The 72,089-nt window shown below is 38.9% G+C and overlaps 1 protein-coding gene and 1 long non-coding RNA gene across 2 annotated transcripts in view; one reads left to right on the forward strand and one right to left on the reverse strand.

Moving 5' to 3' along the window:
* Positions 1 to 46,357: 46,357 nt before the first annotated feature.
* LOC128512120 (uncharacterized) lies at positions 46,358 to 47,820 on the forward strand. Its single transcript, XR_008356247.1, has 2 exons — positions 46,358 to 46,761; positions 47,215 to 47,820. It is a non-coding gene; the product is annotated as an uncharacterized LOC128512120 (long non-coding RNA).
* Positions 47,821 to 71,341: 23,521 nt separating this feature from the next.
* The window catches only part of LOC128511935 (NACHT, LRR and PYD domains-containing protein 1b allele 3-like), a 22,153-nt gene continuing 21,405 nt past the window's right edge, over positions 71,342 to 72,089 (reverse strand). The window contains exon 15 of the mRNA XM_053484983.1: positions 71,342 to 72,089. This exon is cut by the window's right edge and continues 11 nt beyond it. Coding sequence (XP_053340958.1) covers positions 71,826 to 72,089 — 264 coding nt within the window. The 3' untranslated portion in view covers positions 71,342 to 71,825.

Raw genomic sequence — 72,089 nt, forward strand, 5'->3', positions numbered from 1 at the left:
GAAAAACACGCTGGATCTTGTTTACACAAACATCCCCGGCGCATATCGGGCAGAGCCCCGCCCCCACCTTGGCTACTCAGACCACATCTCTGTTATGCTAATTCCAGCATACAGACCACTCGTCAGGCGCTCAAAACCGGTTTTGAAGCAGGTGAAAACCTGGCCAGCAGGAGCCATCTCTGCTCTTCAGGACTGTTTCGACTCTTGCAACTTACGGCGACTTCACTGACTTGGAGGAGTACACGTCATCAGTGACCAGCTACATCAACAAGTGCACAGAGGACGTCACTGTCTCCAAGAACATCATCTCACGACCCAACCAGAAACCGTGGATTACTGCGGAAGTGCGTGCACTTCTGAGGACCAGAGACTCTGCCTTCAAAGCGGGAGACAGGGTGGCCCTCAGAACAGCAAGGGCCAAACTTTCTCGGGCCATCAGAGAGGCAAAGCGCGCACACGCCCAGAGAATCCACAATCACTTCAGGGACAGCGGCGACACACAGCGCATGTGGCAGGGTTTACAAGCCATCACTCACTACAGGACGACATCAACTGCCTGTGACAGTGACGGCTCCCTTCCAGATGCGCTGAATAACTTCTGTGCTCGTTTTGACAGGCAGAACGACGTTGCGCGCGAGAAAGACCACCCCTTCTCCGAACGACCAGGTGCTGTGTCTCACTACAGCTGAGGTGAGGAAAACTCTACGCAGAGTCAACCCACGTAAAGCTGCTGGACCAGACAACATCCCAGGCAGAGTGCTCAGAGAATGTGCTGAACAGCTGGCAGATGTTCTCACCGACATCTTTAACATCTCTCTGAGCAGCGCCGTCGTTCCCACGTGCTTTAAGGCCACCACCATCGTCCCCGTGCCCAAGAAGTCTACTGTGTCCTGTCTCAATGACTACCGTCCCGTTGCACTCACACCCACCATCATGAAGTGCTTTGAGCGGCTCGTCATGAGACACATCAAGACCCTGCTGCCCTCCTCACTGGACCCACTGCAGTTTGCGTATCGTCCTAACCGCTCAACGGACGATGCCATTTCCACTACACTACATCTTGCCCTCACACACTTGAACAAGAAAGACACATATGTTCGAATGCTGTACATAGATTTCAGCTCAGCATTCAACACTATCATCCCCCAACAACTGATTGGGAAGCTGAACCTGTTGGGCCTGAACACCTCCCTCTGCAACTGGATCCTGGACTTTCTGACCGGTAGGCCTCAGTCAGTACGGATCGGAACCTGCACCTCCAGCACCACCACACTGAGCACTGGGGCCCCACAAGGCTGCGTGCTCAGTCCCCTGCTGTTCACACTGCTGACTCACGACTGTGTAGCAACACACAGTTCGAACCACATTATTAAGTTCGCTGATGACACGACCGTGGTGGGTCTCATTAGCAAGAACGACGAGTCAGCATACAGAGAGGAAGTGCAGAGGCTAACGGACTGGTGTAAAGACAACAACCTGTCTCTAAATGTTGACAAGACAAAGGAGATGGTTGTTGACTTTAGGAAGACACGAGGCGACCATTCTCCGCTGAGCATCAACGGCTCCTCTGTGGGAATCGTCGAAAACATCAAATTCCTGGGTGTCCACCTAGAGAAGGACCTCAGCTGGTCCCTCAACACCAGCTCCCTACACAAGAAAGCCCAACAGCGTCTCTTCTTTCTGAGAAGACTGAGAAAGGCCCAGCTTCCACCACCGATCCTGACCACCTTCTATAGAGGAACTATCGAGAGCATTCTGAGCGGCTGCATCACTGTCTGGTTTGGGAATATTGGATCGCAAAACCCTACAGCGGATAGTGAGGACAGCGGAGAAGATCATCGGGGTCTCTCTCCCCTCTATTGAAGACATCTACACCACACGCTGCATCCGCAAAGCCACCAGCATTGTGGCTGATCGGACTCACCCCTCTCACACACACTTCACACTCCTGCCATCTGGAAAAAGGTACCGAAGCATTCGGGCACACACATCCAGACTGTGCAACAGCTTTTTTCCACAAGCCATCCGTCTCCTCAACAAAAAGGGACTGGACTGATAAACACACACACACACACACACACACACACACACACACACAAAGACACACTAACACAAACATTATCACACAGCTTAACTCAACTCCCTCAAAATATTGGGACTGGACTGACTAATCAACACAAGTGCAGACACACTGACCTACACCACCAAATTATCGTACACACCAACCTGTAAATGCTTCACTGTTTATCTTTTTGCATAATGATCATTACTGGACAAATTTTTGCACTAATTCCTCAATTCTTGCTGCTGTTTTTAAAGAATGTTTACGTTTACCCACTACCTTAACACCATATTTTATGTTCTGTAACTGTTACGTTTACGTTTACCCACTACCTCAACACCATATTTTTATGTTCTGTTATGTCGTGGTTGCGCACTGTCACTTTGTTGTTGCTCTTGTTTGCACATTTGCACGTGCACTTTATGTTGTCTGTTAAAATAGTTATGCTTAGCTAGTTAGTTTTTGTTAATTTATGTTGTAATTTATGGTAGGTCTCTCTGTCCTGTCTATGCTAGCCAGTTAACTAGGCCTCTTGGTTAGCTAGTTTAGTGTCTCTGTTAATTTATGTTGTAAATTTATGTTGCATGTAGCACCTCGGTCCTGGAGGAACGTTGTTTCGTTTCACTGTGTACTAACTGTATATGGTTGTAATGACAATAAAGCCTACTTGAACTTGAACTTGAAGCGACTCAGGCGGCGAAAGGAATGTAAACAAAAGCTGGGCTGCCGGTCAGGCCTGCTAGCCAGGCTAAAGAAGCAGCCCTTTAAACCACCGCTTCCCAGCATCTCCCTGACCATCTTCCTGTCGGTTGTCAACCAAATCGACGAACTGAACTTACTACTCGCTGGACAGCCACTTGTCCGTGATTGCTGTGCCTTGGTCGTCACGAAGACATAGATACGAGAGAAGATTCCCGACGCCTCGATGCAGCTAGCAGGCTGCACAATGCACTGCAGCGATAGAAAGGCTACTGCTGGAAAAAGCAGAGGTGGAGGTTTGTGCATTTACACACATACTGTAACAACTGGTGCACAAACACACATAGAAGCAATGTCTGTCATGTGCAGACCATTCTATCTGCGTAGAGAACTATCTGCAGTGCTAATAACTGCAGTATACATAAATCCAGATGCTAACGTTAGCTCAGCCTGTCACGCTGTCAGCGCTTCGTGCTGATTAAAGACCGCGTCTGTCATTTGACATTTCCTTTCCCACACTGTCAGGCTTCTCATCGCTGACTCTCGGCTGATTCTCGGCTCCATGCTCTGACCAGCTGTCCTCTGTGTTCGCCAGACTTTTCAACCTTTCCCCGTCACACGCCACTGTCCCTCACTGCCTGAAATCTGCAATATAGCCCCAGTCCCCAAGTCTAACACCAACAGTGGCCAAGTCTAACACCATCATAGACATCAAAGCACTAACACCCGTGGTCACAAAGTGCTTTAAGAACCTGGTCCTAAAGCACATAAAGAAATGCCCCCGGTAGCTGACAAGAAGAGACTCCAAAGGGTCACCAAAACAGCAGAGAAGGTGATTGGCTGTCCTCTTCCCTCCCTGGACTCTATTGCCAGCTCTAGATGTCCCTCCAGAGCCAGGGCAAGTATAAAAGACCACCTCCATCCTAACCACCACCTACTTAACATCTTGCCCTCTGGAAAAAGGTTCAGATGGTCTTTCACCTGATGGAACCTTTTCCATCAGGTGAAAGACCAACAGACTAAAGAATAGTTTCTACCCATGGGCTGTCAAAACTCTTAATGCACCAGAAAACTGACACCAATCTTTTAATCTTCCCCCACGAAGTACAGTAGTTGATCAATTGGAATGGTTATTACCGTCGCGCTCACCGCCGTGTAAAAACGTCAGCAACCAAAATAAATCAGTTGCATTTTAAAGTCATTCGTAAAATGGCCGCCAGGTGGCGCAAAGTGACATTTTCGCTCATTGCAGTAAATACAATAGTGACTGTTATACAGCGTATCTCTGTATCTGTTTATTGTTATTTAAGTTCTGGATTATTTTAGGTACTTTAAACACATTGTTGGGTTGCTCATGTTGGCTCATATGAGATGTAGTTTACAAATGAACACCTGGTTGGGTTATTTTGACCCAACAACTGGTTTATTCATTATTCTTTCGTTTCTCCAAATATCAGCCTGCAGAATGTTCAAAATATTACTGTTATTGTGTCACAGGTGTAGTTTTAAGAGTTGTTTAGGCAGGAATGCGTGTGTATACAGCTCAAAACCTCCATCAGTTATTAAAGATAGCGTCTATTTAGAAAAAAAATGCCCCAGTGATTTAGGAGCTTCAGGAAATCTCCCGGCGTCCTGCGCATAACACCGGGCCAACTCATGTCGGAAAGAATTTATAAACGGTTTCTAAACATGGGCTATTGTTTTTTTACTTATAATATTTGTTAATTTAATTTAAATGAGGTTTGGGCTCAGGACTTCGATTCGGCATCGTGATTCTCCTCTTTCATTTACTCCATAGTCTAAATCAGCACTCATGAAGTTTTCCATGAAGTTTGATTATGGATGCGTCGGGAAAACAGCAAGCAGACTGACTCTGACCATTTAAAAAAAGGTTTGCGTTTATTTTCTGATGCGCTTAAGTTCACCAAAAACAATACAGAACAGCGCACCTTATTTGCTTTCAAACATTTACAAAATCATTAAGTTTTTTCGTTATTGTGAGTGCGCTTAAATAAAAGTTGAGTCTTATAAAGGCCATGTAGTCCTATATAGTTTTATTATATAGTTTTTGCACATTAATCTGACAACAGTTTTTTCAGCCTGTCACGGCGTGCGCCAAATCAATATCACTCCTTGCTCACTAGTTAGGCGTCCTTCCCTTCAGACATGCGAAGCAGCGGGACCGCAGAATTACACACGACTGGTGAGCTATCGTTGCTATCGTTGCCCGGGCTTGCACCCCGCGCTATAAAATACTCTGGGTTTGTTGGGTTAAAGTGGATTTTACTACGCTCTGTGTATGCAACGCGCGTGCAACAAAGCGGAAGTGCGGCATGCAAGTGGGGCAAATGGAACGCGCTCCGGGGACTTCAAAGGAGCGAGAGGTGGGAGGGGCCGGTCCGGCCATCCGCGGAGAGCAGAGTCAGCGCGAGCGGACGAATGGTCATTGCACTCACACCGCATAGTAAAATCCACTGTAACCCAACAAACCCTAAGTATTTTATAGCGCGGAGTGCAAGCCGGGGATCATAATAAGCCGTGCCGTTATTCCGTCATGTGATGTGGGCATTATAAGATTTGTATTGAAAACTTCTAACTAAAAAGTGGCACCTGGCACGCCTAAAAATAGACGCAGGTTATTTTTTTATAGTCTAAATAAAAACCCTCCGCTTTAATTTTCATAAAGTCTAATTGGCGCTCAACCGCACGCATAGTTTTCCCGAGCGCGAGGAATTTTTTTGTGCTGAATAATAATTATGCAGTATAATAATTCCTATTAATCCTGGGTTGTTCTTTTAGTGTCACTATAGTGCTTTACAATGCCAGACATCCCCAGGTGTGAATTGGCTGTTCTCACCTATACAAGAGGAACTGAAATGCACTTCTCCCCACTTTAAAAACCTCTTAAATCTGAGGCTCTTCTGGAGACTTTCAGTGATTTAAATTTGTGTAATTTTAATCTCCTGGATTCTAGATTCTAAAGTTAACATTGTTGCCTTTTTAATCCTTGGAATGGAAGAACTTGAGATTTTCCTTATAATAGCGTAAATTGCATTGTTTTTAATCAGTCTACACAATAATCTTCTTTGGTATTTTTATTAAAAAAACGGGTATGGGGGCTATCTTGTTTTATTAATCCTTGTGCCTGGTTTAGGTTTGGTATTTAGTGCGCATCTGTTATATTACAACTAAATACCTTTTATTGGGGGTTAAGTGACTGATGTGCCTAACATTTTTCAGCTGAGCCTTTGTTTCACTGAATAATCAACTACCGCGACACCCCTCTCTCTCTCTCACACACACACACACACACACAGAGCCGACCAAATCATTAGCACCTCCCTCCCCCAGCACAGCCATTTACTTTCTATCCATTTACTTACATCTGAACTGAGTCGTTTGGGTAACATGGGTCGAACTCCTTACAAATCATAACAGTCTACTGCATTTCATTCTTATAATAACGCAAAAACACAAGCGGGGCTGAAAGACCGACATCTGCTGACGCAGTAGAACGTCCTAACACTGTTTTAATTTTATGGTCATTTATTTCAGTTAATAAATCTACTATAAATTTAAAGAACACAAAAAATAAGATGACACAAACCCCTACACGCTTCTTTTCTAATTACAAGTGATAAAATCTAAAGGCTCACTGTGTTAACATTTATTGTGCTAAAATTTTATCCTAATAAGATTTGATTTAATTTGAATTCTAGAACAGTGGCAGCTGGAACACCTAAAATAGATGCAGGATTATTTCAAGTTCAAGTTCAAGTTCAAGTAGGCTTTATTGTCACTTCAACCATATACAGTTAGTACACAGTGAAACGAAACAACGTTCCTCCAGGACCAAGGTGCTACATGCAACATAAACTTACAACATAAATTAACAGAGAAGCTAAACTAGCTAGCTAGGAGGCCTAGTTAGCTGGCTAGCAGAGACAAGACAGATATTCCTAACATAACTTACAACATAAATTAACAAAAAAAAAAAAAAAAAAAAAAACTAACTAAAAGACTATCTACAGGTTTTTTTTTTGTTTTTTTTTCTTCTCCCAGACAACAACAAAGTGCACGTGCAAATGTGCAAAACGAGCAACAACAAAGTGACAGTGCGACAACAACGACATATCAGAACATAAAACATAAAACATAAAATATGGAATTGAGGTAGTAAAAAACATAGCAGCAAGAATTGGTATTTGTGCAAAAAGTAATGAATATTGTGCAGAAGGGATAAACAATGAGGCATTTACAGATGTGTGTACGATAGTTTGTGTGGGTCAGTGTGTCTGCGCTTGTGTTGATTTGTCAGTCCAGTCACAGTGTTTTGATGTATTGATGTAGTTGAGTTGTAGTAGTTAAGCTGAGTGATAATGTTTGTGTGTGTGTGTGTGTGTGTGTGTGTGTGTGTGTGTATCAGTTCAGTCCCTTTTTGTTGAGGAGACGGATGGCTTGTGGAAAAAAGCTGTTGCACAGTCTGGATGTGTGTGCCCGAATGCTTCGGTACCTTTTTTCAGATGGCAGGAGTGTGAAGTGTGTGTGAGAGGGGTGTGTCCGATCAGCCACAATGCTGTTGGCTTTGCGGATGCAGCGTGTGGTGTAGATGTCTTCAATGGAGGGAAGAGAGACCCCAATGATCTTCTCCGCTGTCCTTACTATCCGCTGTAGGGTTTTGCGGTAAATAAAAATGCTTTTTTAAACGTGGGCTATTGTTATTTACTTGCAATATTTGTTAATTTAATTTAAATGGGGTTTGGTCTCCGGAATGTTGAGCATCAGGATCCTCTTCTTTACTTTCCTACGTAGAATCAGCGCTTAGTCGCACGCATAAAGTTTTGTAAATTCGTTTAATGTTTAATAGTAAATAATGACCCCCGTTGCGCTGTACCACCGCTCGGAAAACCTTATGAAATACAAGTTAAAGACAATTATGATGATCTACCACGGCTTGCGTCTGTGATAGGCGTGCGCCCAAATCTACTATCGCTACTCGCTCACTCCGTAGGCTCCCTGAATAGGCAGCAAAGGGACGGAGCCGCCTATTTGTGCCGGCTGGCGATAATTAACGTTAATATGATCTCGGGCTTGCTCCGCATTATAAAAGCAAGGCGCGGAGTTTTGTCCGAGGTCTGGGAAGTACGTGATGTGATGGAGAATATGAAAGAAGCATGTCAGTGGGGCGATGTAACGCACCCCAGGGACTTTAAACGAGGACACTAGAATTCCGCCCTTTGATCTCTGCGCTGAGGACAGCGCGAGAAAGAGCTGCGCGAGCTCCCGCGGCATCTTCACTCCCGCACCATGCCTGCCCTCGCAGCCCCGCTGCCGAAGAGGAAAAGGCTGCGAGGACGTTTGTGTTAAGTTTTTACGTCAGCGAGGACTTGCGCCGGCCATCGACAGCGGGAGAAGCGCTGCCTCTGCGTGCTCAGTTCTGCCACTCCGCGCACCAACACTTATCGTCAGCTGTGTGCCCGCATGCCAGTGTGGCACAGCCCCCGGAACTGCACATGCACAACCTTTATCCCATTCTTTCCATTCTTCCTCCTTCAACACTTTCCTTCCCCATTTTACCTAAATAAATTACCCTTTTCCTGTATGACCTCGCCTCGTGTCCGTGCTTTATGGAGCCGCCCGTGCAACATGGTTCGAATCCGTTACAGATCATAACAGCCTACTGCATTATATTCTTATAATAACGCAAAAACACAAGCGGGGCTGAATGACCAACATCAGCTGACGCAGTAGAACGTCCTGACAATGTTATAATTTTATGGTCATTTATTTCAGTTAATAAATCTACTACAAATTTAAAGAACACAAGATATAAAACGACACAAAACCCTACACGCGTCTTTTCTAATTACACGTGATAAAATCCAAAGGCTCACTGTATTAACATTTATTTTGTTTAAATTTGATCCTAATAAGATTTAATTTAATTTGAATTCTACATTTGTACTGTCATTTTAGTTCTATGATTATAAATTTGTTTAACTACAATGTTTTACTTGATTTTATCCGCTACTACGTGCAGTTCTAAAACTCCGTGTCTCATTAATCCAGCAGAGAATGAACTAAGGCATGAGGCGTCAGTCTGTAGTTATATAGCGCCACTCAGCGGTAAAAGCCAGCAAACGCACAAAGCCAAATGGTACCGCCGAGCGCCACAATGGTAGAGCCTACATTCCGATTGAGTAACCACTGTATGGTACTATTGAGTGTATTCATGCGTGCATTTGCGTGCGTGTGTGTGGGGGTGAGTGTGCGCGTAAGCAGACTTCTCCTACGCCGTTATTCCATTGCTGCTACTAACTATGTGCAATATGTCGGCAGATGTGCAATTACCATTCTACCCAATAGTTTTAATTATTTTTAAACGACAGACTGTTTACTGTATTTATGATGCCCTTGTATACATATCACCACCGGCCATACTACGGTTTCATACTGAGATGAGAAGCAAAGATGATGAGTTTATACAGTGTGGAGTTCAGGAACACTTACCAATCTCTACTGTAATTTCCTCTGTTCTGTCTTCATTAGTGACCTGACACAGGTAATGTCCTCTATCTGACTCTGTACAGTCTCTCAGCTGTAGGGAGACGTTTCCTCTCCCCAGCTCCTGAGTGAACAGACTCACTCTGCCCTTGTAACGTCTCCCCTCTGTCACCTGTCTGTTCTTATAGACACAAACACAGTCTGTCTCCTTAAACCACCGGATCTCCATGTTAACAGCACTGATTTCAGGAGACAGACGACATGAGAGAGTCACAGTTGGATTCCACTCTGTATGACTGGGACCAATGAGTTTAAAGTCATCTGTGTTTTATCACACACACACACACACACACACACACACACAGAGTTAGTTTAATATTCAATAAATAATACAGATAAATATATCTCCGGAAATGTAACTTACTGCTTGCAGTCGCCATCTTTATCTCTTTCTGTAGGTTCAAACTAATAAAATCCTAAACACACACAGAAAGAGAAAGTCATCCTTTTAAACAACTTAACTTAATACAAAAATACACTGTTGGAAAGCACATTTTCACAGTGTATTTGGAGGATCAGTTTAACAGGTTATTGAGTCATTGGTGACTAACATGTACTTTAGCATGATGCTAACTCCTCTTACTTTTACGTTTGAGTGTCTTGTGTCGTCGTGGCATAATTGCAGGAGGCAGAGATGTTTTTTTTTTAGTTTCATTCATAGTTTTGATGCCTTCAGATTATAAATGAAACTGAAAAAAAACACTTTTAATTTGAGCACAACTGAAGACCTTACTCTAAACACAATAAACATACTAATCACCATAACAAATGCTACACGACAAACAGAACTTAAGACAGGCTATTTATACTAATGAGTCACCTCGGTTTAGGTGCATGCTCTAATTATCTGACCGAGGTGCCTTATGGGAAATAAAGTTAACTCACACGAACTACAACAAAACAAACGTAGTCTTTGGGCATTTGGCGCGCTCTAGGGGTTAAAACTTACAGTACCCCCCCCCTTAAAAACGCTCCTCTGGAGTGCCAACGGAGGTCCAGGACTCCCTCCCCAATGTTCTAAGTCTGGCCTCCTTACACAAAGGCTGTTAGTTTTGTCCCCTGGGTAGGGCTGCAGTGCCTGCATAACAGCATCCCCAAAGCCCACATCCTCTGTGTCGAGTAATGGAGGAGGAGGAAGCGAGACGTCCTCGAAGTCCAGTGACGGAGAAGGAGGAATTGCAACATCCTCGAAGTCGAGTGACGGAGGAGGAGGAAGCGCGACGTCCTCACTTTCGAGGACAAGGAAGCGCAACGTCCTTGATGTCAAGGAGAAGAGGAAGCATGACGTCCTCGCTCTCGAGCGGAGGATAAAGAGGAGGAAGCGCATTGTCCTCGCTCTCGAGCTGAGGAGGAGGAAGCGTAACGTCCTTAATGGCGAGCGGAGATTGAGAAGGAGGAAGCGCGACGTCCTCGTAGTTGAGCAAAGGCGGAGGAGGAGAAGGCGCGAGGTCCTCGCTCTCGAGCAGAAGAGCTGTGCTGCTAAAACGAGCTCAAACTCCCATCATTACATTTTAACAGCTGTGGCCATTTATTCCCTTATCTAATGCCCTCAGTGACATGAAGTAGACTACAGACACAAACTGTACATGGAGTAACAAGAGAAAACATTTAGGCCTTGTTCACACGGGCATTAAATTTTTGGATAAACGAACGCGCTCTGAAAGTCCTAGACGTTTATGTTGCGTTTTGTACTGGCGCTTGATTGACTTCTACACTGGCTTTTGTTTGTCTCTGTCTAACGCCAGCCTGCAGCCCAAATTGTAGTTTGTGTGTTAACCTGTGGAAGCAGTGTCGAGAACTGGAAAGCCCTTGTCGTTTTATTTGAGGTGCCTCCAAAAACATACAAAAATGACAAATCACATATTTTCTTACTCTGGAGTAGACAGAGAAGCTATTACAAATAAATGTATTTTTAGATTTTCTCCTGTTACAGCCTGCTGGAGCTAAATCTTTCAGAAACGCTGCTTACCAGCGCTTTATAGCGATGGAGTCACTAAGGGACCGTCTAAAAAGTGCATGACCAAGACCCAACCGTTTGTTTACTGAAGAATACACAAGATTACAGAGAAATATTACATGTGTATTACACATGTAAAACCAATTATACAATAATCCACTCTATTATTTATAATAACTAATAATAATAATAATAATCCTTTCCAGAGCTCAAGGACACTTTACAATGATTAGAAAACAGTCAAACAAACAGACAAAAAAAAAAAAAATAGACATGCAGAGGACAGGTGGATTCAAGTGTAACATTCGGTGAACAAGTGAGTTTTGAGTAAGGATTTAAATACAGAGATGTTGTTAACAAAACGGAGAGAGTGTGGTAGAGAGTTCCAAAGTTTGGGGGCAATAACACTAAATGATTTGCCGCCCATTAAAGAGAGGCGGTACCGAGGGACAACAAAAGAACCAGAATCGGAGGAACGTAGTGAACGAGTCGGAATGTAGGGGGCAAGCAGATTAAAAAGATAAGTAGGGGCTAAGCCATTTATAGATTTAAAAACAAGGAGAAGAATTTTGAATTTGATACGGTAGACAACTGGCAGCCAAAGGAGATCAGACAAGATTGGGGTTATATGAGCAGAGCGTTTGGTATGAATGAGTATTCTAGCCACAGAGTTTTAAATATATTGTAATCTGAAGATGGAGCTGGCATGTAGACCAATGAAAAGGGCATTACAGAAATCAATGTGTGATGATATGAATGCATGGATGACAGTTTCAGCATCTTTGGTACTGATGAAGGGACACAGTTGGGCAATGCGGCGTAAATGAAAGAATGCAGATTTAGTGACAGATTTAATGTGAGGCTGAAAGAAGAGTGTGGAGTACAGGATTACTCCTAAATTTTTGACAGAAGTAGATGTTTGATGTGAGAGCCAGCAATCTCGCAGGTGAAATTGGTGGAAATGTTGCTGGTGAGTGCTGGGGTTCCAATTAAAATTATCTCAGTTTTGTCCATGTTAAGTTTCAGAAAGTTTAGGTTAGGCCAAGTATGTCCTTCACGCAAGCAGAGATTTTGTCAATTTGGGCAGATGGAGTAGGTGTACAGATAGAATGAAGTTGAATGGCATGAAAGTGATAGCTAAGACCATGACGTTGAAGATCAGACAGAGTGGGATTATGTAAATTGTGAATAATAGTGGGCCAAGAACAGATCCCTGGGAAACACACCGCTTCAGGGGGATGGTGGGCGATCAAAAATCCTTAACAGAAATATAAAATTGTCTATCTGAGAGATAGAAGGAAAACCAAGAAAGAGCAGTACCAGAGATACCCAGACCAGAGAGACGAGAAATAAGTAAATCATGGAAGACAGTATCGAAGGCAGAGCTGAGATCGAGTAGCAGCAGTATAGACAAGGAACCAGAATCACCAGAAAGCTCGTTCACTACCTTTACAAGTGCAGTTTCAGTACTATGGAGGGGACGAAAACCAGACTGAAAATGGTCAAAGAGATTATTATCAACTAGAAAAGACTGGAGTTGGGCAGCAACAGTACTTTCCAATAATTTGGATATGAAAGGTAAATTAAAAATGGGACGATAATTAGATAAAACTGAGGAGTAGGGCTGGGCGATATGGCTGAAAACTGTATCACGATATCAGTGTTTCATATCGGTCCATATCGATAATTATTGATATTATTATGACCCATTTAAAATAACGACCAGGAGAAAAATATATTACATTTCCTCTTCTTTGTCTTTCGGCTGTTCCCTTTCAGGGGTCGCCACAGCGAATCATTTGCCTCCATCTATATTACATTTAAACATTTTTATTTTAAACTTAACCGTCCTGTCATCATAGTCCCCTCTGACCAGTTATTAAGACAGAAATGTCAATAACCATGGAAAACTCAAATAATTAAAATGTAACTTAAGTCTAAAGTCACAATTAACACAACAATTTTCTCTTAACATTTAAGGTGCAAAATGAAAGAAAATGTAAGAAATGCTTAATAAAGTGTAATAAAATAGTGCAAAGTGCATTTTCTGCTTTTGAAGAGGAATCCAGCAGACCAGCATGAGACAACGACATGGCGCAACCAAACGTGATACTGTTACATGATTGACGTTAGTGTATCACTCCATTGCTAGGTTACCAGAGAGTGAGTGCCTGTCACGGGCAACCGGAAGTGGACCAGAAGACTAGCAGTTAGCCCTTGTAGCGTGGATGGTAAATCCAAACGCAGAAAAAGCGCAAACAGGCAGGATAACCACGCAAGTCATTGTAAGAACTCTCTCACGCCGAGAGCAAGAGTTTACACAATTATACCAGCTGTTGCGGGAGAGAGGTAGATTTTACAGCAGTTGTTTACGGGAGTGTAGTCCAGTGCGGGCAATGCTTTGTGGGTAATGCAGTCCAATGTGCGTGAACGCGAAAATGTGAGATGAGCTGGAATATAGAGCCTGAACCGGTTTTCTTTTAGTAGTTTTTGGTTTGATTTAAGTAGGGAATCCACCATAATATCACCTGACAACGCAGAAAAGAAAAGAATGAACATGCATCGACTTGTTTGTCTTTCTCATCACTGCATGGGCATGAATTAACGGGCTGTTGCACTGCCGCGAGAAATGACAAAATAAAGCGGAGAAGCTAACACCGCGTTCTAGCAACACACTCAATCAGGAATTTGACCCAAAATCACATAAGATCCGGGGAAGCATCGGAAACAACATGGACAGACTCAATGACTGAGCGATGTGAAGCGCCATCTTGTCTGCTTTTATACTTCCTGAATCACGACCATACTACTTCAGGGTCCTAGTACTGGTCGCAGAGCGAGTGCGCATGACGGCAACCATTTTTTTTTATTGATATCGATCACGTATCTATCGCGATACATATCGTTATCGTTTTATTGCCCAGCCCTACTGATGAGTCATTGTTGGGTTTCTTGAGCACAGGTGTAACTGCAGCAGTTTTAAGTGGCAGAGGAAAGCGATGCGTTAATGAAATGAAAAATAGGTGCAGAAATGGCAGAGTGACAAAGTCTCAGGAGAAAAGTAGGAGAAGGATCAAGGTGACAGGATGAAGTGTTGGATTTCAGGATTAGCTTAGAGACAGAATCTGGGGTCGTCAGAGAAAAACAAGACAGAGACTGACTGGATAGATTTGTAGGATGGCTGAGCTCTGTATCAGTAGGTAAACATTGGTGGACAGCTTTAGTCTTCTCAAGTAAATAATCCAAAAAAGAGCAGCAAAACTTATTGGATACTAGAGCATCCTAAGGTGGGCAGTAGGTAAGTTTATTTATCGTATTAAATAATGCTTTTGGCCTGTTGCTCAATTTATTAATTGTGGCAGAGATAAAGTTAGAGCGAGCTGAAAAGAGAGCGGATTTATAACGTTTAAGATCAACTAGAAAAGCCAAATGATGAACAGTAAGACCGTTTTTTCTGTAAAGACGTTCAGGCCGTCTGCCGGTAGCCTTAAGAATGCGGAGCTCAGGGGTATACCAAGGAGAAGAGTGATTGGCGGGGACATTTCTGGTCTTAATAGGAGCATGATGCTGTAGGATTTCAGAAATTGACAATGAGAAGGCAAGGGTTAACCGTTTACTGAGTTCAGAAAAAAAGCTGGACAGGGCTTTAGGAGGACGGTAGAGTGAGATGATAATGACACAGTCAGTTTTCAAAACCATGTATTCAAATGAGTTTGTATTGTGAAAAACAAGTTGTTTCAGACAAAGATTGTCCCGGTAAATGACAGCAAGACCACCCCCTTTGCCATGCAGTCGAGGTCGGGTGAGATACTTATATCCATCAGGTATAAGAAGATTTAACTGAATACAATCATCCGGAGCTTGCCAGGTTTCAGTGAGAAGAAAATTGTCAAGCTTATTGTCAGTGATCATTTCATTGAGGTAAGGGGCTTTGTCCGATATTCACCGACAGTTCAGAAGTGCAAAGTGACGATGTACAGAATTCAGATTTGCAGTACGATGCTGAGTACCAGTGAGATAAATTAAAGAGAGATGAACAGTACGACCAGCAGGAAGTTGTTTGGAAGAAGACAATCTATGGTTAGTCCAGATGCACAGAAGGGCTTCGGGCCTACAGCAAAAGGTACTGCTGAACACACCCCGTAAGCGGTGGATGTACCGTGGGCGCCGGAGTATCCCTAAACTTCGGCAGTGCTCATACATCATAGGGTCAAGACGCGGATGGCAGTTCAAGGCCCTTAGCTGGGATGGTGAATATCCAATATCCATTGAGGAAGTGGGATGCAAAATAAGGCAAAAAAGAGAAAAGAAAATAGGGAAAAAAAGAAATAACCTTTGCCCAAAACATTATAGTATTGAGAGCCAGACACAGGCAGAAACTGCCTGACACGGGGAAAAACAACACTAGCCCGACCCTGAAACGCCACTTTACCAAAAACAGCAGACTTAATAGAAGACAGCACCCCCAAATAGCAAGCAGTGAACAAACAAGGCTACTGACTGAGAGAGCGATAACTCACCCATCAGAAGAGCCGAGCGTGGTGGAGACGCTAACAGGGCAGAGGGCTAACAGTGGCCCGGTGGCAAACTCACAGACAGCAACAAGTTGATAGTTATAGTCCAGTTTCTTTCAAACATCAGCAGTATGAAATGGAATAATCCAACCAGCCAAGCAGAATAGCTTTTTCGTTAAGTGGGTTACACATGTAAATCAAGTTGTACTATATAATCTAATATATATATACTAATAATCCACTCTGTCATTGCTAATAACTACAGCCATTCCTTTTACAATATTCAGTTTGATCATTTTTTTTATAAAATTGTTTTCTATAAAGTATATTAATTTTCAATAGCTTTTTCGTTGTGTATTACAAATGTAAAACCAATTGTACTATAATTCTTTCTATCATTTCTAATAACTACAACCATTTGCTTCGGAATATTCAGTTTGATAATTTTTTTTTCTATAAAGTATATTACTTTTCAATAGCTTTTTCGCCGTATAAACGCGCAGCCGGACAAACACATGTCACCAAAGCCCGTGTGAACACTTTCATTGACTCCTATGTGTAGAAAACCTTGATCCGCGCTCACCGGATGCTACAACCGCCAGAAAAACGCTCGATTTTAACGCCCGTGTGAACAAGTCCTTAATCGTAACCCAGTGAACCACACCTTTACATTTTCTTTATGGGTTTGAACAAATCAACCAATAAATAAATAAATTAATACATAAATAAATTATTTAATAATAATAATAATAATAATAATAATAGTACTCAGGATTTTCTCCTGAACATTCCACAGTCATGTTAAATCTCAGCCCCACCCTGTATAAATTTCTTTACAGTACTCACAGTTTCCTGGATTTCCGTTATATAGAAACAAGTACAACTTTACAACAAATTTAGCTGAAGTCTGTCCACTATTTACATGATCCACAGTGTTTAAAAATCGAGATTAAAATTTTGCCTCTGCTAAAGCTCAGAATCAGGTCACAAAATAAGAACAAAAATAAACAGATTAAAAATATATACACACATTTAACTGTGCAATCACCGTAAAGTGACACTAGGGATGAAAACTACTGAAGAAGGAAAGCAAAAAGCAATGGTAATAATAATAATAATAACAATAATCATAATAATAATAATAATCATCATCATCATCATCATAATAAGAATCATAATAATAATAATTGGAGTAAAAAATCGTTAATGATACAAAAGAACTGTAGCGGTAAAATTTCACTACAGTGTAGGGGTAAGACTATGTACTGTGATATATCTTGGACGACTAGGTGAACGACAAGATCTAGGTGTCGACTTCCCCCTCATCGTCCGTGGGACTGCGCGATTGAGCTGCTGCCGGGGAAAACTAATGCTCGCGCATTTATCCATTGTCCGTGGCAGAAACCCGGGCTATGGAGGAATACGTGACTGAGGCTCTCAGTCAGGGGCTCATCAGCAATTCTTTTTTATCGAGAAAAAAGGCGGGGGTCTATGTCCGTGTATTGATTATCGAGGGCTCAATGCAATCATAGTAAAATATAAGCACCCACTGCCCCTGGTACCGGCTGCCATCGACCAGCTCCGCGGTGCCTCCATTTTTTCTAAACTCGACCTTGTTCGTGTTCGCAAAGGTGATAAATGGAAGACTGCGTTTAGCACGACATCATTACCAATATGACATAATGGCTTATGGACTGGTAAATGCACCTGCGGTGTTTTAGCGGTTCATGAATGACGTATTCCGGCATATGTTGAACTGTTTTGTTATAGTATATTTAGATGATATTCTGATATACTCGTGGTCATATGTCGAGCACGTCCGTCATGTAACCGCCGTCATTCGTTGACTATGCGAACATGGGCTCTATGTGAAGGCTGAGAAATGCGAATTCCACAAGAGTGAGATCACATTTCTCGACTATCGCATAGGGCCACAGGGGGTCGAGATGGATGCAGCCAAGGTAACGGCAGTGCAACAATGGCCGGAACCCAAGTCAGTTAAGGCGCTACAGAGCTTTCTTGGGTTCGCTAACTTCTATAGGCGCTTAATTAGGGGCTTCAGCACGATGGCAGCACCGCTCACATGATTGTTAAAGGGGAAACCACAACGACTATGTATGGCTTTCCAGGGCCTAAAACAAGCTTTTACCTCTGCGCCTATATTTAAAATACCTAATCCCGAGAAGCCCTTTTCAGTCGAGGTCGATGCGTCAGAGGTGGGACTGGGAGCAGTGCTGTCACAGGGCCACGGCCACCCAGTAAAGCTCTACCCCTGTGCCTTTTTCTCGCGGAAGCTGACACCTGCCGAGCACAATTATGATATCGGGAATTGTGAACTGCTAGCAGTAAAAACGGCGTTAGAGGAGTGGAGGCATTGGTTGGAGGGAGCTAAATACCCATTTGTGGTGCTGACAGATCACAGGAATCTGGAGTACCTCCAACAAGCAAAAAGACTTAACTCTCGTCAAGCCCGATGGGCGCTGTTTTTCACGCGCTTACACTTTATCACGTATTGTTCTAAGAATAAAAAGGCGGATGCATTATCCCGCTGTTTTCCGACGCCGGATCTGAATTTAGATCCTGAAACAATATTGCCTCCGTCACTTATCGAGGCTACGGTGCTGTGGGACATCGACTCGGAGATAGCCCAGGCAATGCGGTCCCAACCCGTGCCGCGGGGGTGTCCACCGAGCCGAACCTACGTCCCTGAGTCACTACGAGAGCAAGTGATGATAGAGACCCATTCCAGCTTTTCATTAGGACACCCCGGCGTATTAAGAACCTATCATCTCCTAGAACCTATCATCTCCTAGAAGTTCTGGTGGCCAAACATGCGGGAAACCGTGAACAACAACTAAAACCCCTCGATGTTTGCCAGTTGGGAAATTAATGCCCTTGCCCACACCAAACAGGACGTGGTCCCACATTGCAGTGGATTTTGTAACGAATCTGCCAGTGTCAAAAGGGTACACAACAGTGTTGGTAGTGGTAGATCGCTTCTCTAAGGGATGCCGATTTCTCCCATTTAGTTCTCTTCCAACCGCCCTCCAGGTAGCAAAAACCCTATTTGATATAGTGTTTCACTACCACGGTATTCCGGAGGACATTGTTTCGGACACCGTTAGCCTAACGTCGGGTTATCACCCCGAATCTAACGGGCAGGCAGAGCGGACTGTCCAAGATCTCGGGAGGTACCTCCGCGCATATTGTAGTAGTCGGCAGTGGGCAGATTCTTTATTCTGGGCGGAATATGCACAAAACTCACTAAAACACTCCTCGACCGGCTTAACACCGTTTCAATGTGTGCTGGGGCACCAACCACCGCTCTGTCCCTGGGATGCCACTCCCACCGATATCCCCATGGTGGATCAGTGGTTTAAAAGAGCGGAAAAAATGTGAGAGAATGCGCACACCAAAATCTCCTGAGCAGTTCGCAGGTTTAAAAAAACACGCGCGAGTGTTTAATGGGAAAACTAAGAAGAGGGGGAAATAACACACAAGCAGACACAAAACCCGCTCCAGCCTAAAAAAAAAACAGGTTGTTATACATCGTCACTCTCCCAGAGGCTTAATCAGTGATTAATATCACCTGTTGCCCAGCCAGCAATTGCACTTCCAGCAAAGTATGTATAACAACAGACAATGCCGCGAATCTGATAAAGGCTGCCGCCCTTAACCAGTGGACCAGGTTGCAGTGCTTTGGACATCGGCTGCATCTTGCGATTGGTAAATAATGCCTGTGCATTTTTACTACTATTGCTTTTGCTATAATTTACATTTACATTTTCATTTGTTTAGAAAAACAGTTTAAAAATATGTCCATATTTGGGTTTTAATGAGGTAAATAAGTTATCCCTCTCTCACACTGCAGGCGCTAGCAAAGCAGAAACAGTGCGTGTGCAGCGCATAGGTTAGAGCAAAAGCAGTGTGCAATCATGTAGATCATAAAAAACTGTATGCTTCTCAACCTCTAATGGTGATACCATGTCATTTGTTTTGGATTGTCAGCACAATGTATATAGTTATAAAATATTTATACAAATATAATTATAAGAATGTTTTTACATATTCAAATTATTAAATTAAATTTAAATTGTTTAAAGTTTGGTTTTGTAGTTCAGGCTACTGCAAAAAGTTTCTTGAATGTTTGTTGTTTTTAACATAGGCCCAGAAAAAATGCGCTGCTTACGGTGTGAAAGAGCTACACTCATACAGTAATTCAGAAAATATTTTTTTAAATAGTTTATTTTATAGATCCTATGTGAAAACTATAAATGTAAATGTCTTTGAATATTCAGATATGATATTTTATGAGCAATTTTTTTTTCATTATATTACATGGAATGATTAATATATAGTTATATATTTTGGTTTTTATGTTTCTCTTAGAAAATGCAGTGAAAAAGGATGGACGCATCGATCGAGCTACAGGTATCTGTAAAAAGCTGGTGAGTCACTTTTCTCACAGCTGGAAGGCCAGGGGTGCCCTAGAAAAAGCACAGAAGGACCTACATTTATCAGCACACTCCCTCATATCAGAATGCCAAACAAGATGGGGCTCCAGACAGATGTTGATGAGGATTATAGAGCAGCAGAAGGCTTTAACTCAGGTCCTGTCTGAGGACAAGAAGGCAAGGCATCTGATTCCAACCTGGCAAGATATAGATGTCCTGGAATCTGTCAGCAAGACACTGGGCCCACTGTTGGATTTCACAGATGCACTCTCAGGAGAAGATTATGTTAGTGTCTCCTATGTAAAGCCAGTTCTTCACCTCTTCAACACTTCAATGCTATTAACGCATGATGAAGACTCTGACCTGACCAAGACCTTTAAGAAGGAGATATTGTACTACATCAACGAGAAATATAAAGATGATGCTACTTAGGAGCTGCTAGATGTGGCTTCTTGTTTGGACCCCCGATTCAAAATGGACTACATTAGTGCAGACAACAAGCAAAAAGGAAAGGCCAAAATTGCAACAGAGATAATGGAATGCTAAAAGGAGGTCGCCAGCTGCAGCACTGAGGTAGAGCATGATGTTGCTGAAACATCTCAAGCAAAAAAAAGCCAAAAAGTCCTTGGGAAGTTTCTTTAAACAGAGTGGGGCTGCAGCAATGAGTGATTCGTCTGTGACCATTAAAGATGCTGTGGAAGCAGAATTAAGCACTTACCTACTGACACCTTCTATAGACAAAAAGCAAGATGCACTTGCATGGTGGAAAACACACAAAGTAAGCTTTTCACATCTGGCCAAGCTTGCCCGCGAATATCTCTCTATTCCTGCAACAAGTTTCCCCTCAGAGAGGGTTTTCAGTGCAAGCGGCAACATAATCACCTGTCAGCGTTCAATTCTCAAGCCTGCAATGGTGGATAGACTGGTGTTCTTAGCTAAAAACCTCTAAGCTTCAATGAGTAAGTTAATGCATACACAAGCACCAAATTGGTGTATTTGAATATTTATATTTACTTTATGCAACAGCTCTGAGAAAGAAACCAATTTTTTTATAGAGTTGTTAAAAAGTTTAATTTAATATTTTTTGTTAGCTGATGACCAACAGTTGTTTTACTTTGGCTAAACAAAGTATGCAAAACAAAAAAAAAAGAATCTTCTGACATATTATTTTATTTATTGTAAGATAATTATTGTTAACAACACTTGTTATTGTCATTACAACAAGTTAAGTTTAGCTTATTACAATTTATTTGTTACCACTGTTTTTTTTTATTTTGTGACAAAATATATTTACTAATCTGTTTTCAAAAAAGAAGTTGTTGAATAAAATGTTAAATTACTTATTTTGTCACTCATGTTAATTCCTTAATGTGATTGAAGTGTCCTCTTTTCATTCACAAAATAAATTCCCTTTCATCAGGGTAAAAGCAACATTCATTATTAATTTCATAACATGCCTGAATTGACAGTGAATAAGGTGAGTCAAACTGTTTATGAAACAACCCAAAATAAGCTATAAAAGTATTTTATTTCAGGGTTTTGATTATACTTTTACATTTTTTAATTCTTTAAAAATGCTTACAAAATTACCCTAATTATTCTTGAATTATTATTAGATTTTTAGGCAGTTTAAAAAGAAAACATAAATAAATTTGTACACATCGCAATATATATCGCAGGAAAAAAATATATCCCAATGTAATCTTTTCCCAATATTGTGCAGCCCTACTAACGTGTTTCTATGAATGTGTGTTTATTACAACAATATTTTCCTTTTGCAAGTGTTTTTGTAAATGAAATGATATTGTAGCAACACAGAAAATATATACTTTTGCAAAGCAGACAAAATTTAAAATCAATAATAGAACCCCAGATAAACAACATAACTGAAATATATACTCGCTAAATAAACACTGCCTTTTGCAAAGTGAAAGTGTGGACGGTGTGAGCAGCTTTATTTCCGTCATAATATATTCAGATCACAAAACATACAAAAATATACATAAATATATAAACAGCACAACGAGATCATTATTATATTTTTAAAAACCTCCCTAATAGTTTGTAATAGTCAGTAGCGTCGTTTAATTTTTTCCTTAATGACGTTAGTGTTGTTACCGGTTTCATTATCAGTTATTTAAGGCTCAGTAGAACATTGTTAAATTCCTTAACGGCCGGATATTGAAACGTTATTATGTCGATAACATTTCCTTATTGCCAGAGGACGAGGCTGAAGTTAGCTCCTTATTCGCAGCTTCCGATTCGTTTGGCTTCTTATTGCGCAGCGTCTCACTCTGTGGCTGATGTTAGCTCCTTATTCGCCTCGTTACTAACGGGAGTGTTCACGTTGACGAAAGCTGCGCAGTTTATCAATAAAACGTTTTTTTTTGGTGGCTTAAACCATTCTGGCCAAGCGAATATGAACTATACAATACACAGCAGGTACCCAACTATATATAAAAAGTGAAATTGTCCTGGCCCAGATTGATTTTACACATTAAAAATTAAATGAAAATATGTCATTCTATTATGCACAATGGTGTGAATAAGAAGCCAGATTTCCGAGTCCATTTTAGTACCTTAAATCTCTTTGGGCCAGGCAGATATGAACTATACAACATCTAGCAGGTACCCAACTGTATAGTAAAAGTGAAATTGTCCTGGCCCAAAATGATTTTACACTTTAAATATCAAATGGAAATATGTCATTCTATTATGCACAATGGTGTGAATAAGAAGCCAGATTTCCAAGTCCATTTTAGTACCTTAAATCTCTTTGGGCCAGGCAGATATGAACTATACAACATCTAGCAGGTACCCAACTGTATAGTAAAAGTGAAATTGTCCTGGCCCAAAATGATTTTACACTTTAAATATCAAATGGAAATATGTCATTCTATTATGCACAATGGTGTGAATAAGAAGCCAGATTTCCAAGTCCATTTTAGTACCTTAAATCTCTTTGGGCCAGGCAGATATGAACTATACAATACACAGCAGGTACCCAACTATATATAAAAAGTGAAATTGTCCTGGCCCAGATTGATTTTACACTTTAAATATCAAATGGAAATATGTCATTCTATTATGCACAATGGTGTGAATAAGAAGCCAGATTTCTTGATTTTATTTGATTATTTAATTTAATTTTATTTGATTTTACTTATAAAATTACTATAAGAAAGCAAAATAATTAAACACTGAAGTAGATTACTTGCAATTGAATTACTACTAAAATACAACCCCTGGCAACAAATATGGAATTGCCACTCTTGTCGGATGTACATTCAGTTAATTTACTTTAAAACAAAAATCCAAAATCACCAATGTGACACAAAGCTATTTTACTTTGTTGGCCCTTCAATTTTTTTTTTTTTTTATATTTCTTATGTTATTTATATGTTATTGACAGACAAAGTTATGTTTCCACTTTTTGATGGCTGATGCTGAGTGTCCAACACCTCAGTGTACAAGTGTGCATTTACAGTAGAGGTAATGACTGCCATCTGCCCTGCTTCTTTATCTGACATGCGACCCCATATCACCAACAACTGTGGAAATGTTTTCTTCAGGCAGTTATCTTCATATGTTTCACTGATGTGGCAACCAAACAAAAGTTCCAGTATCATCTTCTTGCCAATCTGCCAATGCAGATTCAGGATTCATTACGGCAAACCTCATTTATCCAGTTATCAACGGTCCATGTCTGCTTCTTTTAAATCCATTGTAACTTTGTTTACTTCTGCTCACATGTAAATTATGCTTTACGTTCGGCTTTTCTCTACGTCAATCCCATTTCCTTCAGCCGAATTCTTACAGTTTAGTCACAAACATTGACTCCTGTTTCTGCCCCTTTGTTTTTATTTATTTTGTAGGGCATTTTCTATTTTAATGGAATATTGCTTTAAGGTTTCTGTCCTGACGCTTTGACATCATCTTTGGTCTACCAGTATGTTAGCTTTTTACAACCTTACCATTATGCTCCATATTTTACACACAGCTAACTGAAAACAACCAACATCTTTTGCCACCCTCCATGTTGAATTATCTTCTTTATAAGTTTTATAATCCTTTACATTGTTTCAACTGACATCCTCTTTTGTTGATGCCATGTTTCCAGTCAATCAAACAGGTAAAACAGTAAGGTCTGCAACCATTTTTTTAAATGCTGCCTAATTTGCAGAATTAGACTTGTGCTGTTGTTTGTTTAAGATTTTGTTAGGTTTTAATATAATGATGAAGTTTGTCCGAGCTAAGCTTTAAGCTAAGAGAAGAAGAGTTTTAGCTTGTTGTGTCCGCTGCACCTTGATACACTTACAGGTCCGGACCCGATCGACCAGGAGAGACAAACCCACACACACACACACACACACACACACCACACGCAGGCATGATGTCTGAAGATCTCTGTTTATTCTCAGCAAAGAGAGCACATTTAAACGGTGCTACGTCCCTAACATCAAAAGAACCAGTCATTAACATGTCAGTCATAGAGGGACCCGAAGACAGACAGGTGAGAGGAGATACATTTGCATTCTCCTGATTAAACAAAAGGATTCTAGCAGACAAGAGCCATTTGGATGTATCCTCGTCTGGATACAGGATATAGAAGGTGTTACCACAGAAGGCATGAGGAAGCAGTGTGAGGGGTCTGATCTCAGAGCACAGGAATATTCTTATTAGATTACAGTTTCTTAAAATATTATAAAACCTTACCGAATTGCAGATTGTGATTAGTTTGTGATTGTGATAGTGAATCCATATTCTTTTCCTTTTCTTAATTTGAAAAAATTCTTCTCTTAGCTTAAAGCTTAGCTCGGACACACTTCATTATAAAACTTATAAAGAAGATAATTTAACATGGAGGGTGGCAAAAGATGTTGGTTGTTTTCAGTTAGCTGTGTGTAAAATATGGAGCATAATGGTAAGGTTGTAAAAAGCTAACATACTGGTAGACCAAAGATGATGTCAAAGCGTCAGGACAGAAACCTTAAAGCAATATTCCATTAAAATAGAAAATGCCCTACAAAATAAATAAAAACAAAGGGGCAGAAACAGGAGTCAATGTTTGTGACTAAACTGTAAGAATTCGGCTGAAGGAAATGGGATTGACGTAGAGAAAAGCCGAACGTAAAGCATAATTTACATGTGAGCAGAAGTAAACAAAGTTACAATGGATTTAAAAGAAGCAGACATGGACCGTTGATAACTGGATAAATGAGGTTTGCCGTAATGAATCCTGAATCTGCATTGGCAGATTGGCAAGAAGATGATACTGGAACTTTTGTTTGGTTGCCACATCAGTGAAACATATGAAGATAACTGCCTGAAGAAAACATTTCCACAGTTGTTGGTGATATGGGGTCGCATGTCAGATAAAGAAGCAGGGCAGATGGCAGTCATTACCTCTACTGTAAATGCACACTTGTACACTGAGGTGTTGGACACTCAGCATCAGCCATCAAAAAGTGGAAACATAACTTTGTCTGTCAATAACATATAAATAACATAAGAAATATAAAAAAAAATTAAAATTGAAGGGCCAACAAAGTAAAATAGCTTTGTGTCACATTGGTGATTTTGGATTTTTGTTTTAAAGTAAATTAACTGAATGTACATCCGACAAGAGTGGCAATTCCATATTTGTTGCCAGGGGTTGTATTTTAGTAGTAATTCAATTGCAAGTAATCTACTTCAGTGTTTAATTATTTTGCTTTCTTATAGTAATTTTATAAGTAAAATCAAATAAAATTAAATTAAATAATCAAATAAAATCAAGAAATCTGGCTTCTTATTCACACCATTGTGCATAATAGAATGACATATTTCCATTTGATATTTAAAGTGTAAAATCAATCTGGGCCAGGACAATTTCACTTTTTATATATAGTTGGGTACCTGCTAGATGTTGTATAGTTCATATTTGCCTGGCCCAAAGAGATTTAAGGTACTAAAATGGACTTGGAAATCTGGCTTCTTATTCACACCATTGTGCATAATAGAATGACATATTTTCATTTAATTTTTAATGTGTAAAATCAATCTGGGCCAGGACAATTTCACTTTTTATATATAGTTGGGTACCTGCTGTGTATTGTATAGTTCATATTTGCCTGGCCCAAAGAGATTTAAGGTACTAAAATGGACTTGGAAATCTGGCTTCTTATTCACATTATTGTGCATAATAGAATGACATATTTCCATTTGATATTTAAAGTGTAAAATCAATCTGGGCCAGGACAATTTCACTTTTTATATATAGTTGGGTACCTGCTGTGTATTGTATAGTTCATATCTGCCTGGCCCAAAGAGATTTAAGGTACTAAAATGGACTTGGAAATCTGGCTTCTTATTCACACCATTGTGCATAATAGAATGACATATTTCCATTTGATATTTAAAGTGTAAAATCAATCTGGGCCAGGACAATTTCACTTTTTATATATAGTTGGGTACCTGCTGTGTATTGTATAGTTCATATTTGCCTGGCCCAAAGAGATTTAAGGTACTAAAATGGACTTGGAAATCTGGCTTCTTATTCACATTATTGTGCATAATAGAATGACATATTTCCATTTGATATTTAAAGTGTAAAATCAATCTGGGCCAGGACAATTTCACTTTTTATATATAGTTGGGTACCTGCTGTGTATTGTATAGTTCATATCTGCCTGGCCCAAAGAGATTTAAGGTACTAAAATGGACTTGGAAATCTGGCTTCTTATTCACACCATTGTGCATAATAGAATGACATATTTCCATTTGATATTTAAAGTGTAAAATCATTTTGGGCCAGGACAATTTCACTTTTACTATACAGTTGGGTACCTGCTAGATGTTGTATAGTTCATATTTGCCTGGCCCAAAGAGATTTAAGGTACTAAAATGGTCTCGGAAATCTGGCTTCTTATTCACATTATTGTGCATAATAGAATGACATATTTCCATTTGATATTTAAAGTGTAAAATCAATCTGGGCCAGGACAATTTCACTTTTTATATATAGTTGGGTACCTGCTGTGTATTGTATAGTTCATATCTGCCTGGCCCAAAGAGATTTAAGGTACTAAAATGGACTTGGAAATCTGGCTTCTTATTCACACCATTGTGCATAATAGAATGACATATTTCCATTTGATATTTAAAGTGTAAAATCAATCTGGGCCAGGACAATTTCACTTTTTATATATAGTTGGGTACCTGCTGTGTATTGTATAGTTCATATTCGCTTGGCCAGAATGGTTTAAGCCACCAAAAAAAACGTTTTATTGATAAACTGCGCAGCTTTCGTCAACGTGAACACTCCCGTTAGTAACGAGGCGAATAAGGAGCTAACATCAGCCACAGAGTGAGACGCTGCGCAATAAGAAGCCAAACGAATCGGAAGCTGCGAATAAGGAGCTAACTTCAGCCTCGTTGCCAGAGGTGGAAAGAAACAAATTACATTACTGCGGAGGTGTGTGTGAGAAGGAGAGAATGGAGTAGGAGCTCAGATATGCTGCTCACCCCCAAAACAATATATTCTTTTACCCTTTTCTTTTCTTTTACTTTACTTTACTTTATGTTTTGTATTATAATTCTGTGATGCTTAAAGAGGCCGATAAAGGTTTTGTGCCAAACATTATTCTCAGCTCTGAGAACGTTTTTGCCTTGGCTATCCGGCGCAAAGCGTCACACTATATTTAAGCGAATACTTTGATTTCAAGCACAAGAAAGGCAACAGCTTTAATGTGTAAAGGTGATTTATATCCGCTTTTAGAATCCCTCCATCCCACCCCGCTTTTAAAAAAGGAACTCTGTAACTTTTACTCTTGTTACGTGCGGCTGTAGAGCACGTATGTGCGCGTGCGCCCGTGGCTGCTGGTGCTGCTCTCTCTCTCCCTGCCTTTCTCTCTCTCTCGCTCTCCCTGCTGCAGGAAGTCCCGCCCCGAAGATTGAGCGTGCTGTGACGTGCGACGGGATTGGCTGGCCGTGGAGAAGCGCGTCCTCTTAAGCTGGCCAGTGAAACCCGGAAGCGCGCGTGTTGGGAGTTGGAGATGTTTTTTTTTTTTTTTTTTTATTGAACAAAAACAGAACAAAATATACATTTATAATAGCATCATAAAGTTGTGTAAACGTTGATCAAAAAGCAAGGCACACATAAATTATTCGAAAATAAGTATAGAAACAAGAAAATGATAGTAAAAAATATATAACAAAAAAAAAAAAAAAAATAGAAAAAAAAAAAAGGAAATGAAAAAGGGTCCCTTTATTCTTCTTCTGATAAACTAAATTCTCTTATTATTTCAGCTAATTTTTTGGCCTTTTTACCTTTCATATGTTCCAATGATGGAACATAATTGCAAATAAAATCCTTTTTAAAGACTGAAAAATAAGGTTTAGTTTTTATACACTTACATTTATGAATAAAAAATTTGCCTAAAATCAGTATTATATTGGTGAGAAAGTTATTATTCTTATCATCTAGTAGTATTCCAAATATAATATGTTTTCTTTCAAAAGCGGGCAGTGATTGTATCTTTGGCTCCAACCAATAAGACATGTTTTCCCAAAAGATAGCAGAGTACTCACAGGAAAAGAAAAGGTGATCAGTAGTCTCAATGTCAACTTTACAGAAAGTACAAGCATTTTGTTCAAAATTAAACCGGTGTCTTAAAAACTCAGATGATGGATAAATACCATTAAATATTTTAAAATGGGTTTCCTTTGCTTTAGGAGCCACTGGAAAGGCAATATATTGTGTTCGTAGTATTTTAACGGTTGGTTTATCATAAGTTTGTAAAATATTGTTATAATATAATGATGTTGGATATATTAGAAAATTTAAACAAGAGCGGATGATTTTGTTGGGAAGCGTTGCTTTAAGGTTATTACCATTAAAAAGAAGTGATGGGAGATCACATGAACCATCTGAGATGTCAGTAAAGCTGTTTTGTACAAGGTTTATAAAACTTTTTGGAATAGCTTTTAATACTCGTTCAAATTGTTTGCGTTCACCATGCAAGTTGTATTTTGAGCAGAAACCACTGAACGATAACCAGCTCCCATCCTCATTCATCAAGTGATGAACTGACCAAACACCTTTTTCAAGCCAATCAAGAATGCACAAGGATTTATATCTAAATAAGACAAATCTATTGTTCCATATTGAGGTTTGGTGTGGAGTGAAGTTATGATTGTATAATAATTTCCAATATAGCAAAACCTGTTGATGAAATGAAGATAACTTAATTGGTAGTCTAGAAACAGTAAAATCACATCTTAATAGAAAATCAATTCCACCCAATTTTTTAAATAAACCTCTAGGAACGGAAAACCAAAATTTATTTTCATTTGTTACAAAATATTTTAGCCATTTAATTTTTAACATACCATTTATACAGGTAAAGTCGAAGGACTGTAATCCCCCATTTTCATAATCTTGTACAAGTTGTGCTTTCCTGATATAATGCACACGTTTTTTCCATATGAAGTTAAAATTAATTTGGTTGATAGTCTTAATGGCTTTATTAGAAATAGAAAGGCAAGATGCAGGATAGATGCATCTAGACAGACTTTCCATTTTAGTTAAATAAACTCTACCAAAAATAGATAAATCTCTCTGCATCCATACCTCAAGTCTATTTTTACACTCATTCCATCTATCCCAGACATTTTGCTTCTCCATCTTGATCTCATCTTTAGAAATGTGTATGCCTAAATATTTAACATTTGATTTAATTGGAATGTTATATGCAGTTGTAAGATGACATTCATGTATGGAAATAATTTCACATTTTTCAATATTAAGTTTTAAGCCTGAAAATTTTGAAAAGTAATCAACTATCTCAATTGCTTTAGGGATCTGATCAATGTTTTTTAAAAATAATGTTGTATCATCAGCTAACTGACTAATTACAATTTCCTGACCAAATACATTCAATTTCTTAATTTTGGAATTTTTGATAAGGAGGGCCAACATCTCGGTGGCTAAAATAAATAGTGAAGGTGAGATGGGGCAGCCTTGTTTAACTCCTCTTTTGATATCGAATCTGGGCGAAGTACCCGTTGGTAGGGCAACGGAGCTATTAGTGTTTGTGTAGAATAGCTTAACAACTTTACAAAAATTCTCACCAAACCCATATTTTTGCAGACATTTAAAAATAAAGGAGTGCTCTAACATATCAAAGGCTTTATAAAAATCTAAAAATAAAATAACCCCATCATCTTCAATTTCTTGGTCATATTCTAACAAGTCCAATACCAGCCGTATATTATTTTGTATAGATCGACCTCTGATAAACCCAGTTTGAGTCTCCCCAATAATTTTGGACAAATGTGATTTTAAGCGATTATTATATATATGAGTTAACAATTTATAGTCATTGTTTAATAAAGTTATAGGTCGGAAATTGTCCAAAAATCTAACATCCTTTCCTGGTTTGGGAATAAGTGTAATTACCCCTTGTCTCATCGAGTTAGGCAAAGATGAATTTTTAATAATTTCTTGAAAAGCTGCAAAAAGAAATTCTCTTAACAAATCCCAAAAATAACGATAAAAGTTAGATGTAATACCATCTGGTCCAGGTGATTTATCTAATGACAAACACATAACAGCAGAATCAAGCTCTTCAATTGTTATTTCTGCATCACATGTCAGTTTGAATTGTTCATCTATTTGAGGGATAGAGTCGCTGAGTTTTTCTAAAAGAGGATCAGGATCTAATATTGACGAGGAAGAAGAGTATAAATCTTGATAGAAGCTAGCTATTTTTTTAGCTATTAATTGTGTATCTGAACACTCTGCTCCATCAATGATTAAGGTTTTTATAGAGTTCCTTTCTTGACGTATTTTTTCTAACCTACAAAAATAAGCTGTATTTTTTTCCCCCTCTTCCATCCATTTAGCTCTTGATCTAATTGATGCCCCTTTGGCATTTTTCATATAGACTTCATCCAATTGTGATTGCAAAAATAACAACCTTGATTTATCACCTTCTGTTAAATTTATTTTGTTTGCATAATCAGTTATTTCTTTAATAATTAAGGCCTGTTCTATGATATGATTTTTTTTCACCTGTTTACTATAGGAAATAGATTTCTGACGAAGTTTATATTTAAAAAATTCCCATTTACTTGTCCATGAGACCAAATTATCGTCACTAATAACCATTGAAATTATATCTTTAACCAAATTTGCATACTCATCTTTCACAAAAAGGTTAGAATTAAGTTTCCAATAACCTTTATTACGAACATGTTTGTTTTTATAATTTATTGTTAATTCAATTAAACAATGATCTGTAAGAGGAGCTGCCGATAAACTGGATATTGTTTGATAGTGTAGAAAATTATAAGAAATTAACCAGAAATCAATTCGGGACTTGCTAGAGGCATCAGGTTTAAACCAAGAAAACTGTCTTTGATAAGGGTTTGCTTCACGCCAGGGATCTATTAAACCCTGTTTATTACAAAAGTGTAGCAGTAATGAATTATAATGATGTGCATCATATTTAGTTGGTGATCTATCTAGCCACTCATCATACACCATATTAAAGTCACCACCCAGTATAACAAAGTCAGTGGCATATTTTGTTTTCATTTCCTCTAACATTTCTGAGATTTCTGAAATTAAAAGTTTGTTTTGGGATATATTGTTATACCCATACACATTTCCCAAGATAATGTAACAGTTATCTATTTTTTGAATACAAAATAACCAATGTCCATCTAAAGCAGATCTCGATTCAATAAGTTTTCCAGTTAAATTGTTAAACAAAAAAGCAACACCCCCTGAATTCGTTGTACCATGAGAAAATAAAATTGGTTCACCCCACTGATTAGACCAAAAAGTACAATCACCGCCACTTGAGTGAGTTTCTTGCAAAAGAACACAGTGAGCTTTTTTCTCTTTACAAAACAAAAAAGTAGCTTTTCTTTTGGTATTATTTCTTAGACCCCTAACGTTTAATGAAAGAAAAGAAATACAACTATTTAATTGAAACATTAAATAGATATAACACTATAAACAAACTAACAAGAAAAAAGAAAATAATAATAATAACAATAGTAATAATAAATAACCTATCCCAACAGGGATGAAATATCGTCAGTTATCAAAATCTGACTCAAAAACCACACAACAAAAGAATATTAATAATAATGCACTGATGCTCCGGCAGATAATTTTTTCTTTGGATCTCGCTTCGTAAATCCTTATTTTCATTTCGCAGGAGTAATCACCCTTTGGTTTTATTTGCTGATGAAATTAGACGACCATCAATGTATCCCAAAGGACCACGATAGTACGCCCTCTTCCCGGCACTTCTGGCTTCTTGGATAAGCGGCCAAAGAGCTGCACGAGCCCTCCGGTCATCAGCTGATAGATCCTCCGCAAACTGGATCCCTCGATCAATGCACAGCTGCGAATTTTTTGTGATCCTCCAAAATTCGTCTCTGTACCTTTGCATGGCAAACTGAACAATGATCTGGCGGTGTCTTCCACTTTCTTTTTTCCCAATCCGGTAGACCGAGTCAACGACATCTTCCAGTTTCTGTGCCAAATGTGGGGCTATATTACCCAAAAGTTCAACCACCTCTTTAAGTGTATTTTCATTTTCATACTCTTTCAATCCTTTAATGCGCAGGTTCCATCTCCGCTTGTAACGCTCCAGTTCTGATGTTTTCAACTGTAACTCCTCACTGGATCTCACCAGAGATGCTGTTTGTTTTTCCAGAACAGCATATTTGTCCTTACACTCCTTAATATCTGCAGCATTGAACTCCACCGATTTGGAGATGGTTGCAATCATAATGGTGTTTTGTTTAATTTTATCTGCAATATCTTCCAATTTTTTATCTTGAGAATCAAATCTGGTTATTAATGAGTTAATTGCCTGCAGCAGAGCTGCATTGGAGATGTCAGTGTCGTCTGGTTTTACCTTTTTTGGGGGGTTTTTGGTTGGGGTGATATGAGAAGCATCTCGTCGTTTTTCTCGACTATAACTGTGATCCGTTTCCATTAGTGCACTTTGGCCCCTGTTAGCTGAATGCGCCATGGTCCCGAAGGTTATACGCGTTAAAAACGCTAATTATAAGTTTGTCAAACAGATAAAAGTGATACCGATGCGTTTAATTAGCAAGTGGAGTTTTTTTCCCCCTGCAATAAACTTGTGCGAGTACAAAGATACAAATTTAAGTAACAGTTCTGCCAGAGCTCAAAAAAACATGTGCGCCTAGGTCGCCATCTTGCCGTCCCCCGCCGGGAGTTGGAGATGTGTGTGTTGTGTTGCAGATGGTATTGGCTAGTGATTATAAAACTGTTGAGTCGCGCCGGTGTTTTTGTGGGTTGTAGAGTGTTGGTTTCTTTTTCCTTTTGTTGCTATCTTTATTTTGCTTTTGTTGTAAATATTGTAAATAGTTTCTGTTTGGTTGTATATACTTTTTTTCTTTCTCTTCGGAAGCAGTAGGGGTTGGGTGCCGTTTCCTTTAAAACCCATTTTCTCCTGTTTTTCTGTGTTAGTTAGGAAGTTAGGTTAGTTTATGTATTTTGTTTAAAGTTTTCTTTGGTAGGTTAGTTAGATTGCGGGAGGAGATAGGGGGAAGTTTTGTTTATTATTTTGGCCTTGGCCCAACCCTGAAGCTTAGAGCTTCCTGTGTGTCTGTGTGTGTGTCTGTGTGTGTGTAAAATAAAGACCACGCACTCTCTATCCTGTTGTAAAGGATTTCTTTTTTTTATTTTCTTCTTTGTTGCGGCCCTGAAACCTAGACTAAGGGGTTGTAACAAGTGGGGGCTCGTCCATTTCCAGAGTAAATTTTAAATGAGCTACTTTTTAGTTTACTAGAGTAGATTTTTATAAGGGTAACTATACTTGTACTTCAGTAAAATTAACAGTAACAGTACTTGTACCTGAGTACAAAGTTTATTACTCTTTACACCTCTGCTTATTGCTCGTGTCAAAATGTGATGTAGAGCCGTTTTCATATTCTTACGAACTTGTTGACATCAATTTTATATACAAGTTTGGTTATTTTTTCAAGCATAGCGACCCCAGCTCGAGCCGGTAACATGAAAATGACTCTACAGCGCATTTTGATGCGAGCAACACGAGCAATAAGGATGTGTTATAGACTTGATAATGTTTCAATCGCCGGCTGTTAAAGAATTTAACAATGTTCTACTGAGCCCTAAATAACTGATAATGAAACTGTACAATCACTATCGACAGTGATTCAAAGTGAAATTTAAATAATGGTACTGACTATTATAAACGAATATGAATATGATAATGACCACATTGTTTCTATGATGTGTTTTTTGTTGTTTTGTTTGTGATCTAAATATATTATGAAATAAAACTGCTCACATCTGCGCACTTTCACTTTGCAAAAGGGAGCGTTTATTTAATGAGTTTATATTTGTGTTTTGTTGTTTTTCCGGGGTTCTATTATTATTGATGTAAAATTTCATCTGCTTTGCAAAGGTTGGCATTTTTTATTATTCAAATAAAGCTGCATATAAAAACGCTGCCTTTTACAAAGTAAAAGCGTGCACCAATGTGAGCAGATTTATTTCAGTCATAAATTCACAATCATTTAAGCCATTTGTGGTCCAATAATTATTTAATGCTGGACACAAACAGTAAAAAAACATGATGATTATTATTTGAATAATAAAAAAAACATGAAGAGCTTCATGTGGATTTATGTGACGAGTCATTTTCTCGGGACAAGATTCTTACATCGATATTAAAGATTATATTTTGTTTCTTTATTCAAGCACTTTTTGTTCTGATGCATTAACACATCTTAAAAAAACTGTAACAATTAGCACTTACATCTGAATAGAGTCGTTTACATAAATCTTGTATGTGAATAAAGCATGAAGCACAGGGGCGGGTCTCTAATGCGTGCGGAGACGAGAATCTGACATAGGTCTGTTTTTATTTTTAACAATAATTTAATAAACATTTGGCAATAAACTTTTTGGAAAAAAAAACTGTCTAATGTTTATGTACATATTTTCTTTTGGGCTGCTACAATATCATTTCATTCATTTACAAAAACACTTGCACAAAGATACACCTGATGTAACATTAAACAGTGTGAGAAGTGATATAGAACATTATTATCCAAAGAGGGAAACACATGTCAGTATTTACAGTGACATTAGGCAAGGCAAGGCAAGTTTATTTGTATAGCACATTTCATACACAATGGTACTTCAAAGTGCTTTACATAAAAGAGAAGAAGATAGTTATAAAAAGAAATAGAAAATAATAGCACTTAAAATTTAAAATAGCATTTAAATTTAATTTAAAATAAAAGTAAAACAGTTCGTAATGACACTTTTTAAACTAACTTAAAATTTGATTTAGAAACAGTTAAATATAATAATAATAATAATAATAATAATAATAATTAAGTAAATCTAAAATACAGTGCAGTCATTCCGGACGTAGCACAGTGCGAATAAATAAATGCACAGTTAAACAGATGAGTTTTAGGTCTCGATTTAAATGTGACTAATGTTTTAGCACATCTGATCTGGTTCCAACTGCCGCAGCGTAATAGCTAAAAGCTGACTCCCCTTGTTTTGTGTGAACCCTTGGTATTTCTAACTCACTCGATCCTAACAATTCTGGACCATTACACAAAGTCACTTTAATAACCATTGCACAAAGTCACTTTTTCTATGCATACTTGCACAAAATTATAGTTCTATGTATACAATATATTTCTATTTTCAGGTTCTATTTTTTCTAGTTAAATTTTTATTTACATTTTTTATCATATTTCTTCTATTGATATTTATTACTTATAAGTTTTAATTCTCTTTTTAAGGTCACTGGCGGTCGTGTAAGCATTTCACTACATTTCGTACTGTGTATGACTGTGTATGTGACAAATAAAATTTGAATTTGAATTTGAACGATCTGAGTGGTCTGTTAGGTTCATATTCAATGAGCATATCTGCAATGTATTTAGGTCCCAGGCCAATGAGTGATTTAAAATCTATCTTATATGTTACAGGAAGCCAGCGTAAGGACCTGAGGACTAGTGTGATGTGATTAGATTTTCTGGTTCTAGTTAGAATCCTGGCAGTAGTGTTCTGGATGAGCTGCAGCTGTCTAATGGTCTACTTGGGAAGGCCGGTGAGGAGACCATTACAATAATCCACCCTGCTGGTGATAAAGGCATGGACAAGTTCCTTGATTGGATACAAAACATATAATTCTTGCAATGTTTTAAGATGGTAGTATGCTGATTTAGTTACTGCTTTGACATGACTACTAAAAACTAAGGTCTGTCTCCAGAATCACCCCAAGATTCTTGACTTGATATTTTGTTTTTTGACCCCTAGAGTGATTCACCATCACAGCTTCATCTTTATTTCCAAATGCAACGACCTCAGTTTTTTCCTTGTGTAACTGAAGAAAATTTTGGCACATCAACCTGTTAATTTCCTCAATTTATTGGTAGTGGGAGTCTATGGGGGCAGTCATTTGGAGATAAGGCTAGGTAAATATGGGTATCATCAGCATAGCTGTGATAGGCAGTTTGGCTCTTTCTCATTATCTGACCTAGTGGGGGCATATACAGGATAAACAGGGGGGGTGCAAGAATTGAGCTTTGTGGGACTCCACATGTGTTATCCTCTGAAGGTTTAAATAAATATAAATAGTGATGCACTGTGTTCTGTGTGATTTAACTCAATGCAGATATTGTAATTTTCTCTGTCTTCCTAGAATGTACAGGACCTGAGTCACGGTGTGTATGGTGTGTGTGTGCGCCGGGGCATCCTGTGTGTGCGCGCGCAAAACTCACATTTAAATTAAAATTTTATTAGTCACATACAAAGTCATACACAGTATGATATGCAGTGAAATGATTATACGACCAGCAGTGACCTGTAAACTATGGCGTTATTTTCAAAATCTTACTCCAAGCTTTTCTGAAAAGTTGCCAGCTATGTCTTATATATTTTAGGAATAAATTTATATGGTAAATTTTTCATCAGATGTTATGACAACATCAGATGTTATGTCATGACTATTTTCCTTAAAATATCACTGTGTTAATTTTGTCATCACTTCCATTAACATTTAATACAAGGACCTTTGGCTGACGAACAGGTAAGGTTAGAAAACAGATAAGGACTCCATAAATGTGCTTAAAAAACGTGATAACTGCAATTATGAATCGGTACCAAGGCATTAACGAGCCGTTAATGTCGAGAAGAAGCAGCCGGATTTTTTAAATAGGGTCCGATTTTCAGTTATTTGACAATAACAACGCTGACGTCAGAACTCATACAGAGCCAAAAGGAGGCCGTAATCAGCCATTACTGTCCTGTACCGAGCTCTCGAGTAGTAATAATGAATTTACATCTGTCTAAATTCTAGAGTACATTCGACTCAGTGGAATGGGGGGGGATCACCCGCCCTCTCAGTTTTCTTGGTTTTAACTGGTTCTACTAGATCACTAAATATGTGTCTACAGAAAACGTAACTGCTAAATATTTCTCAGACTTGGAGCAGAGACGCCTGGTTAGCTTATCATACAGCTGTGCTGCTAATACGAACATTTTAACAGCTGTAGTCGCTTATTCGCTTATGTAATGCACTCAGATATGAAATAAAATACACAAACTGTGCATGGAGTAACGAGAAAAAATATTTAATCGTAACCCAGTGAACCACACCTTAACATTTCCTTTATGGGTTTGAACAAATCAACCAATAAATAAATTATTCAATAAATAAAAAAATTATTTCTTAATAATAATAATAATAATAATAATACTCGGGATTTTCTCCTAAACATTCCACAGTACCATAACGTTGGCGCTTATGTTAAATCTCAGCTGTATAAAGTTCTTTGCAGTACTCACAGTTTCCTGGATTTCCGCTATGGAGAAACAAGTCCTGAATCTGTGTCAAACTAACTGTCCAACTGACCCCCATGAACTATCAACATGCTGGCATACATGCAGCTATATCACATTACATTAAAACAACATTAAGCTTTGTTTTCTTCATGAAAACCCAGACTTTTTTTCAACTCTGGCCCCTCCCAAACCCTAAGATTGACACTTATCCAGACCAATCACAATACAGAAGAAAGGGGCAGTGGATACAAATGTATCGAGAAGTGATTAAAACAGTTCAATAGTGTTGGGTTTAATGCGTTAGAGTACTCGGCTTACTTTATTGATGTAACAAGTAATCTAACGCGTTAGGTCCGACATTTAAGTAATCAGTTATTTAGTTACATTTTCAAAAATGTATGCATGAGGAATCACAAAGGAGATCTCATTTTCTGCAATGGAAAAGTACTAGTTACTTTTATCAGAGATTAACGCTGTAAACACTCATACTGTAAATGTTAAAAGGGAAAAAATAAAGTAAAGAAATCGAAAGGATGAGTAGATATTTAATAAATAAAAAGTACATTACATAAAGATAGGTAGAAGAAATACACAGAATCCATAATACATGTTTATACAGTAAAAATACTTAATGCGCAGGAACTGAACTCACAGTCTAAAACATTATAAACATTTATAATGACACACTGTTCATGTTTTGTGCACAGATACAGAGTCACTTTTACTCCTTAATCTGAGGTCTGGAGCTCTTCTGTTTCTAAACATGATATTTGTTTTATTATTACTATTATTATTGTTACTAATGCAGTGCCCTGGTTTATACATTTTGAACCTATTCCCAGTCATACGGAGTGCAGTGAAATGCTTATACGACCGCCAGTGACCTTAAACATAAAAGCTTATCAATAAGAAATAAATATGAATAAAAAGAAATACAATAGAAAATAAATGTAACTAGGATAAAAGAAAAATATTCTGTACAAATAAAGGTATTCTGTACAATATAGAAAAATATAGAAAATATATAAATTTTAAGGTAAATTAAAAAATGAATAAAAATGACCGGGGGGGGGGGGGGGGACCATGTGACAGGACCATGCGGTGTCGTCAGCAAACTCGATAATGGTGGTGGACTGGGGCAGCAATATGCTGAGGCATATGACACATCAACGGATATATGCGCTCACTGTTTTGTTTCAAACATTAAACCACAGTAACCTGCATGGAAGCGAATAACCTTGATAAAAAAATATTCTTAATTATTATTATTGTTATTATAGTCTTTATAATAGCAATTCTCTCTCTCTCTCATACACACACACACACACGTGAGTGAGCTACAACCTAGCAAGGATGAAGTTCTGCACAAAACTCATAGTCTACTATTAAATGTTTTTAAGTCTGACTGCAATTATTTGAGCATTTGCAGTGTTAGCCTACAAATCCTCCAGATAGTTTACTATTTAGTGAAGATGTAGGCTACACTTAACATTTTCTTTGTTATTTCCATTGGTTATCATCATTCTGCGAGTGTGTAGGCCTACGTGTGTCTACCTAGAAATCCGTCAGCCATGTCATTTATATAGCTCTGGGGGTTTATTTGTGTACTGTGTGAAGATTGACAATTTTGATCAATCGTGACAGACGTAAGACCACTCGTTAATTTGATGTGGATGGCAAGCAAACACAAAGTGAACAAACAGCAAACAATGAAGCAGTAAAGAGTCCATGTCAAGATACATTTTATAAGAAATGTTCTAAACTATGTTAGTTCTTAAAATGTTGTAGGACTAACCTAAGAGGAAAGCACAGACATACAGAACACATGAATACAAACAACCTGGATAAGCTAGTGTTACTGACGAAGCATCTTGTCCAGTGTACTTTCTTGTGGAAGCGGCGTGTTGTATCTAAATGCCATAGTGCATGTGAGGGTAGTTTGATTTCTTTATGCACACAAAAGTGTGTGTGAGTGAGAGTAGGAGTGTGTGTGCAACACTGCAGTGATACAAAGAGCAAAGAATAAAACCCTATGGATTAGTAGGTAAAGTAGCACCAGAGAAAGGTGTTACACCCCTGGAGCAAATAGGGTTAAGGCCCTTGCAGTACTGGGGCTCGAACCCTCAATCTTTAAATCAGAAACCCAGTAACCTACAGAGAAGACAAACCTTGCATGTTCATGACATCACCTCACAACAAGTAGGGTAGAATGTACGTACACACAACCTAGATTTTGACTGTATACACACTTCAAATCTAATGTATCATAGAATGGAAAATCTATGTCTTGGCTAAAAATGTATGGTTGCACAATTTGTGCACACGCGGCGGTAGAACAAACACAGTAGTAACATGCACACAACCAAAATCTCTATGGCATGCACCATGATGAATTTAGACCAATATAATTAATTATTTTCTAAAGTGTATGTGATCAGAGAAATTTAAAAACTCAACTGTTTATAGGGGAGCCATTACTTCTTACACTGTATGAAGTTAGATAGTGATCATGGATTATGAAATATCAGAACTTATTACCATTAACTCTTATGAGTCTGAGGGTGTTTTGGAGCCCTGAAATGATTCTGACATGTCCTGACATTTGTGTATTTTTCAGTTACTTATTGTTACGACCCCTTAGTCTAAGGTTCAGACACGCAACAAAAGAAATAAAATAGAGAGAAACCTCTATAACCAGGTTTGTGTGTGCGTGTGTCACAAACAGGGTGTAGTGGCAGGTGTTGATCACCGTGGGCAGTGAGCAGGCATAGAGGCAAAGGGGTGTGTAATCAAAAAAAAAAAAAAAAAAAAAAAGTCTTTAATAACCATTAAACACAAAATATAGACACAAAGGAACAACCAAACAATACTTAAACTCTGTGCTAACAGGGGCTCTCTGGCAAGACACAGACTGGAGGACGAACACATCCTGTGGCGTGAAACAGGCAGAAGGAGGACAAAAATAACAGGACACACAAACTATGCGTGGAGCTGGAACTGGACACTAGAGAAAGACTAGGGGAGACATGTAGAGAGTAGAGCTAAAGACATGGCAGTCAGCTAGGCATGGCTTTTAGCTAAACATGGTTAAGATCACTCTTAACCATGGCAGTCAGCTACACATACAACTAGCTAAACATGTTTTCAGCACCAACATGCACTTAGCTACACTTACCTAATAGATCTACACACAATAGGGAATGGGGGCACAGAAACACAGAGACAAGGGATACCCAGTGGCTAGGCTAGGAGACATTCCAAGGCCAAGCTCACTGGGACACTAGGGAGACAGGAAACACAGGATAGGTAGAGACACAAAGGGGCTATGACTAGAAGCATGCTAGTTAACGCAACATAGATTTTAGATAAACACACTCCTAGCCAAACACACACCTAGCTACTTACCTGACTCTAGCTAAACACACAAGAACACAGGAGGACAACAACAACAGTACTCGCATACATTTAGGACAGGACTGAATCAGCTCCACTAACACAGATACACAAAACATACACAAACATTGGCAATAAGAGAGCCCAAGTCAACACAACTAAAATCAAAATAAACTAAACATAGAAAACAGAACAAAATGCCCACACACATGACAGTGGTAAAAACAAAAATGCTCGACCCAGTTTCCCAGTCTAAACAGCTATTTATAGATGGATTGATGGCTACCTCGGTTCAGGTGTGCACTGCATCACCTGACCGAGGTGCCTGCTGGGAAACTGAGTCAGCCAACAAAAGCTACAAAATAAAAAACAGTGACCTCTGGTGGTGGACCCTTACAGCGTGGTCTTTTATTTTTGCTTCTTTTACACACACACACAGGAAGCTTTTGGCTTCAGAGTCGGGCCAAGGCCAAAACAATAAACAAAACCCCGTCCCTATCTCCTCCCGTAAGCTAACTAACCTACACACAAAAAAAACTATAAACCAAAAACACAGGCTAACCTAACTCCCTACCTAAACAAAAAACAGGAGAAAACGGGTTTTTAACAAAAATGGCACCAAACCCCTACTGCTTCCATAAAAAAAAAGTATATACAAACGTAAAAAACTAATTACAACAAAAAAAAAAACATGTTCTAACACCCCAACTGACAAATACTGGCGCGACCCAACAGTTCATACCAGGGCTGGACTGGGACAAAAAAATCGGCCCGGGCATTTTGACCAGAGACCGGCCCACTAGGTATTATTGGCAAAGCCATAAAGCCTTTGAATGAAAACAAACGCTGTTCTGACAGCGATGTACACTGTACTGTTGGTATATATGTATCAATCTAATAAACTTAAACCTACACCATCCTCCCTATTCTGGTATTCTAAACAGTACTTAGTGGAAAACAAAAGACTGCTTGGTCGAGTTAACCTCCTGAACTATCTACAACACATGGTGGAAACCTGAAATTAAGACAGAAGACTAGAGGTGAGACATGATCTATAATGAGTATTAAAATTAATAAATTACAGATTTAGTGATATTTTCATAAACTATTTATTTACCACATCAACAAACGGCATGGCAGCACAAAATATTTTTTTAAACATGGCAACCTTTAAAAAGTGAAAGAAGACAGAGAAAGAAAGTTGAAAAAGAATAACACTTAATAGAATTTTTGATGCCATTTTACACACAGTACATGGCACAAGAACTGACAACACAACAAAACACAGAGATCACAATCGCTGGAGTGTCATCCAGAGACCTGGGCTGCCACAACCAGCTAGATCATAACACACATGTGCACAGAAATCAATTATTTTTCTACAATAATTAAATAGATTCAACATCTTTCTTCGACATAATTTCAGACTGCACAGATGGTAAGCTTACTGGGCTTACAGAGACTTAATATTTTTAAACTTAATATTTACTATAAATGATAATGGATTTCTATACATTTAACATCAAATGACCGCTTTGGTTGTAAGATTCAGATAATTATTTAAAAGCTAGACATTTAAAATGAGAATAAGAAAGAAAAGTATTTCTTTGTGCCCCCCTTTCCTTGTTAATGCCCTACCTGGCCCCCTGGCAAAACTTTGCTAGACCCGCACAGTTACCAGCTGTCAGCTATGTAGAAAAGGATTCTGGTGTTATTTGTCTAACAGTTCATAACTTCAGAAACAGTTCATAACTTCCCTTCAACTCATGCATGTCACCTAAAAGATCAACCTGTTTCTCCATCACCTGTTCAACTCTGATGATTCAATAAGGACGTAAACCTACTGGTTTCACCTTTATGTTTCTCTCTCACATATCCAAACCCATCATGACTAGCAGCTTTTATGCTGATCAACAGGAGGGGGAGAGAATGAGAGAAGCCGAGGCAGTTGCGCAGCGTAAAGTCACAGGATAACTCCAGCTTTGTGGTTTTTTTTTTTTTTTGTTTGTTTTTTTCATTCTAGCTAAAATACAGGACAAATCGCGTTCCTTTTCACCTCAATACGTAACGCGTAAATTACGTTTTTTACGTTTGGCAACCCATACTAACTAACCTTATCAATAATTCACTCTCAGTAACATCATAGCACCAGCATAGAAACTCTGTCATCATGCTAACTAGTACACAGTAGGAGTTTTTGTAACTGACTGTAAAAAGTTAGCAAGCACAACGAAAATAAGCTACACCTACTTGGTTTATAAGTTTTTTTATGGTTTTACTTATGCCACCTCAAGTTCATTTCTGCCACTTGGACCGGTGCTGTGTCGAAGTTGGTTCCCCCATCAGGATACGTTTTTTTAGCCCCACCCCCGTGAAAACGGCACAGGGAACGCGCATTTAGGAGAAGGCTCGCCCGCGAAGGGTTATGCGAGGACAACTAAGTTTTTACGGAGCGCGGTAAAGGCCAAAAAGGACAGTTAGTGTTTTTTAATCCCTGACGAACTCTAGCCAACAGGATGTGTTTCCCTTGTTATCTTGGACATATTTAGAATGATGAACCTCGGCTGAGTCACATGTAGGCTGTAAACATGTTAGTATTTTGTCTGATATTTCATATCAAATATGCCTTTTCAGCAAAACCATAATGCCAAAATAGAGACCCGTCAGATACAGTCTCAAGACATTAATAATAATAATAATAATTATTATTATTATTATTATATATAAATTATTATTATTAATTATAATAATAATAATGATAATAATAACAACTATAATAATAATGATAATGATAAAAAAATAATAATAATAATAATTATTATTATTATTATTATTATTATGCGAGATAATTAGCATTTTATCCGCGTGATGTCAATTAACTAGGTCACATTATTTGAATAAACCTAAACTGCATATGAAAGAAATAAGCACTCGTAGTGGTCCATTTCTTTATATTTAATATATACTGTATAAAATAGTATAAACAAATCATGGGTAGTTTATACCAGTGATTAAATATAAACAATACAACGCATGTACTGACATGTTTACAGTCTACAAGTGACTCAGCCGAGGTTCATCATTCTAAATATGTCCAAGATAACAAGGGAAACACATCCTGAGGTCCGTTCTTCGTACGTCGCTTGACACATCCGAGATGAATTGACACATCTAAGATGAGATCATCGTGCTAATTACGATCCGGCTAAGTCGGTTCTTCGAGCACACCTGTTGTTGATGATTAGTGTAGCTGGATTGAGTTGTCTAGGATTATTGCGCGCTCGTGCGTTGGTTTAAAAGGCGATATGCATCGACAGTAGAAACACTGATCACAAGCCCTCCGATTGGTTGACGAAATGGAAAAAGACCGGCTCAACTTTTTTTTGTAACACGTGTTATGCGCTGAAATGCCCCCCTGCCATGGATTGCCCCCCCTACATAATCGCTATCAAATATTATATTAGAACATAAATTTATAGGTTAATGGTTTACAAATTACAAATTACATGAGACAATAAAATAAGATAAGCAATATGAAAATAAATATGTTGTATATGAAAAAACAGAAATATTATGTATAGTTTTATATTGTTTATTTTATAATAAAATTAGTTTCGTCCAATTTATCATTATAAAATATTAATTTTTAATATATATAAATATTTATTAGCATATTTTTATGACAAACCCCTGAAAAATAAATGTTACAAAATAAACATTATACAAGAATTTGTATTAATGGTCTTGACGGCTGTCTCGTGCCTAGGGTTTATTATAATATTAATATCATATTTGATAATAATAAACCTATGCATTTATATTCATATATAATATTTGATAGCGATTATGTGTGTGTGTGTGTGTGTGTGTGTGTGGGTGGGGGAGTCCATGGCAGGGGGCATATACTTTTCTTTTTCCACGTGAGTCGGTCATGCTCTTTAACCAATCAGATGTGACCTCGCCATTTCAACCAATCATAACCCGCCAGGAGCGCAGGCTAAATCCTGTTTACATGAAATAAACCTGCTCCCGAGCAGGTTCAAGCTTACGGATATGTTGCTATGACAACAAATGGTAAAAGCGCATCGAAGAACGAAACAATCCAAGATTAGGACAAATCCACAACAATCAAATCCAGCTAACTGAGTTAGCGACGTACGAAGAACGGACCCCTGATGGCTAGAGTTCGTCAGGGGATTAAAAAATGCTAACAATGTCCTTTTTGGCCTTTACTGCGTTCCGTAGAAGCTCAGTGGTCCGTGCATAACCCTTTGCGGGCGAGCCTTCTCCTAAATGCGCGTTTCCTGTGCCGATTTCACGGGGGTGGGGCTAAAAAAACGTATCCTGATGGGGGAACCAACTTCGACACAGCACCGGCGGCCGCCTCGGGTCTCTCCTCCTCCTGCCTCCCCTTTCCCTCTTCAACCTGCGGCTGCTGGCCTCAATCACTTGTATCACAGTTGCCACCAAACAACTGTGATATTTTAGCACATTTGGCAGCATCTGCCTGAAGGGCTAGTTTATTTTTGGCCCAAATTTTTTCGGCTCCTCCTGCTCCTTTGCGTTTTTTGTTCTCCATTTTTGTTCAGCAATGATATGTGATTGCTGAGCCGTTGCAAGGGGGAGGGTGCATCTGACCCCCTCGGCTGTAATTGGTCCAGCCCAGAGTCGATCATGACTAATTGGCCAATCCGCCACCATTAATAGTTTATAACGTTACAAAAAAAAAAAAAAAAAAACATCGGCGGCCGGCCCACAAAAGACGAAAATCACCATCGGCCCACCGGGCAAATGCCAGGTATGCCCTATGGCCAGTCCAGCCATGGTTCATACACAAACACACAACACCACTCAACATCTCCAAAAACCAACATCAGCGCGCGCTTCCGGCTTTCATCGGCCAGCTTAAAAGGACGTGCTGCGCCAGGGCCAGCCAATCCCCGTCGCACGTCACGGCACGCTCAATCAGGGCGGGACTTCCGGTAACAAGGAGAGCGAGAGAGAGAAGGAAGGGTGATAGAAGGTGCGTTCGAGCTCATGCTGCGCTGTGCAGTTCGATCGGCGAGATTAGCCGGAAGCAGTCGGGGAGGAGCTGAAAACGGAGCCGTCAAGTCGGACACGTTGGGGATCTCGTTGCCTCCTCAAACATGGCAGATCATGTGGCGTTTGCCTACTTTATTGCAGATGAACTGGAAGCTATAGAAATACCTTTTTTTGTTGGAAGAAATGCAGCAGGATGAACAACGACGGTAAGTTTATAAACAATATATGTGCATGTGTAAATCATTTCATTTTAAAGTTACTGAACAAATACTGTTTTACAAATCAAGCTCATATATAATCAAATTATGTTTTGTTTAGTGGTGTTATGTTAGGTCTTATGTTGCAGTACCAACATGCAATCATTTCAGTGAAAGTTAAAAATTGTAGACAGTTAATATAATTTAGTCTGTAAGACTTACTAGTAAAATTGTATGAAAGTGCAACAAAGGCAAGGCAAGAGCTCTGAAGTGTCACCTCAAAGTGCATTTTGAAATTGTAACTGAAAATAAGAGGCAATTTATAACATTGGAAAGATGACAATAAAAGTACATAGACATTTTATAAGGTTTTTGTAAGGTCCAAAAGTAGCAACGTCATTTTGTGTGTGATTTCTGAAAAAAAGTTTTTTACCACTGCAAACACATGCATCTTTTTTCCAGTCTTAGGTGCCATACCTTGTGATTCAGGGCGGTCTATCTGGACGGAGGATGGGTTTCTGGCTCCTGAAGGATTACCACCCACTGCATCGGTTTTTAGGGTGGTAGTCGGTAGGTCCTGGCTAATAGGTGTCTGTTGCACAGGGCACTGGCTGGTTGGTGGTTTCACAAAACTGAGATTTAGGGGTAGAGGTGACTCAGTGGAGGTAGAGAAGGAGGTGGGGAACACTGCAGCACAAGCTAGATCGCTGATACTGTAGGAGCTATTTAGAGAAAAAGCTGAAAATTTAGTTGTCACTTATGTGTCCAGTATGTGTTTGTTCATCACAAGTGTTTACCTTGTTTTGTGTCAACGGCTGTAACTTTTGCCATGACATCAGAGAGGAACATCTGGGGAAATGCTCAAAACTATCACACAGTCCTCTCTCTGGAACTTTCTTGAAGGTCTCCATTGACTATGCCTTTCTAAACTTGTTTTGTGATTTGTTTTTATTTTTGTCTTTGCATTTAAGAATTTATAGCCATTAGAATGTTGCCTGTTGTTAAGATACCTGTACCACTGCTGTTGTTTTGTTGAAAAATTTAATAAAAATCACACATCATTGTTAACTTGTATTTATTCCAGTTCTTCCATTTACTTACCAGTTTTCATTCTTTCTGCAATTTCCTTGGAAACCTTAAGCGTAAAGGTTCTTCCTTTGCTGTCCTTCACATTCATTGTTATATTATTCATTTTGTTTTTTCTTGCACTTGGTAATGCATGGTCTTTATATATGCGAAATGAGAGACCATGGGACTATACTCAAGGTGTGTGAAGCTACCGAGAAAAATCATAGATGCACAAGCACAATGTATTTGTCTTTATTATAATTTATACCAGTGTATAAAAGTGATCTAAATGTTGTATTTTTCACTGGACAATGCACACTAGCACAATGCAACACATGCAAGTGAAGCAGCAACTACAGATTTCAGCATCATTCAATGTTGACCACATTACATTAAAATCTCTGTGACATTTTAGTTATTCCATTAAAAATATTACTTAAATATGCAGCTGAATACTATAAGTGGTCTGTATGAAAAAAGTACAATAAACTTATGCACAAATCCAACATAAAGAATTTAAAGGAAAAAATTCACGAAATGGCATGCAAATTGATTTATTATGCAATTATATGGATTAAGGCACGAAAGACTCGTGATCATCGTCATGTGGTGAATGTGGCCAATCATGAGAAGCTGTGACGTCATCACAGCCTGGCGCAGTCGCTCCTGAAATGCTGCGCTGGCTGAGCAAGCCGGCTGTACTCGAAACGCTCTCGCGTTACTTTGATGCCACACGTGAACGTCACGTGGCGTCGGCGCCGGTTCAAGTCGGACAAAATTTCTAACCGGCATGCACTACTTCAAGTCAGCCGGCGATCGGTCTGTGCAGCGCCGCATGAAGTCGAACGCACCTAGAGAGAGCGGCACAGCGCAGACGCATGCGCATATACGTGCACGACACCGGCACGTAACACTTATAAACATATAAATATCTAAAGTCTGATATCATTTTATTAAGCACAAACTGGGCAACAATAATACATGAGAAGCATGTATGTACAAGTTTGTATTTTGGAGAAAAAAAACAGTATGCGTGATTTTTGAAAACAACAAAAAATAAGTCACTAAAATAAGATCACAAAACATATTCATGAAATTTGTGTACAAGACTTTTGTGACCTGGATCTTGTAGTGTAGAGGTTTTACTTCAAAATTATGTGACAATCATCTCACTCACTCATTTACAGAAAACAATACATTCATTTAAATTTTCTAAGACACTTTTTGTTTAGAAAGGCCGTATGCGAGGAGGCGTGAACGATCATGAATAATTCTGTAATTCACACCAGAGAAGACAAAGACTCGCATAATAAGCTGTATAATTACCCCTTTTACTCAGGTATGGGACAGAGGAAAGTGTTACAAGAAAATAATTTGAGGACAGCTAAATAATTATTTGTTTGTGGTTTATTTAGAATAACTTAAGAGTCAAATTCCAGGAACAGTTCAAAATAAATGCAAAGCTAAAAATAAAAACGTGCAAACAACATTCAGGGTAAAATGGTGCAAACCAAAAACAGTGTAGAATATAAACTGTGTAAAACTGCAACAGGCACAGTACAAAATAAAAACTGAAAGAAAAAAAGACGTACATTCAGGGTAAAACAGTGCAAGATGAAAATGTGCAAAAACATACATGCAGGGTAAGCATTGGTGGCAGCAATGTCCAAGAAGTGTAGAAAAATCTTTCTGTACCACTTCATTGTTTTGTGCTGTGCAGTGTAGTACTGTAATAGCTGATCAGAGTGACCTACCCCCATGTGCTGGTTGTACGCAGTCAGCGGGGCAGGACATGGAAATGTCTTTGTAGTCCGTGTACCTTGTGATTTCACCCTCATCATAAGCAAAATGGATGATAGAACAGACAGATACTTCTCGTGTGTCCATCCACTTTACAGGTCCAGCTGAACGGTGCTTGCGTGTCCTGATGTGAGGTGCTGGTGAAGGCAAGGGTGATGCAGACACATTCCTAAAAACAAATAACTAAAAAAATGTTAGCATATACTGTTCAGAGTAAATGTTAATAATTAATAGGTATGGATGCACAATATATACAGAGTGGCCCAAAAAAATGTATCCACACTTCAATATGAAAAATATACACATCTCTTCTGTAGGTCACGTGACAGCATCAATGATGATGATGATGATGATACACCTGACATTTTTAGAGGAAAGATAATACTACACACTGCTGCCATAATTCAATTTAAGTTTTAAAAAAGGCCATATATAATAATTGTGAAAGGGTGTATACATTTTTGTGCCCCTCTGTGTCTGTACAATAGGCTGGACAAATATCTGTTGATGGACCATAGACCATGCAGTGCATCTCAAACATTTACACCAGAGACATTAGCAAACACCATCCACTGGACATGCTTTACACACATATTTAACACATTCTAAACATTTACACCTAATCAGGTATTTGTAAATACAAGCGAAACAAAAGGCATTATATACATGTACACCACAGAAATATTCATAAACATCTCTTAGCTACATAAGGCAGTATTTTAGCCAACTGGAGCTAGCTTGTTTGTGCTAAATAACATTACCGATAATATACATATATTAGCACCCTTAATCTAAAGCTAACCAAAACAAGGTGAAATACATTAGAACATTTATAAACATCTGTAAACTCCATAAGGCATTAGCTTAGCCACTGGGAAATAACATGTTTGTGCTAAGCTACATAAGGCAGCACGTTAGCAGTGTTATCTACATCCTACACTAAACTGTGTAAATGGCATTAAGAGCCAATGTGTCACACAAGCTGACAAAAGCCAGCTGAAGTGAGGAAAATATTTCTGAAGAGTTTCCTCGGCTGTACAGCGCGTGCAAAAAAACTCACAGAATCTGTGTGTAAACTCTGTGTTTTCAAGCCTGTCTGTGTTTGTTGTCGTGCGCATTTAGGAGAAGGCTCACCCGCGAAGGGTTACGCGGGTTATTGAGACCCAGAGTGGATTTTTTGTCTTTTCCCCGTACATTTTTGTTTGAGCGTTACCATTTTTCATTGCTATCAATTACATATATCCATAATCTAATCTGTCCTTACATCACTAATATCACCCATCGTGGCCGTGCTCTTACATCCGAGCAGATACTATGTGCAGCTTTAAGTTTCTTTGCTAATGGAAGCTTTCTGTACAATATCGGGGATGCGGAGCATATTAGTAAGGCCACTGTATGCAGAGCTGTACGGAAAGTGTGCTTCGCTGTGTAGTTCTCCATAATATTGCCATTTTTAGAGGGGAACAACATCCTGCCCTACACATACAAGACCCAGAGGAAGACCCCATCCACCCTGCAGATTTCCAGCATGGAAGGGTGGTCCGAGACCTTATATGCCACAATACATTCTCGGATTAATTCAGCCACCACCACCACAAAAAAATAAATAAATAAATAAATAAATGAAATAAACACAAGTCACAACATAACCCTAACCCTAACCCTGGTCTTCTTTATTTCCAAAAAATTAAAAAGCAACTGGTAAATTTCTATATTCTTTAAAAACTTTTATATAATCCACGAATCACAATACACACCTTACCTGTAGCTTGTGTTTCAGGATCTCTATCTCTATATCGGACTTTAGGATCTGTCGATCCACGTATATCATTTCTTTATTATTTTTTTTTATTTGCTTAAATAGATGCAGTCTATATAACTCCTTTACGGGTAACTGAAAATACAGTAGTTTAGGGTTACATCATGTTGTACATTGAATAAAACTCTGGCATTTACTGTACATCACTGAACTGTGTTCATCTGTGCAGAAGAAGTTGATGGACCCTCCTCCTCCTCCTCCTCTTCCACACTCTGGAGGGTGGTGATGGGGGAAGACAAGAATAAGTTTATACTTGGATATACTTGCATTCTATAGGTTACTGGACACAAAAATGTGAAGATTGTTTGATGTCTACATACATAACAATACCTCTATAGGCCTCTCTGTATCAGCAGAAATAGTGTCATCATCCCCTACATCCTGAGAAGAAGAGCATTTGGTTGAGCACACTTTATAATATTACTTAGCCTACTCAATACAGCAGAAATTAGGATACTTACAACTGCCGGGGGTTCTGATAAGACAAGAGGCTCCAAAACGCAGATATTGCCATCAGAATCTATTGACACCAATTCAAAAATGAAAGATATACAGTGGTGTGAAAAACTATTTGCCCCCTTCCTGATTTCTTATTCTTTTGCATGTTTGTCACACAAAATGTTTCTGATCATCAAACACATTTAACTATTAGTCAAAGATAACACAAGTAAACACAAAATGCAGTTTTTAAATGATGGTTTTTATTTAGGGAGAAAAAAAATCCAAACCTACATGGCCCTGTGTGAAAAAGTAATTGCCCCCTGAACCTAATAACTGGTTGGGCCACCCGTAGCAGCAATAACTGCAATCAAGCCTTTGCGATAACTTGCGACGAGTCTTTTACAGCACTCTGGAGGAATTTTGGCCCACTCATCTTTGCAGAATTGTTGTAATTTAGCTTTATTTAAGGGTTTTCTAGCATGAACCGCCTTTTTAAGGTCATGCCACAACATCTCAATAGGATTCAGGTCAGGACTTTGACTAGGCCACAACAAAGTCTTCATTTTGTTTTTCTTCAGCCCTTCAGAGGTGGATTTGCTGGTGTGTTTTGGGTCATTGTCCTGCTGCAGCACTCAAGATCACTTCAGCTTGAGTTGACGAACAGATGGCCGGACATTCTCCTTCAGGATTTTTTAGTAGACAGTAGAATTCATGGTTTCATCTATCACAGCAAGCCTTCCAGGTCCTGAAGCAGCAAAACAACCCCAGACCATCACACTACCACCACCATATTTTACTGTTGGTATGATGTTCTTCTTCTGAAATGCTGTGTTACTTTTACGCCAGATGTAACGGGACACGCACCTTCCAAAAAGTTCAACTTTTGTCTCGTCGGTCCACAAGGTATTTTCCCAAAAGTCTTGGCAATCATTGAGATGTTTTTTAGCAAAATTGAGACGAGCCTTTTTGTTCTTTTTGCTTAAAAGTGGTTTGCACCTTGGAAATCTGCCATGCAGGCCGTTTTTGGACACTATTCTGTACAGCACTTCCCCTTCCTCATCCATCTCAAAAATAAGCTTGGTCATTTTGCACAAAAACTGACCAGCATGAGGGAACAGAAATCTGAACATAATATAAAAGTAATGTCCTATTATGATATTGTCAATATCTTTGTAAGCATATTTTAATTAAATATACTTGTGCATGCAGCATTAACTAATAAAATATTAATTTTGGTCAAGACTTATAGAGGTGAGGTGAGGATAACAGAGTTAAGGCAAGGACAATGTGATGTCACAGTAACAAGGACATCATCAGTATGTACCCAACGAACCTTAGACTTGCAGCCATCTTAGATATGAGATGCACATGATGTCATAGTAACCTAGACACGACACAAGTTTAGCAGACCTTACTGTGATGTAACAGGCATTGGATACACGTGTAATATGTCAAATCAAAGAGACACAGACAAATAGCCAAAAGGACACACACCCAGTTATATGAAAAATAGGTTTAATAAGAGTAGACACAAAAACAAAATAGTATGTGCATCTACATAGTAAAAAATATAAAAATACAAAGTTTAAGGCCCAAAATAAATGTACAAAATATAGGGGGCCTGGGTAAGCATCAATAGCATAATGAAATGCATAAAATTCAAGTATCTGCCCTCTTTTGAGGCACGACAAACCCAATTCGAAGATCAGTGAGAGGAACAAAAACAGAAAAACCGCGATTTAAAATTGGCACAGGCGCGGGAGTAGAAGCTGTTTGGATGCCAACAGACACTTTAGAATCGGTCTGGGTACCAACATTCACATGACAAACAGGTTTTAGGACTGACGGAGAAGGACCAGGTTTGGAGTCATCCTTTTTTAAAAAAGTAAGCCCTGTCTCCTCTAGAAACTGCAATAGCGATCCACATGGCTCGGGCTCATCCTCAGCAAAACTCACCGAGGCCCGGTCCATGACAGGTTCAGTAGGAGTGTAGTCAGTAGGGCTGTGAACCGGACTGCTCTGGCTGTCCGAGTCGTTTGGAGGGACGTAGTGATCATTTGTGCAGATGTGATTAGCTATAGAAAACAAAATAAAACATGTAAATACAACAAAATTGACGAAATAAGACAAATAGGTAAAATAACGTGAAGGAGATGCTTACCCATGGCCTGTCTCTTGAAAACTGTAGAGTAAACCGGAAGCACCAAGATTTATAGTAGACGTAAGCGCCACCCCATATTTTTTTTTAAATGAACAAGAAAAGTGAAAAGATAATGGAAATCTATTCATACGAAAAATAAGTTATAATAGAAAATAATATCAGTAGGAGGTGGAGTCAGATGACGAGGTATATGACGTAGTATAAAAAATGTAATTTTAATGGAAAATAAAATGTTTGATAAGAAATTTTAAAAAATGTACAAAGGAGGGGGCTAGGTGAGTGCTCCGCCCCTTTGAAATTGTATAAAAGAGGTACCTATGTCACAGTCACATCAGTCTGTTTCTTGGCGATGCTTGGAGTCACATTCTAAGCATTTTCAAGGCTGGCTCACTTTGTTTTGTTGTTGCAATAAAACTTGGTCCTTACTTCATTCAGATCTGTATGGAGACCGGAGTCTTTCTTTGATTTCTTTTACTAAAGTTACAGTAGTTGTTTAATATTTTAAATTAGGGCAACTTCGATGTGGGGAGAATAAAAAAATCCACCACATCTTCAACAATTAAAAATATTATATAATAATCTGGCACAGATTTATCCATACTTGCAAGGTGAAATAAATCAGGCACATTACCTATACTCATCTTTGGTTTTATCCTCAACACATTGTTTACCCAATTCTGTAATGAAGACTTCCACTTCTGATGAGTGCTGTTAAACAAAGTCAGGAGACATGAGGTAGATTAGCAATCAAACTTTACACATTTTAAATGATTTGAGATATAAAAAAAAAAAAGTATTGCAAACTGATAAAATAAGTTTTGTATATTTTCTTTGAATCACAAGAACAATGAAAGCACAAACTCCAAAATATGTGACAGTGGTTTGGGTTTTATACAGTAAATATGAATTTGTGTCATTTGGCTTCGAATACAGCGCACAGTGTGATGGTGAGTGTGAAAATGAATGCTCATGGTCTTTCTCAATCTGAGTCCTGGGCCCATATTTACTAAGCGTCTCAGAGTAGGAAATCGCTCCTGAGCTCCTAAGTTCCATTTTGTTCCTACTTTCTGGAGTAGGAGTAAGAGCAATTTATAAACAAACAAGCTGCATTCATGAAGTTTTGTGCATCATCCATGGCACACACATTAAAATAATTGTATTTACACTACTCACAATAAGTTAGCGATATCGTGAGAGACTTAGTGGATGTCATACTGTACATACGCTGTTTGGTTCACTTCAGACATTTTTGGGATAGGGAGGCATTTGTATTGGGGTCATAGACACACCTTATTTTGTGTTTTACATGTATTAGTCTCATTGTGTACAGGTGTGCCTTATATTGGGGCCAATGCCAAAAGACAACCTTTTTCAACGTGGCATCAATTTCAACATTCTGTGGGTGAAAATTGTTCTGTGGGTGAAAAAGTTCATCATTCAAACAGCCTTGAACACACAACGTCACTTTACTGATGAGCAGTGCCACCTGGCCATGGTGCGTCTTCGGGTCGGTGGCAGGCAGTTAGATGTTGCTCGTGAACTTGGTGTGTCTCAAAGTGTCATCAGCAGACTTGCATCAAGACACAGAACTCAAAATCCCATCATCATCCCCCAATTCCGCCAGCACACCCACAACTTTCTGTTTATGGATGATAATGCTTCACCACATCGTGGCAGAATTGTCACAGCTCGACTTCAGGAAGTTGGAGTGCCTCATATGGTATGGCCATCAATGTCCCCTGACCTGAACCCCATAGAGCACGTCTGGAACCAGTTGAAGCAAAGACTGGATGATCGTACACCACCCCACGTGATCTGGCAGAACTGCGTGTAGCACTTGTGGAAGAAAGGAACACATTGCCTTAGAACAACATCATGAGGCTAGTGAGGAGCATAAGACATTGCTGTCAAGCTGTCATTGTGGCAAATGGTGGAAACACCCGCTACTGACATTGTCAATTTTTGTTTTTTGGGGCTATCCCTGTTATTGTCTAAATTTTGGGGGTAATAAATATTAAACTAACGAAAATCGTGTTCCTTCTCATACATTATTAGTAATATCAAAGGGATTTTTTACTTATTGCATTTAAATTCAGAGCAAATAGGAAAAGCATCCATGTAAATATCCCTAACTTATTGCAAATAGTGTATATATAAATATTATATAATTATATTAAGTTATTTAAGTGTACACAAAATTTTTTTCTTGATATTCTCTGCTATAAGAATCACGTCATCACTTCAGTAACATGGTGTACTCCCATTTTTGACACTCCTTGGGGGTACGAGCAGCAAACTGACAGATGGCATTGATATTTTTTTAGAATTGATGTCCACTTACTTTTAATCTTTAGACATTCTGGCAGACTTTTGCTGTAATTGTTTAACTTTTTACTCTTTCCTTTGCAAGCACAATGCACTCATCTTCTTTCCAGTTTCTTCAAATTATGAGTGGAATAGTTGTGATTGGAGCAGCCTGATTAGGACAACGTCATGCAACTGAGTCACACATCCATTGGCTGTGTTTTGTCTGTGTTTCCTTTTTCCACCGTTTAAAACTATAATAACCTGTCAAAACAATTTCACCCCCATTTAAGAAATCTAACCATGCCGCCATCTTCTTTATGTCAAAATATAAAAAAAGGCTTACGGGAAGTAAGCCCAGGCTCAGAGGAATGTCACGTGCTAGACAGAACAATCGGTGGCCACCTTATAGGTCGCACTTCATGGCACAGACTGGGACATGTTTCAGCACAGCACTGATTACATCAAAGTGTTTATGGAAGCAGTTAGTGGATTAATCAGGAAACTAGCAAATGATACCATGCAAAAAGTGACCATCAGGGTGACATGGACTCGTACAAGGCTACATCATACAAGGAGGCAAATCAGTGCTATGGGAGTGACTCTAGGAGCCTGTGGCAGGGAATAAATGTAATAACAGACTATAAAGCATTAACCTTCAGTATAACAAACACAGACCTGACTCTGGCAAATGAGCTAAATACCTTCTATACTACCTTAGAGGCTGCAGCTAACAATGCTTGCTAAATAATTGCTAATACAAATGGCTGCGGACATGAAAAAGACAAGGAGTTAACAGTGGACTTCAGTGAACAAAGCAGGTGAGGAACAAAGAAAGCTTCGTGGAGAGAGTGGACAGCTTCAGATACCTCAGTGTTTACATCACACAGGCCACATCAACACTGGTGAAATAGGCCCGGCACCATACAGTAGACAAAACACATCACAACCTGGTGTGGGAACAGCTACATGAAGAAGAGACGAGTTCTACAGAGGGTTGTGCAATCAGCTTAGTGCATCATCGGCACCAGGCTCCCTGACCTGCACTTAATCTACAGCAAGCGGTACTGGATCAAGGCCAGGGCCCATAATAACTAAACGTCTAAGAATCTCCCATAAGAAATTGCGTTCTCTAAAGTTTTAAGGCCTTTCCGAGTGGTGTTGGGCTCGCGAGAAGATCTTAAAACAAGATTTACGTCCTACTATAAGCTAGAAGTATTTTAAGCCCAATAATCCGATCCTTTTACTGGACATTGCCTCAAGATTAAATCAGCTATAGGATAACATGAATAGGGACCAAAGAGCCAAGGGCTCTTTTGAGCAGTCTTTGAGCAAAACTGGATTTAATGGAAGACGACCCAGGAGGATGCCACTGTTGAGAGTAAATCATACAATAACTAATAAATAAGCCAGACTAGAATGTGCCAAAATTAAATGTTTCTGCAAGAATGTCCTTCAGACAGATAAGACAAAATCGAAAGTCTTTGGCAGTTCACATAAGCTGTATGTTTACCGACACACAATGTTTAAAGAAGACCGCTGTACCTACTGTGAAACATGGAGAAGGCTTGGTTATGTTCTGGGGCTGTTTTGCTGTGTCTGGCGCAGGGTAAATTAAATCTGTCCTGGGCACAATGAAATCTCAAGACTATCCAGGTGTCCTAGAGCCAAACATACTTCCCAGTGTCAGGAAGCTCAGTCTCAGTCACAGGACATGGGTCCTCCAACAGGATAATGACCCAAAACACATGGTTAGAAATACCCAAGAATGGCTAAGAACATTAGACTGGTTTAAAGAGTCCTTACATGAGCTCTGATCTAAACCCTACCAACAACTGTAGAAAGAGCTGAACATGCAGTCTGCAGAAGACAGCCTTCAAACCTGAGAGAGATGGAGCGGTTTGCTCATGACCAGTGGACCAAACTACCTGTTATTTTATTATTATTATTCTGTTGAACTCAATTCAAAGCAATGTCTGATTTTCATTAAGTGTTGGAAATTATTTTTATGAGCAGAAATCGGAGCACCTGGAAGAAACCCACGAAGCATGGGAAGCATTAACACACACTTCACTCATACACACTTCCCTCATACAGAGTCAAAATTCAAACATCCAGCCATTAAGGTGAGAGTTCTAACCACTAAACTACCATGACGACTCAATCAGATTATTTAAGTGGGAAATATTAAAAGGGGGTTGCAGTATTAATTCATAAAATTAGTTTATACATTAGCAAATAGATAGAAATGTTTACTCACCCGATCAGCGCTGGACACTATGTATGTTATTTATTTATTTATTTATTTATTTATTTTCACTATGTGCATAAATAATACCCTTATTAATAATGACAAGTTGTGAATTTCAGACTGCATGCTTACTGGAGATTATTGAGAACTTCAGACTGTGGAAATAAACACAGGTGTGTTTACATTTGTAGCTCCTTCCATACTTACAAGTCAGTAGAGCAGATTCCTCCATTTTCATTCTCTCGTCTTCTGTCCCTTTTCTGTCTCTCTGTGGAAGAGAATAAATCAGTGTCAAGGTTTTATACTCGACTACCATTGTCATTGGTTAAAATGCTATACAATTTAAATTTAATTGAACTGATTAAAGTGGAATCTCAATTTTCACTGAAAATATTTGTTTTATTACCTATTGATACCTGGATAAAAATCAATCAAACATGTCTCTTAAAAATATCAGTTTTGATCATTAGTGTGAAACTTATTTATGGTAAACGTCTCTGCAGTGCAGTGGGGTTACACACAGGTGCATTGTGGGAAAGAAGCTGACTAATGGAAGTGGAATCTCACTTATCTCACTGATCAGAGTCCTTCACATAAACATCATCTGAAAATACTTTTATGTTTCTATTTGATCCCTGAATTAAAATCTATTACATGTAACAAGGTTATAAAATGTCAGACTCAATCATTTATGTGAAGTTGAGTTATTTACTTACCCATGCTGAAGGTCCTGTGTGAAAAGAGAAAAACATGCTTTATGTCAGAATGGCTGTTAAACAATCATCACTCTCAAAATTTTAAATATTTTCATTAAAATATAACATTACATTATATAACTTCATGGAATGTTATGTGTCACTATATAAGAAGTGAAAATGAGGAGCATCACCACATTTAATCATATTTTATCTGGATAAGGGGAAAATGTGGTTATCAGTGTGTAGGTCAGATTTGTGTGTGTGTGTGTGTGTGTGTGTAGAACACTAATGACAAACTAGACAACAGCATGATGAATGTTCTGCCAGCGATCACAGTCTGTTGTGTTCACTACACTATGCTCATGATGCTCATATATCTATGTGCTATTGCACTCTGAACACACAGCACAGTCCAATCTATTTCATCTGCACAATAAATATATTATTCATGCAGCATCAACACATCACTATCAGAGAAAAGACTTTATACTCACCTAACCAGTGCCCCTGTGAAAGTAAATAATCGAGAGTGAAGATTTAATGCATGATTACAAATGTGAATTGTTCCATGTGAAAATGTGAAAGTAACTGTTACTCTGGTTAAAACACAGCTGATGTGTGTCTTAATAAAAAAGAGGAAAACTAGACAACAATCAGTCATCACACACAGTAAATCTGTATAATGTAGCATTGTGCTAATATACCGCTAGTTCCCCTTAAGGAACAGAAATATCTTGTGATTTATTGGAAAATACTATTTTCTGATATCTGCATGTATTTACCAATATACAGTATGTCAGTATATGTGCATTTCCCCCTGTGTATTTTAAATCTATAGTTAAATATTCTGTAATATATCTATGTGCTATTGTAGTACATAAAGGAATATACAGAATATCAGATTCCCACTTCCTTTAATTAAAACACAGACATTTATCAATGTAAAAAACTGAACAGATAACAGAATGATGTGCTTTGCTACTGCCTCGTCTATATATTGGTTACGACAGCATATGATATGTCGCAGTAGACTTGGGAAGATGTGTGATCTCGTTCTGTTTTTCTCTCTTTCACTCCTAAATCCCTCTCTCCTATTATAGAAGTTTTATAAATGAAGTGAAGGACTTCTGTTCTCAGTTCAGTCAGGTTGTCTTTATGCTGTGTGCATTAACATGACTTACTACTGTTAGCTTAAAGAGACTTAACGCTAGGCCGAGTCAACTCTTCAATGCTTTTTCACAATATGGTGTGATTGTTATGCAGAGCGAGTGATGGCAATTATTCTGTCTACAAGCACTGAACACTGTTAAAGCTCTGATTTATGTTTATTGTGTAGTGTAGGGAAATGTCATGTCACTCTGTGTTTCAGTAATAATACTGAATGCTGGAGTATAATCACAAATACATAAGATAATAATATACAGTTGTGTGAAAAAGTGTTTGCCCCCTTACCTATTTCTTATTTTTTGCATGTTTGTCACACTTTAATGTTTCAGATCATCAAACAAATTGAAATATTAGTCGAAGATAGTAAACACATCATGCAGTTTTTAAATAAAGGTTTTTACTATTTAGGGAAAACAAAATCCAAAACTACATAGCCCTGTGTGAAAAAGTGTTTGACCTTTTGGCCTGTGGACTGACCAGACAAAAGTTGAACTTTTTGGAAGGTGTGTGTTCCATTATGTATTCTGTAAAAGTAACACCGCATTTCAGAAAAAGAACATCATACCAACAGTAAAAAAAAGTGGTGGTGGTAGTGTGATGGTCGGGGCTGTTTTGCTGATACAGGACCTGGACGACCAGTAACTTACTAGTATAATCAAAATCCGTGCACGTGTGTACTGTTTACTATAACACTGATCACGTGTGTGCATGTAGAAGATCGTATTTTTTTTGCTTGTATGTGTGTGTGTACAGTGCACGTGTGCTGTTTATCATAACACACATGTGCACACGTGTAAAGCAATAGAAAGTCTCATTAGAGAGGTTAAAGATCCATTTTCTCTTTCTCTTAGCCTGTACTTTGTGTGTGTGTGTGTGTGTGTGTGTGTGTGTGCGCTGCATTAGACACTGTGCTGCTTCCCCCCTCCTCTCACCTTCACACGCACACACACACTCTCTCTTTCTTTCTGTCTCAAATGAAAACACTGCTCTGATGTGATTCCTTTCAAATGTAAATTGAGGTTTATTTGTTTTATTTTTACTGTGTGTGTATTATTTCGCATGGTCACGTACTGATACATTAAAAATACACATGATTATGATTGTATTGCACAAAGTTGATAAATAATTTAAGGTGTCCTAGTGCAGCCATTCCTTCAAAACACAGAGTTTAGTGTTTGGAGCTTTCTTAGAGCTATACTTTAAAACAGCTTTTGGTGATCAGAAATGTGGTGTGTTTTGTAATTTTTACATGACTCAGCCATCCACTCGAGTTAAGAATGCTAATAGCCTGGTGAAACTGTCCTTCAGTCTCTTAGTGAGTGCAAACTACCAGAATCATCAAAAGGAAAAGTCTGCGTGTGGGGAGGTTGTGGTCCTGGATGATGCAACATGATTTCTGCAGGCATTGTCTGTGGTATATATCCTGGAGGGACAGGAGCGTGCTACCAGTGATGTCCTGTGCCATTTCCACCACATTTTGTAGTGCTTTCCAGTTTGGGCTGGAACAGTTCCCATACCACACTGTGATACATCCCGTCAGCAGGCTCTCGATAGTGCACCTGTAGAAGTTTATGAGGATGCTGGTCTTCATGGTGAAATAGAGCTGCTGATGAGCTTTCCTTACCACGGTGTCAGTGTGTGCTGTCCACGAGAAGTCATTTGTGATGTTGACGCCAAGTAATTTAAAGTTGTTTATTCTCTCCACCTCGGCACCATTGATGTAAATAGTAGACTATAGGAGACAGGGCGTCGGACCCTCCCCTATCATCTCCTTTGTTTTTGTGTCATTCAGAAGGAGGGTATTGTCTTTGGACCAGCTGGTTAGTGCCCTGACCTCTTCGGCAGTCTCATCCAAATCTGTGATGAGACCTAGAATGGTTGTGTAATCCGCAAACTCGTAGATGTGGTTGGACCTAGGGGATGATGGTGTTGAATGCAGAGCTGTAGTCTACATAGAGCATTCTCACGTATGTATTCCCCCTTGCTCAGGTGGGTGAGAGCGGTGTGTGATGCCTTAAAGATGGTAGGGACCACTGACTGATTCAGAGAGATGTTAAAGATACTGGTGAGGACTTTGGGCTTTGTGTGGATTAACTTTTTTGAGTGCTCGTTTCACCCCAGCCGTCTCCAGACTGAGTATAGGGTCATTCCTATTCATGTGTGGTCTAGTGGCAGACCCTGTATTGTTCACATCAATCTAAGCGTAATAAGTGTTAAGCTCATCTGGGAGTGTTGCGCAAAGTAGTGTCACATTCTTGCTTTCTCCTTTGTAATCAGTGATGCAGCATATTCCACTTCACAGGGGCCTGGGGTCTTGTAGTCTAGTTTGGGATGTGTCTCGTGTCTGGGGATGGTGCTCTCTACCTAGAAGACAGTTCTGGCCTCGACTGGTGTTGGCAGCTGTTTCTCTGAGGACTTGACTGTTCGATAGTTTAGGACTGGAACTTTATACAAGTCTACCTGAGTTTTCAATAACTAACTGGACTCCATATTAACATTAATTAACATCAACTGTTGTAGCTGAACTGCCTGCCAACTAACACACAGTATGAATGCAGATCAATTCCTGCTTTCTGTGTTACCCAAATAAGGATGTGTTCCCTGTTGAGTCTGGTTCCTCTCAAGGTTTCCTCCTACTACCATCTCAGGGAGTTTTTCCTTGCCACTATCACCCTCGGCTTGCTCGTCAGGGACTATCTGACCATTTTGATTCATACACATTCAAATTCCATACAAACTTAAATAATTCTTTTGATTGTGTAAAGCTGCTTTGGGACAATGCCAAATGTTAAAAGCGCTATACAAATAAAATTGAATTGAATTGAATAGTCTTGACTGTGGAGTGGACTCCACCCTCTCCTTGTATTCTCTCTTAGAATCTCTGATGGCTTTCCTAAGGTCATACCTGACAGCTTTGTAGTCATCAGGCTTCCCTGAATTGAAGGCAGATGTCCGTGTTCTCAGCTTAGTGAGGATCGTCTGATTCACCCACGGCTTTTGGATGGTGTAGAAGCAGACGGTGGATTAAGGAACAGTGTCAGCAATGCACTTACTGATATAGCCTATAACAGAGTCAGTGTATTCATTGAAGTTGCCTTCGGCTACATCCTCGAACATCTGCCAATCAGTTGTTTCAAAGCAGTTCATTAATTCCTAGTCAGTCTTTCTGGTCCATTAGTGAATGTCTCTAAGAACCGGTTTACCTTGTTTTAGCTTTTGTCTGTATGCTGGTAACAATAGAATTGAGCAGTGGTCTGATTTCCCTAAAGCGGGCTGGGAAAGAGGTTTATAAGGGTCTCTGAAAGGAGTGTAACAATGATAAAGAGTTTGCTCTCCTCTGGTGGGAAAAGTAATGTGCTGTTGATATTTTAAAAGCACCTTTTTCATATTAGCTCTGTTAAAGTTCCCCAAAACAATAAACGCAGCATCTGGGTGTGAGTTTTCCAGTTCGTTTATAACCTTCTTCAGTTCCTCCAATTCTTGTGATTCATCAGCCTGTGGGTGGATGTAAACAGCTGTAAGGAGAACTGTGCTGAATTCTCTGGGGGGGTAGAATGGCCTAACTTTAATGGTCAGCAGCTCCGGGTCAGATGGGCAGTGAGCTATTTACACACACACATCTGTAGTTCACACAGAATTAACCATAAAGCATACTCCCCGCCCCTCAAATTGCCTGCGTTTTCTGTTCTATCCATACAGTAGACGGAAAAGTTGTCCGACATAACGTCAAAAGCCGAAGTGTTGGGCTTAATCCATGTTTCTGTGAGTGCAAAAACACAACAATCCGTGATGTCTTGATGCTATTTAATCCGTGCACGCAGTTCATCTAGTTAAATATCCAGGGACTAGACGTTTGCAAGCGGTATGAAGGGCAGAGAGGGTCTGTTGTTTCTCTGCCTGGTTCTGCACAGCACGCCTGCATGCTTTCCTCTCCTTGTTTTTCCTTCAGCAGCATCTGCGTAAACAAGGAATCCAGGTAAGTACACTGCTCGCTGTTTATAAAGACAATGATTAAATTCATTCATTATAATTCGCTGCCGGTCTGAGTTGTAGGAGATAGTCGCCACTATATTAAGAGTGCGAAAGTGCAGATCAAATGAAACAGAATAAAAATAAAAGACATACAGTATAAGTAAAAGTTTACTAAGTTGTATCGGAGCTCTCGTCAGTGCTGCCAACCTGCAGCGCAACACGAAGAAATCAGTAAGGGGGCAAACACTTTTTCACACAACTGTAAGTGAAGAGAGAGTAAGAACAGAGTCTGGGAGTGGTGTGTGTTATATGTTACATGTTTGTTGTGTCTTTTACTCGACATGGTAAACGTCTCTGTCTACATTATTGCAGTGCAGTGAGGTTACACACAGGTGCATTGTGGGAAAGAAACTGACTGATAAAAGTGGAATCTCACTTACTGATCCGAGTCCTTCACATAAACATCATCTGAAAATAGTTTTCATGTTTCTATTTGATCTCTCAATTAAAATCTAATACATGTGATAAGTTTATAAAATATCAGTGTTTCTTATTAGTGTGAAGTCGAGTTATTTACTTACCGGTACTGAAACTGTCGTGGAAAACAGCAGAGAGAAATGTAACGTTAGATAAAATATAATGAAAAAAAAAATTAAGATTTACAGTCAGAATATCTGCTACACAATCATCACTCTGCGCTTTCAATACAAACATGTTCAATGACATTTTGTTTAAGTTTTTAGTAAATATAACAACAGATAGTTAATCATATCAATCATGGATAGTTAATATTTAAACTATTAAATCTAACTGATGAATAAAGCAGATAAAGTAAAAATACTGAGCATCACCACATTTTAATCACATTTCTATCTGTATCAGGAAAAATAAAGACAAGTTCTTCTGTCCTCCATAAATGTCCATGTCTCCATGTTACACAGAAGTGCTGCTTTAATGTAAATCATGATCAGTTTTATTTCAACTTCACTCTTTCCTCTTTTCATCACTCTGCTCCAGCTTAGTCTTCGTCTCATCTGTCCATCATCTACTTTTTAGCAAATTGTAATCTGCTCCTTTGCTCTTGAAGCTTATGTGTGTTTATCTTTCTATTGGATGAAGCCTCTGAGCTCATGCTGCTGGAGTTTTGTTCTTTTCCTCAGAAATCTACAGTAAATGATGTAAAAATCTCTCTGACTGTTTCAGTTTAAACTTATATTGAGCCAGTCTCTGATTATTAGCTCCATTAGATCAGATTGTTCACTAATGAGTGTGTGTCATTTGTAAACACACCTTCTTTAACAACACAACCACAACCCCCCCCACCCCCCCACCGGGCGCTCCGTGGATTGTTATCGGCTATACCAAGCGATGCAGGTGTCGAAAGGAAGGCAAACAAAAGCCAGGCTGCTGGTCAGGCCTGCTAGCCAGGTTAAAGAAGCAGCCCTTTAAACCACTGCTTTCCAGCATTTTTCTGACCAACGCACAGTCAGTTGTCAACAAAATCGACGAACTGAACTTACTACTCGCTGGACAGCCACTTGTCCGCAATTGCCGTGCCTTGGTCGTCATGGAGACATGGCTACGAGAGGAAATACCCGACGCCTAGATGCAGATAGCACACTGCACCGCAGCGATAGAAAGGTAACTGCTGGAAAAAGCAGAGGTGGAGGTTTGTGCATTTACACACATAACAAGTGGTGCACAAACATCATTACCACAGTCTGCTCCCCCCGAACATAGAAGCAATGTCTGTCGTGTGCAGACCATTCTATCTACCTAGAGAACTATCTGCAGTGCATATCTGCAGTATACATACATCCAGATGCTAACGTTAGCTCAGCCCTTGCCTGTCTGCACGACTCAATTTCTGATTTTCTGTACACATCATCGCAGGGGATTTCAACAAAGCATGCTTAAGAACTGTGCTGCTCAAATTTGTTCAACATGTGAAATGCCCTATGTACGTGCATGTTATTCACAAGTTCTGACGCGTGTCTTTTGTTACACAGTGTCACTCACGACTTTAGACGTTTCATTGATTTCTTCGTCTCTTGTTTATTTTCAACATCAAAGTACAACGGTTGTTACAGTTTCTTGCATAAATCCACTGTAGTCACAACAAGTCGTTTGCTGTGTTCTGTAGCTTCGATAGATTACAGTTACAACAACTCATTTTACTGTATTCCTTTTAGCTTACTGTCTCACGGTCAAAAGCTTGTGTGCTCCACACCTTTCTGTATCCTTCCGTGTCTTAACAACAACAACAACTAACGTGCGTGATAGACATGAAACTGCATAACTGTGGGATAATGTCACAGAATAACTCATGAAATGATGTCACAATACAAATTATGAGTATGATACTTAATGCTTAATGCTTAACTAATAAACTAAAATAAGATAAACATAACAACAAATCACAAGAATGAAATATGGCCCTTACATTTCCAGCCCCTAATTGACAGGCAGGAAGACTGACAATTACACACATTTTTTTGTTTTGTTGTTTTTTCCTTTTTTTTTACAATTGGGCCACAGCATTTACTATTGGATTAAAATTTAAATTAACTTTCTTAACACTTTAAACATTTGTTAACGGTTTAACTTAAGGTATTCATATCGCTGCGTACCAAATGAAAGGAACATGACTACTTTATAAGGTAATTAACAGTCCATTTCACATATCAGGCACAGCTTATCGATGGGTCTTTCCAGACCCATGTTTTTAGTTTTGACCAGTACACGTCTCACAAGTCCTTTTTTATCAGGGAACACTTTCGTGATCGGTCCGACAACCCATGAATTTCTTGGAGAAGACTCATCAATTATTAGAACTACGTCTCCGACGTTATTGAGTTGTTATTGAGTTGTTTGCCTGTCCCTTAGTCCCTTTTGTTCTCTGTTTAAGCATGTCTTTAACGCAAAGAATCCAGGCAACGGATCTTTTTAACTTATACCAGTCGGAGTGATAGTTAATCAGTTTACTCACGACATCTGTGCTCTCTGTAGTCTTTACGAGATTCACTGAGGCTGAGTGTTTAATCTCAATGTCATCCTCTTTCGTCGACAGATCGTGAGTGTTCTCAGGCCATTTACTCTCTGGTTTTTTAAGAAAGGGGGGACTATGGATCCAATTGTTGTTTTTCATGAATTTTTCACGGGAGACTCCTCTGGAAGCAGCGTCAGCTGGGTTTTTTGAAGTGTTGACGTATCTCCACTGCTGTGGCTTGGTTGACTCTCGTATGATGGAGATTTTGTTAGCGACAAAGGTTTTAAAGCAAAGTTTTTCATTAACAATGTATCTCAAGACAGTTGTGCTGTCGGTCCAAAACACAGAGTCCAGCAGTTCTATTTCCAGTTGACCTTTCAACATTTTGTCGTTGTTTACGGCAACCACTGCCGCTGTCATTCCATTCGGGGGATAGTAGTTTGTTTTAAGGGCGCTACGCGAGAATTCCCCATCATGAATGCACAGTGTGTGAGTCCATCAGCATTTACTAACCTAATATATGAGACAACTCCATATCCCATTTCACTTGCATCCGAGAAGTGGTGAAGTTGTGCTGTAGTTGTAACTTCAAAGTCAACTGGTTTTACACATCTTGCTACACTAAACTCAGACAATTGATGCAACTCTTGTAGCCAGGCCCTCCATCTTTTTATAAACTGTTCGGGAATGTCATCGTCCCAAGCGAGTCTCTCTTTACATAACTGCTGCATTAAGATCTTAGCTGGCAGTATGACTGGTGCAAGGAAGCCTAAGGGGTCATAAATTGAACTGGTGACTGACAAGATTCCTCTTCTAGTCACAGGCCGCTCTTTTAAACTAATCTTAAACTTGAGCGTGTCTGAATTAATACACCACAACACCCCTAAAGCTCTCTCAACAGGGAGTGCGTCTTTACTCAAATCTAAGTCCCTCATGTCTTTGATTCTTTCACTCTCAGGGATGGAAGTTAGTAATGTACGACTATTACTTGCCCACTTGGTGAGGTGAAACCCTCCGCTTGCGCAAAGTTTGGTGAGATTACTATATAGCGCAACTGCTTGACTATGACTAGAAACAGACTTCAAGCAGTCGTCTACGTAAAAGTTTTTAAGTACTGTGTTGACTGCCTCGGCAGATGCGTTGCTGCGGTTTTCTTCTGCTGTTTTCCTAAGGGCGAAGTTGGCTACACTTGGAAATGAAATATGGCCCTTACAGTGGAGATGTGAAACTGGTCCTCAGGAAAAGAGAAGGAGGAATATTCTACTGTGCCATGTAGTGGCTCATGCTCTCACAACGAGACAGAAATTTTTATGTTGATATATCACTCTCCCACCTGAAGCAGTCACCCATGTAAGACAATCTGAAGCAGTGTCCCACCCAGAATGAATGACTGGACCAGACTTGTTGAGTTTAGTACTCTTTATTCTGGTACTTGTTGTGAATCAAATGTTGCTCTGCTCAGTGCGATCATAACCACAGTCACAGGTGTCTCGCACCTGTCTTGCACTTTGAGGAATCGAGACTTTTTACTCTTTACTCTGATGTTTGATGTTCAGATTATTAAAATCATGCTACTTAGGTATTTATTATACTTATTATAATTTTACCAATGTCAGTCCAGCGTGTTGTATAACTATTGGATGTTGGTTGTATTTGTAAGTCAGAACAACATTAATTCATTCATCCTCTATACGGGATATCCTGTGTACAGGGTCACAGGGGGGTATGGAAGCAAATTGGCATCAGGATAATTTGAATTATATCAGCCTTTGTAAACTGCATAACCTATTTTGTGCTCAGGGAGAACCATGTGTGCTGTCCTAATACTTTCGGCCACCACTGTATAGCTAAGTTTCAAAAGACTGAAAATGTATTCCTGTGAGATCAGCGGTTCCTAAAAGAGAAAACAAAAGTCCAATTCTTTTCTTTGCTTTTAATCCTTTATTCTGTGAAGAAAAACTGCAACTGAGAAACACTACAGGAGTCTCTAAAACAAACACTTATTGAAATGTTAAAGACTGTCATTACTCTCTGCCAGGGGAGTTTCTAGCTGTTCAGGAGCTGGGTCAAGATCATCTGCGGCTTTTTAAGTAAGTTTGACATCAGTACATTGGGGAGGTTATATATACCTTTATAATAAATATATACAGTAGTGACCAAAAGTGAAGATCAATGTTTTCATGACATTCTTAAATGTTAAATGACTTTTTGCTTAGGTTCTGTACAACTATCAGTATTTAGTATAAAGTTCTTTCTTCTTCAAAACCTGCTGGATCTAAAGTGAAAAAGACGTCTGTAGTCCTCTGGTGTCACTCACTCAATCCATGGCTGCTTAATCGCTTCCTGAAGATCATCTACACAAATTTACCACATAAGTTCACAACTCAAATGAGTTTTAGCTATTTTTGTGCTGATGTGGAAAATCAGGCTTCAGAAAGTAGAAGTCCTGCCACATACAGTATTTGTTCCATCAATTAACTAAAGCAGCTGATTGTAATTAGCACAATTAATTCTTCAGCCAGATCAACTTGATGTAATTAGTGACATCAGCTGTTTTGTGCTCAGGCAGAACCATGTATGCTGTCTTAATACTTTCGGCCACTACTGTAGACGTCATATTTAAATTATCATTTTGTGGGTCTCCAGACACACAGTACAATGTCGCATAGGCCAATGAGCCCTCTACAGAGAAAATACTAAAGTATTTTCATAAATATTCCCATTTATACAACTATTGGCAGTTATTTAGCTATTTCATGTCCTCCATTCCAACATTTTGGAAGAAGAGGGCTTCCTCAAGATTTCCAGGTGATGTGATAAAAAAAAAAGGAAGTAATTCATCTTTTTTCACCTTTTTTCACCTTGCCACTAAATGACCCCTGATCAGTTCAGAGTTTTGGGTCAGATCCATCGTCCAGTTCTGTGTCCAGGAAATTTAAAGGTAATATAAAACTGGAATGCTTGCAGTCACAAAATCATGTTTAAAACTAACAAAAACAGGCCAATTTTGCTGTCATTTTTTTTCACCTTACTAGTGAATATATGAAACAGCATACAGTAAACAATAACACTGATAATGTAGTGTTACATCAGAAACTGTAATTAATAATGTACAGATCAAGGAAACATGTTAACACAGAGAATGGGGCCCAGTCACCAGCTCAACTCATACTTTAAATGTACAGTCAGGGCCTAATAAAGTTACCCCCGTCACCACGCTGACGGACTTCACGACTCACGACCCAACGCACGCTTCCACGACTACGGCTTATCTTCACGTCCCAGCACAAACACCACGCTGACGGATTTCCTGACTCACTATCCAACGCTCTCTCCCTGACTTCGACCCAGCGCCACGCTCGCGGCACGATTTCAGCGCCAGCGGATTTCTCTGCTCTGCACGCTCTCACTCATCCTCGACCAGTCAACGCCTCGTTCCTGCACCTGCGTCTGGATCCGCCTCTGCGCACCGACGGACATCACGCCTCTTCATGACCGCTCCTGACAAAATCTGCTAGTCATCATTATCAGTGGCAGGGTCTAATTTTTCAGACTCCCAGCTTCAGCCATGTGCTTACCATTGTTCCAAAATGTATGGACCTAATTACATTCCAAAGTATAAGTAGAGTTACAGGTGGCCCATTCTCTGTGGAGTTTACATGTTTTCCTGAATCCTGTACAATATCAGTGTTATTGTTTACTGCATGCTGTTTCATTTACTCATCCTGTATAATGTTTCAGTTCCAAAAAAATCTCTGATAACCACTGGATGAAATAATTACATTATTTTGTAAATGTACAATAAAATTACAGTAGATATATTATGTTACAGTGTACTTTATATACGGCTACATGCCCCTGTAAAACTGCAGATTTGTTTTGATGTAAATAATCAATCCAGGAGAAATTATGATAGATTTTTACGCATTTAATGTGGTACATTAACAAATAAAATTACAGTAAAAAACAAAAAGGCTTAAAGGGGGGAAAATACAAAAATAATGTGAAATATATACATGATTAGATTATACTGACAGTACAAAAACAAATATAGAAAACTGCATTTAAAACTGTTAATGCTAATCCAGTATTTATATGAAACAAGTTAATTAAAATGGTAAAGATGAATTAAGCATGTTGATATACTATTATAAATTTTTACTTTTACTGTTTTTTTGTTTGATTTTCTGTGTAGTTCAGATAATGGTACTAAAATAAGCAACAGAGACGATATGTCCATATGAGGTCCCTGCATGACGCCAAACCGCTTAAGAACAAAATATTAGAATAAATGCATTTACTATGCTGATCTAAATACAAATTATAACAAAAAGGAAAGACTGTGAGAAGCAAAGTACTTAAAAATGTAAACAAATGTGTCACTACAAAGTCTGCAAGGTCCACTATGCCGAGCTTGAACCAGACTCCAAATCATCCACTAGGCCAGGCATTTTCTTTCTAATGATTTTGTAGACTTCTTGTTTCACAGCTTTTCCTCCTGAGTTGAGAACACTATACAAAAGCCTCATTTGCTGTTGTGATGTTAATGAAGGTACATTCATTTTATTGTAAATTTCATCACTAATCATGTTCTTGCTTTTTAGACAGTCAGCGATTTCCATTACTGATGAAACTCTCTGAATCAGCGTTTCTCTGTGTTGATCCAT

Source organism: Clarias gariepinus, chromosome 24 (assembly GCF_024256425.1).
Source record: "Clarias gariepinus isolate MV-2021 ecotype Netherlands chromosome 24, CGAR_prim_01v2, whole genome shotgun sequence".
NCBI classification, from domain to species: Eukaryota; Metazoa; Chordata; class Actinopteri; order Siluriformes; family Clariidae; genus Clarias; species Clarias gariepinus.